Source organism: Capra hircus, assembly GCF_001704415.2.
Source record: "Capra hircus breed San Clemente chromosome X unlocalized genomic scaffold, ASM170441v1, whole genome shotgun sequence".
Taxonomy (NCBI): domain Eukaryota; kingdom Metazoa; phylum Chordata; class Mammalia; order Artiodactyla; family Bovidae; genus Capra; species Capra hircus.
In genome coordinates, this window is record NW_017189517.1 from 19,981,798 (window position 1) to 20,040,503 (window position 58,706).

At 45.8% G+C, this 58,706-nt stretch overlaps 1 protein-coding gene across 11 annotated transcripts; it reads right to left on the reverse strand.

Annotated features, from left to right (window-relative positions):
• Window positions 1-1,812: 1,812 nt before the first annotated feature.
• Window positions 1,813-29,971, reverse strand: ZNF75D (zinc finger protein 75D). 11 transcript variants are annotated; one of them, XM_018044139.1, is made up of 9 exons: window positions 25,823-26,120; window positions 23,477-24,000; window positions 22,113-22,290; window positions 21,296-21,387; window positions 20,842-20,968; window positions 14,858-15,009; window positions 4,630-4,706; window positions 2,554-2,685; window positions 1,954-2,196 (listed from the first exon to the last, which is right to left on the reverse strand). In XM_018044139.1, exons 2-9 carry the CDS (start codon window positions 23,921-23,923, stop codon window positions 2,070-2,072), a joined length of 1,332 nt encoding a protein of 443 aa, XP_017899628.1. In that variant the 5' UTR covers window positions 23,924-24,000; window positions 25,823-26,120; the 3' UTR covers window positions 1,954-2,069. The 11 variants fall into 11 exon arrangements, with proteins under 11 accessions (XP_013831738.1, XP_017899629.1, XP_017899628.1 ...); XM_018044141.1 differs by lacking the exon at window positions 2,554-2,685 and having other exon boundaries at window positions 25,823-26,118; XM_018044142.1 differs by lacking the exons at window positions 1,954-2,196; window positions 2,554-2,685 and adding an exon at window positions 3,250-3,268 and having other exon boundaries at window positions 25,823-26,117.
• Window positions 29,972-58,706: the final 28,735 nt, after the last annotated feature.

The following is a 58,706-nucleotide window of genomic DNA, read 5'->3' on the forward strand; positions in this document are numbered from 1 at the left end:
TAGTGGTGTGAAGTGAAAATCGCTCAGTCATGTCCAACTCTTTGCAGCCTCGTGGACTGTAACCTGCCAGCCTCCACTGTCCATGGGATTCTCTAGGCAAGACTACTGGGGTGGGTAGCCATTTCCTCCTCCAGGGGATCTTCCCAACCCAGGGACTGAACCCAGGTCTCCTGCATTGTGGGCAGATTCTTTACCATCTGAGCCACCAGGGAAGCCCTGGTGGTAATAACTTGCAAAATTGCAGCACAAGGTACACCCAGAATATTGACATGAATACAGTCGGGATACAGAACAGTTAGTTCATCACTGTAAGGGCCCTCCTGCTTTTCTTTCATAGACTCACCCTCATCTTGTCCTTCCCATCCACCCCTCTCCTACCCACTCCCAAACCCCTCACCCCTGGCAACCACCAACCTGTTCTCCTTTTCTAGAAGTTTGTCATTTTAAGAATGTTTTATAAATTGAATCTTAGTTTGTAACCTTTTGAGATGGCTTTTTCCCCATTCACCATGATTCTCCAGAGATTTATATAAATCCTTCTGTGTAACAATATCTGTTCCTTTTTATTGCTGAGTAGCATGCTATGGTATGTATGTATCACAGTTTGTTGAACCACTCACCCACTGAAGGACCTGGGGGTGATTTCCAGCTTTTGGCTATTACAAACAAGCTGGTATGTGTGTGTGTGCTAAGTCACTTCATTCGTGTCCAACTCTGTGACCCCATGAACTGTAGCCCACCAAGCTCCTATGTCCATGGGGATTCTCCAGGCAAGAATACTGGAGTGGGTTGCTATGCCCTTCTCCAGGGGATCTTCCCCACCCAGGGCTCAAACCCCCGTCTTTTATGTCTCCTGCATTGGCAGATGGGTTCTTTACCACTAGCACCACCTGGGAAGCCCCAAACAAGCTGGTATGAACATTTAATTGTTGAATTATTTTTATGGTTGTTGCTTTAAAATCACAGATAATTCTGACGCCTAATTCATTTTGGAGTTAGTGTTACTTGGTTGCCTTTTGTCATTCAAGTTGTGAATCTCCTGCTTCTCTGTATGAAGGGTGATTTTCCATTGTGTCCTGGACTTTTGGTGTCATGTTAGGAGACACTGGGTTCTCTGGAAGCTTGGTAGTGTAGCAGGTAGTCTCCCTGTTTGGGTTTGGAGAGCAGGCCCTGGCCTCCTACTCTGGGCTGTGGTTGTGTGGACAGCGTGATTTTCAGAGCCTTTGTGGGGCCTTTGCCTTGCTTGGTTTATTGCAGGCTACTGGGGCTTCCTTGAGTTCCTGGGGATGCTGCCTGGGGAAATGGAAGGAGTTTTCCCAGGCCAGGCCACCTTGGGATTCTAGGTGAGGGAAAGAATTCCCTCTGCTGCCTCCAGAGACAGGAATGCTTGCTATGTGGGGAGCTTCTGGAGGCAAGAGGCAGGGACCAGTGGGGCTGGGGAGTATTTCCTGGGCCTGGGCTCTTTGTGGCCTGATTCCCTTTGCTGGTGCCTCCCAGCAGCAGAGTGTCTCTTGGGGGAGTGGGGAGGGCAGTTTCAGGCCCAGCAGAGAAGCAGTGTGCTTCCTTGGCAGTGAATGGCAGTGAATGTCTTTCCTAGGGGACAGGAGTCTTGGGTCCTTGAGTGACCTACAACTACCCAACTATTCCTTTGATGTTTTTTTCAGATTAAAGCTGAAAGAAATCTGATATGAAGTGTGAACTCACCATCTCCACTGTGTCTGAGAGCCCCTGCAAAGACTGTTAGAATGAATAGAATTTCCTCTACAGTGTAACCCAGGAAAATTATATCAACATAAAAACATATCAAACTAGAAGGACTGACAGGCATCTTTCATTTTAACCAGTGAAACAAGGGAGGATTTTGTTATTTTACTTTTTTTTGCATTTTCCAAGATTATGGACAGGCATAAGCAGGTAGGTTATATGACTTTTTGGCAATGGCCAACTCCACCCTGGTGCAGCTCGTGTCAGCATCCACAGCCATTTGGACAAATCCAGATCATTTCTGTGCCTTCCCAGTTGCCTACCAAGTAAAAAACTCTTTATGTTTTTGGAAGCCAGGGTGGGTTTTAGGTATTTATCTGCCAGCCTTCTGATGATTGGTATGGGTGTGTTAGGACTGACTTTAGAGGTTCCTTTATCCATGACTGGTTGATTCCACAGACAGCTTTCAGAAGAGAGCACAGCTGAGAGGTCCTGAAAAAGATGGGAAACCCACTTAATCCAGTGGACCGAGGGACTTCTTGCCCCACACCCCTGCCACCTTCCTGCCACACACACTTGCTTTCAGCAAGTGGTCATAAGATATTGCTTTGGGGCATAGTATAATTTGAAATGTCAACCTTATCATTTCCTTCATTCTGTCATATACATGGGTCTGTGTTGAGAATCTCTGTTCTGTTCCACTGACATATTTTTGATTCTTGTTTTAGTCGCTAAATCTATAGTATAGATTTTCACATCTTGAAACAGCTCACAATCATGGCTGTTTCCACATCTTGTTTAGTTGCTCAGTTATGTCAACTCTTTGTGACCCCAGGGACTGTAACCCACCAAGCTCCTCTGTCCATGGGATTCTCCAGGCAAGAATACTGGGGTGGGTTGCCATTTCCTCCTCCAGGGGATCTTCCTGACTCACGGATCAAACACGCAAGAGGATTCTTTACCACTGAGCCACCTGCAAAGCTTTCACATAGATTCTCTTTTATTTGATTGAATAAACTGTTCATTTCATGGCAAAATACTGTTGAGGTTCATGACTGTGCTCGCACTGAATTCAAAGATGTGTTTTGGGAAGAACTGATAGGATGGCAGTAATTAATTTTCCTGTCATGCAAGAAATGGTATTTTTAGTCTTAAAACAGAAAATAAAAAGCTTCAAGCACACTTCTCTCTAGTTTTAAAAATGATATTCATGTGTGTTTTGTAGTCAGTGTGAAATGGACACATCATTTCTGCTATTTCATATTTTATTGTTAGATACATATCTTCTTTTATGTATTTAACTTATATCCAATAGTTTTTATAAAATATCTGGGTGAATAACTTGTTATTCCAAAGAGACAGCCACTTAAGACAAAGGCAATTTTTCCTTATGTAAATAAATTATAGTATATCAATAGTATGATATAAAATGCAGCTACTGAAAATGGTGAAGGGGTCCTCTATGTACTGACCTGGAAAGAATATCCAAGAAATGATAGTTGAAGAAAGAAACTTGAAAAACAATATGTGTCTTAGTATCACATTTGTATTTCTTCAGAGTCATCTATATTGATAAAAGTAAATGCAAAGAATAAAAGCTGAAATGTTTACAGCAAGCAAATGGCAGTTCTTCTGGGGTAGGAGTGTAAGATGGGGGAATACAGAGAAGGGGTAGAGAGATGGATTATTAGTTGATCTCTGTAGATATAATTCTTGTATTTTCTACAAGAATCTAAAAATGTGAGTCAATTCTATAAAACTATTTAAATTAAAAAAAGATTCCTGGAAGCATAAATTTGAGACACAGAGAGTGCAAATATCAAGGCAGGTTGACCCAAATTCAGCCTGTTTTCTCCAAGAAAAGAGCATTGGGGCTCAGAAGAAAGATATCAAAACCCCCAGACAAACAAACAGTGAACCAACCTGTAACTAGAGTTCAAGGCAAGGGCACAGACTTTGCCAGGGAAGACTCTCTACCAGTCTGTGGCTTTAAGAGGTTCTCATTCAGGAGAGAAAGAGAAGGTGATGATATGCATTCTCCAGTCTCAGGCTTCCATTTTATGAGGAATACATTCCTGATAAGAACAGCGGCAGCGGCAGCAGACCTCTGCTCAGGGTGTCTGTCTGCTAGGCACTTCTCCAAAGGGCTTAACATACTCTGGCTCATGTAATGTCATAATAGCTTTGGTGGGTCCATTGTCACACCCACTTACCCAGAAGAGGGCACTGAGGTGCAGGAAAATCATGTAATTGGCCCAAGGTCATACAGCTGGTATGTGGCAGAACCAGGAAGTGAACCCAATTTGTTTGGCATAAGGGCCCCAGCCTTCTACCCCTTCAGTTTGCCTCCTCTTGATCCTTATGGAAGACGAGGAAACAATTCCCATCCCTCTATTTGTTCTGAACATTGAAAACAGTATCTTAGTGCCTTTACATGGTCCTACATGGTTGAGAGGAAACCCGGATGGCCGAGCCTTCCCTGCCACTCAAGGAAGGGGGCACATGGCCTGGGTCCCTCTTCCAGGCATCCATATCTCGGTTTCCTCAGTTGTCATGTGAGACTGAGCAGGGCAGCCAGTGTGGGGCCAAGTCACATTTCCTCATAATAGTCATTTTAGTTCCTTAAACAGTAGTACTGTAAAAAACACAAAGTCCAGTCTTCACTGTTAATAAAACATCCTGTAGAAATCTATGTCCTACTTTGAGACAATATCCACATGGGTCACACACTTTTAACATTAACTATCTAGTTGTTCTATATCAGAGACTCACAAGGTAATACGGCGTGAGAAGTCTGACCACTCACAACTATATTTTCTACAACTTAACACCCCATTTATGTGAATTGGTGTTTAACAAAAAGCAATAATTTGAGACTCATTGCCAAGCCTGGCAATGAGATCAAGGAAGTATAGAGAATCCTACCTTGAATTGAATTGCCTTGAAGCTTTCACTGGATGATTGGATCTTGAGACCATAATTGCTGACATTACCCAGCAGACCTGTTGAAATGCAATGAACATAGGATACTTTTTGTATTTCCTCCCATGGGAGAAGTTTTAACAGAGAGATTTTGCTCAAGTCAAGGAAGAGCCAGGACTTCCCTGGCCGTCCAGTGGTTAAGCATCTGCCTCTCAATGTAGGGGACAGGGATGTGATCCCTGGTCATGGAACTAAGATGCCACATACTGCAGGGTAACTAAACCCACATGCCACAACTACTGAGCAAATGCACTCTGGAACCCACAGGCCACAACTAAACAGAAGCCCACCCACCACAGCCTGTGCTATTTTTTCTATATAGGTGTAGAATCTCTTGGACTTCTCACAGGTCTTTGATTTATGAGTGAAGACTCTTGAGAGTCCCTTGGACTGCAAGGAGATCCAACCAGTCCATTCTAAAGGAGAGCAGTCCTGGGTGTTCTTTGGAAGGAATGATGCTAAAGCTGAAACTCCACTACTTTGGCCACCTCATGCGAAGAGTTGACTCATTGGAAAAGACTCTGATGCTTGGAGGGATTGGGGGCAAGAGGAGAAGGGGACGACCAAGGATGAGATGGCTGGATGGCATCACGGACTCGATGGACATGAGTTTGAATAGGCTCTGGGAGTTGGTGATGGACAGGGAGGCCTGGCGTGCTGCAGTCCATGGGGTTGCAAAGAGTCAGACATGACTGAGCAACTGAACTGAACTGAATTGGCTTTTGTACCCTTACAATATAGGTTCTAAATTAACTTTAGGATCTGTTCATATGCACCAATTGGCAAAGCTTCATAGCCTTAATCAGCACCAGGCTTAGGAAACACAGTTATACCTGGGGGTCTTCACTAAATTTTAAAAAGGAACCTATTACTCTTAGTTTGGAGAGAGTTACCAAACACAAAAATAGAGGACAAAAACTATACCTCACTGTAACCATCAGAACTGTTGCCTTGCATAAATTCCTCCATAGCCCATTACCCTAAAATATGCTCTGATTTAATGAAAAATAAAGTCTTTGACACAATTTGCTCTATAAAATGGAAGACCTTGCACCTTCAATCCCACATAAAATAGTTAATACAGTCCAATACAAATTAAAACAGGATGTTATGGGTTGAATTTCTGCCCCCCTCCCACCAAAATATGTGGAAATGCTGACCCTTTGTGTCTGTAATTTCCTGCCAGTTGTGCACAGTCATGTGCAAATTATAAGTTAAATGTACAAGGACATAAGTGTACCTTGCCCTGGGATCATCCTCACACACAGTTATCAGAATGAGCCATTATGCTGACCCAGAGCTCCTAGAATGCCAGGGCCACCTGAGGAAAGGAATTTTATAGCTTTTGTGAAGCCTCCTAATGGTCTGCCCCCAAATCCAACTGAGTACGTTGACTAGCAACCGTGCCATGAAAGGGAAGACAGAAGCAAAAGTTTCAGAGACTAATTGGTACTAGGTGTGACCCAACAATGATGACTGGAATTAATCAGTTTGATCACATTAATTCCTTTTTAAGTAAAAGTCTAAATCCATATTTAACACAAAGGAAAATACTGATGTTCCTTTGGTAAGTATAATCAAGTCTAATATTTCTTAAAATATTAGTTATAACTTAAAATTTTAGAACAAGCTTATTTAGTATTGGAGAGATGTTGTTGCAAATGAAAGCACTAACCAAATCAGTACCATTCAGTCATTACAGGATATACCTTTTGGAGTTGCTTTCCAGGCATAGTAAATATTTCATATGATCAAGTAATTAATATGCAATTAGAAGTTTCTTACCTATTACCTTTTTCTTCTCTGCCTTCTTTACAATTGGTCTTATAGTGGATTTTACAAGGCCTGGAATATGGCCTACCCAGATCTACCTGATGTTTATCTACTTAAAAGCTGCATTTTTAAACAGACCTTAATCATCAAAGTAATTCCTTCTTTGATTATGTAAACTATTTGTGTTCATGGATTGAAAGATTTATTGATAGAATGACGATACTACACAAAGCAATCTATAAACTCAATATGATCTCTATCAACATTTCAACAGCTCTTTTGGCAGAAACAGAAAAGCCAACCCTAAAATTCCTATGGAATTGCAAGACATGCCGATAATCAGAACAACATGGAAAAGGAGGAACAATATTGGAGGACCCCCACTTTCTGATTTTTTCAAAATTTGTCATAAAGCTATTGTAATCAAATCAGTATGGTACTGGCATAAAGACAGACATATAGACAAATGAAATAAAATTGAGAGTTCAGAAACAAGCCCATACATCTACTATCAAATGATTCTTGACAAGGGTGTCAGAATCATTCAATGAGGAAAAATAGGCTCTTCAAAAAATAGTGTTGGGATAATTGTATATCCACATGAAAAAGTTTGAAGTTGGACCCCTACCTTACAATACAACCAAAAATTAACTCAAAATGGATCAAAGACCTAAATGTTAGAGCTAAAACATAAAAATTCTGAGGAAAACATAGGTCATATCTTCATGACCTTGTGTTTGACAATGGTTTTTAGATATAGCACCAAAATCATAAGAAATTAAAGAAAAAAATAGGACTTCATGAAAGTAAAAACTTCTGTGCAAGAAAGTGATGCATTTCTCCAGAATAGGAGAAAATATTTGCAAATCACATATAGGGTAAGGTTCAAGCATCCAGAATATATAAATAACTATTATTTATTATATATAGAATATATAAAATAACTATTACTTATAATAATAGCTAACAGAATATATAAATAATAAACAGAATATATAAATAACAAACTGCAAAAAAAAAACAACCCAATTAAAAATTGGCAAAGGGCTCAAACAGACATTTCTTCAAAGAATATATACATATGACCAACAAGCACATGAAAAGATGCTCAATTATTAGTCATTGGGGAAATCTAATCAAAACCACAATGATAGGTACAACCTCACATCCACTAGAATGGCTATAATGAAAAGTAAATGGACATTAACAAGACTTGGTGAAGATGTGGAGAAACTGGAACCCTTGTACTTGGATGGTGAGAATGTAAAATGGTGCATATGCTGTGGAAAACCATTTGGAGTTTGCTCAGAAAGTTAAACATACAACTACCATGTGGCCAAGAAATTCTATTCTTAGGTATATACCTAAAAGAATTGCTTTTTTCAGTTATTTTGAGGAGCCTGCCAGCCTCCTCTGTCCATGGAATTCTCCAGGCAAAAATATTGGAGTGGGTAGCTATTCCTTTCTCAAGGGGATTTTCCCGACCCAGGGATCAAACCCAGGTCTCCTTCATTGCAAGCTGATTCTTTACCATCTGTGCCACTAGGGAATCCCTATTTTGAAAAGCGGCATCCAAATATGTGTACATGAATCTTCATATGGTACTATTCACAATAGCCAAAAGATCAAAATACCCCTAATGTCCTTCAGTGAAAGAATGGATACAAAATATGCCTATCTATTCAATGGAATCTAATCCAGCTATAAAAAGAAATGAAAACTGACACACGCTACAACACTGATGGACCTCAAAAAGTGTACCTCAAAAAATGCTACAGTTTAGTAGCACTTAGTTCATTCACTATGCTGTGCATCCATGACATCCATCAACTTTGAAAACACTCTCATCAACCCAAACTCCAGCCTCCTCAGCCTCTGGAAAATTTATCTGCTTTCTGTCTCTATGGGTTTACCTCCCCTGGGTATTTCAAGTAAGTGGAATCATACGTGACCTTTGGTGCCTGATTTATTTAGCATATTGTTTTTTGAAGTTCATTAATATTATACATCGGAGAAGGCAATGGCAACCCCACTCCAGTGTTCTTGCCTGGAGAATCCCATGGACGGAGGAGCCTGGTGGGCTGCTGTCTATGGGGTCGCACAGAGTCAGACATGACTGAAGCGACTTAGCAGCAGCAGCAGCAGCAGCAGATTATACATGTGTCAATGTTTCATTCTTTTTTTGGCTAGATAATTACCCATTGAATGGATATGCTACATTTTGTTTAAGAAATCAATTCCAGAAGAATTATAGATCTAAACATATAAAGTAAAATAATACAACTTGTAAATGAAAACATGGGAAAATATCTTCATGACCTTGGGGCAGGTGACGATTTCTTCACCAAGATTCCAACAGCACTAATAATGAGGCTTCTTTGGCTCCTCAAACACTTTTCACTCTGGGGTGGGGTACCATGGTGAGGTCAGAGCAGGGGAGGGTGGTGGGAGGCTTGAGGAGAAGGGAAGGTGGGAATGGAATATTGTCCTTTGGGTCTCCCCAGATCAGTTTTAGGAAGAAAAAGATATGAAACTAAGGATTTGGAAATAGATTCTTTTATATATTTATTTTGGGCCACTAGGCGAACTCTTAGTTCCCTATTCAGGTATCGAATCCTCACCCCCTGCATTAGGAGTGCAGAGTCTTGACCACTGGACCACCAAGGAGGCCCCAGAAATAGATTCCTTTAAAACTATCTGTGCCCCAGTCTCCCTTGGGCAGTCTTTGGGTACCCCCCAGGCATAAGTGAACCTTGGTTTGAAGCCTGTTGGACTAAAGGACTCATCAGAGGTACTCCTCAGACAGCATCTCCAAGAAGCCTATCTGGGCCTCGAGCACCCAGGCTTCTGCTGACTGGCAGGGGCTAGGGAACTGCAGCACCCCAACTTCTGAAGTGTGTTCTCCTTTATCAGAGGATTTTGGACCTGCCTGTGCAAGGATATTGTTGCTGTTTAGTCACTGAGCTGTGTCCGAGTCTTTGCAACCCCATGGGTTGTATCCCACCAGGCTCCTTTGTCCATGGGATTTCCCAGGCAATAATACTGGAGTGGGTTGCCATGACCTCCTCCAGGGAATCTTCCTGACCCAGGGATTGAACCTGTGTCTCTTATGTCTCCTCCATTGGCAGGCAGATTCTTTACCACTGAGCCACCTGGGAAGCAACAACAAAACAGACCATCGCTAAAAACGAATTCCTAGTCCCTAGTCCCATGGGAGATAGCCAAGAGATCACCTTTTGAAAGTGATGACACTTCCTGAGATGCCACTGCCAGGGTGAAGGTACTGTGATGTGTGGAGAAAGGGACCTTAGTCTCAAGGCTTGGATCTTGGGAGACTCTATTGCAATCCCCCTTCTGCCTCAAAACCCTGGAAAGGAAACCATCTAAGCTTCAGTTGCCTATTCTGTAAAACCAGGGGAATGGTCTCCCTGGCTTTTCCAAGGGCCCTTCAGCCCTAATGCACTACAAGACTTGAGGAGTCAGGGACACAGCTTTAAGTAACTGCAGCAGTAATTGTGCCTAAAGGCTCAGGGGTCACAAAGACTTTCAATAATCCACAAAAGTTACCACCTAGCTTCTCAGAGAAATGCCCACATACTCAGAATTTTGAAAGTCCTTTGAACTCATCCATGGACCACAGATAAGGAAGCCTTGCTTCCCAGACTTGTCAAAGACCACTGAAGGGAAGATATATTGTTTTCATGCTGATCTATCCCACAGGGATGCCAGCTCCCAGAGGGGCCCTGGCCAGCACAATAGGCAGAAAGGCTTTGGCAAGGGAGGGGCGAGTCTTTGTACAAGGACCATTAGGAGCCTGGGCCTGGGTAGGCCTGTGTCCACTGAGCCTGAAGACCTGAGAATTTTCTCCCTTGTGAATTTTCAGAAAGGTTTCACCCGCTGTGTCAGGATCTGTGGGGGTAAGGGCTGGACAAAGCAGAATATGAGCCACATAGACTGCCCCCTGCTGTTACATTTCTCTCAGCTCACATTCCTGCTTACCTGTTTTAAGAAGGGCCTTTTTTTAACTTTTGTTTTGGGGTATAGCCGATTAACAATGTTGTGATAGTTTCAGGTGCATAGCCCAGGGACTCAGCCACATGTATACACGTGTATCTATTCTCCCCCAAACTCCCCTGCCATCCAGGCTGCCACACAACATTGGGTAGAGTTCCCTGTGCCCTACAGTTGGTTATCCATTTTAAATACAGCAGTGCGTACATGTCCATCCAAACCTCCCTGCTGCTGCTAAGTCACTTCAGTCGTGTCCGACTCTTAGCGACCCCATGGACTGCAGCCTACCAGGCTCCTCCACGCATGGGATTTTCCAGGCAAGAGTACTGGAGTGGGGTGCCATTGCCTTCTCCCCAAAACTCCCTAACTATTCCTTAAAAGCAAACAATAGACAGAGTTAAGATGGCTATTTTTCAGTCTTGGCAAGGGATTAGATGTTTCCCTTTAGGTTTACTTTTTACACACACACACAAAATGCGCAGATAGCTTGTGCCTGTACCACCTCAACTTTATGTGAGAACCTGCACTGGCTCCAGCATGGGGAATGCCCAAAAAATATGGTGCTGACACTTCAGTGAATGGGGCATAAGGTTAAGAAGAAAACCCACAATAACACCCGTTAGGGAAGCTAAGGGCCTCCCCAAGGGAGGCCTGGGGATGGCAGATATATGGGTACTACCTCAAGAGAGAACACTCTCAGCCATGAGATCTGTCACCAAACTCAAGTTCCTCTGAGGTGTCTGCAGCCCAGGGGTTGGAGTCAGTTCTTTCCTGTCACCCCCCGTCACACATCAGCGCCGAAGGATGGATGAGGGAAACCTCTCTTGGCATTTCCTGGCTCTTTCTCTCTGCTGTTGCTGCTAAGTCGCTTCAGTCATGTCTGACTCTGTGCACCCCCTTAAACAGCAGCCCACCAGGCTCCCCCGTCCCTGGGATTCTCCAGGCAAGAACACTGGAGTGGGTTGCCATTTCCTTCTCCATCTTTCTACTTCACCTGAAATGCCAACCCTGGGGCAGAACTGCTTCCCAGAGCTGGCCTGGCCTCCTCCCTCCCTCCTTCCCCAGGTGGTCTGGAAGATCAAGAGGTGACAGGTGCTCACCACCACTCCTCCTCACGTGCTCATGACTGTTGATCCTCAGGAGGATGGCCCTTCCTCCCCTTCACTTTTTCCACAGCTGCATCCCTCGCCTGGCCCATGATGGTAGGAAGGAGGAGGTGGCACAGAGGGAGGGAAGAAGGCAAAGACAGTGACAGGAATGGACGGCTTTCACAGCCACTGTCTGATCACCCGGCCTGGGACAGGCTTTTGTAGGGAATCCCCTCCTTATTAGGAATAGCTTCCCTCCATCCCACCCCAACAGGGTCATCATGGTGACCAACAACCTAACATCTCATGCTTTTCAAAAACTACAGAAAAGAGGTAGCAAAGAGAGCTTTTGAATCTGACAAGACCATAATTTCATTCTTCTCTTCCTGCCCATTCTCAGTCACTGTGCCTATTCCCCTGGGGACAGAGGGACAGTTGACACTCACAATTCATGGTGGCTGAAGCGGGCATGGCCATGGCCAAGGGAGCAAGGTAGTGATGGAGGAAGAGGCTGCTGGGATGGGAGAAGGGCTGGAAACGACGCCCCACAGGCTCTTTGGTAGCAGCCACGTCAGTTTTCTGGGCAGAAGTTGAAGGGACATGTCTTGAATGAACTGGCCTACACATGAGGACAGGTCCTGGTACCTTGGTCACAGTGGGCAGTGGCACTCTGCTCCCTGAGCCCTTGACTCCCAACCTCAGGCATCACAGAGATTGGAAGGCAAAAGACCACGGCCTGCTGCTCTCCTGGCTCCATTCTCAGCCAATCTTTTCCCTGATATCTCTCACTTGCTCTGAGTTGGAGCACAGTGGTGGAAATAGAGGAGCCCACAGCCCTCACCCCCGGCTCTGGTCATCTTTCATCTCTTCAGTGCCATCTCTGCCTGTGGGATCTTAAGTGGGCTCTCCATTTTGTCCCCTGAATGAATATCCAGCCTGCATCTCCAGTCCCCTGGATTTTGTATGTTGTCTCTGTTGTCCTGAGAAAAGCATTGGAGTTCTCACCTCTTTAGCCACATTCTGGGGAGGTGGCTAGCGAGTATGAAGCAGAATGACATCTCTCCTTCATTCCATCCTGCCATTTCTTCCCTTAGTGCCCACTTCTGAGATGGTGAGGGCTGATATGAGTGGTCAAGATGCATGGGGAAGGGGGCCCTGCGAGGCCGTGGCAGAGGGTTGAAAGGGAAAAATAGGTACTAATAAGTCAGTCAGGAGACCCAACTTCTACATTCTGTTCCACTACAAGAATGTCCTTTCTTCCTGGAGCAGTGGAGCATCTGAACTTGGAACCAGGAATTCCCAATCCTCTTCCTGTTTCTATTTACATCTAAAAGGTCTTCCTGCCATTTATGCCTTAAAAAAAAAAAAACTATCTCTGTAGCAGATGAGAAGTTGCTGTACAACACAGAGCCCAGCCAGGTGCTGAAGCTACAAGTGTTCTGAGTGGGGACAGCAGCTTTGGGAAGATGGAGTGCCCTTTTGCCAACCTGTTCTCAGGAACTTTGGTGAATAGGCAATAACTACTGGCTCCATCTACACAGTACTTCCTTCAATTTTTGAGTCCATCTCTTCTTTCTAAATGCTACACATGGACTCTCCTGACTATTCAGTGGTTAGGACTCCATGCTTCCACTGCAGGGGGCACAGGTTTGATCCCTGGTCTGGGAACTAAAATCCCAATGTGAACAAACCAGTTTCTGTCTGACTTGGCTTTCAGTGAGCCATCACTTTTAAGTCATAGGCCTTACCCTGCTCTGACTGGACATCCCCTCCTAGCATCCAATGTTCACTGAGGCTACAAGACCATGAGGCCATAGGGCTCTCCTTACCATTCTGAATAATTCAGTTTGCAAAATCTCCAGATCTTCCTGCAAAGCATCCATACATATGAAGCAATGCCTGAAGAGCCATACAAGTTGGCCTCCTGTTAGGTCCTGGAGCAGGGTGGCATAAACTTGAAAGTTTTCTAGTCCATATAACAAAAGTTAAAAAAAAAAAAAAAAAAGGCCACTCACATGCCCTATCCCTTCTATGGAGATAGGTACTCGGAAGAGAGCCCAGGCTGCCTCCTTCATCATTTCAGTCTAAATACCTCAGTGTTGAAGGCTCAGCAGGAAGAAAGGTATCAAGTGTTTCCAAGGCCCCCAGGCCTTTGCTTAATGCTAGAATTAATCGACAGAAAACACTGCAGTAGTGGGTGCTCAGGGGAGAGGCAACTAGAATGGGGGTACTTCTCCCAGGGCAAACACTGAAACTTCTCTTCCTGTTTCAGGATACAGTTCCCTGAACCCTGGACTTAGGCTGTTCATGTAGATAGGATGACAGCCACAGATACTGCCTCAAACTTAGTAATTCATTCTGAGCTCCCTTCAGAGAAACTGTGTACTCTTATGATCCATCTCTACTGAGAAAGAATGGGAGTAGGATTCCTCACCATCATGTATTACTGAGTACCTGATACCTTAAGAATTTAGATCATGGAGGATGGGGAGGCTGAGTAACCAGACAGATACAAACAGGTAACTTCAGATATGAAAGAACAATTCCACTCTTTTATTTATAAAGAACTTGCCAGGTATTGGTAGTAGGCACTGAAGATACAAAGCTGCATAAAACAGAGAGTTTAGATTCCTTTTTGCAAAACATCCCATGTGCCCCTCCTAAAAACATTGTTACTGGCTACTTCAACATTATGCACTCTTTCATCACATCCAGGATCTATCTCTAAATGGTGACTTTCCTCAGACTGGAGACACTGGACATGATTCCCTTCTCTTGTGGAGTTTCTGGTGTCTAACAAGGCTTGAACGCCTGCTAAAATTTCTCTTGCATATGCTACAGGTATAAGGCTGCTCACCTGTGTGGGTTCTCTGGTGTTTAATAAGGTGGGAGTTCTGAATGAATCTTTTCCCACATTCATAACATTTAAAGGGCTTCTCTCCAGTGTGAATTCTTAGGTGTGTGTGTAGATTTGTGTTATGACTAAAGCTTTTTCCACACCATGAGCACCTATATGGTTTAATTCCTTGGTGTGCCATTAAGTGCTTACTAAGATCTGAACTCCATCTAAACTGCTTATCACATTGTTGACATTTATAGGGTTTCTCTTCAGTATGAACCCTCTGGTGCTTAATAAGGTCAGAGCTAACTCTGAAGCTTTTTACACATTCCTGACATTTAAAAGGTTTCTCTCCCTCATAGCCTTTCCCGTGAACACCTACAGGTTTTGGAAGCTCTTGTTTACAAGTTTTAAGTTTCTTTCTTTTCCTCCCTGGAAAAGCACGAACTCGTTTCCGTACCCTGCATGTACAACCGTAATTTTCATTGCCCATTGTTGTCTCAGCATCTTTCATTGTGGCCTTTCTTACTACTTCGCATCCTGATGGTTGTATCTCTAATGTAGGAAGAGATACAGGTGGGTCATTTCCAGTGTCATTTTTGAGCTTTAACCCTGTTGGAATAAACAGAAGAATCAGCCACCTGTTTCCCAGAACAAGAAAACTGCAGGCATGGAAAGAAAAATCAACGCTGACAGCTTTTTAAAAATACAGGAACAAGGGATTTTTGGTCCAATCTGGACAAAATGGCACAGACCCATTTCTCCCTGGTCTTCCTTTCTGGGCACAACAACAAATCCATTCAAGAATGCAAGATACAATGAACAGAGAATTCTAAAAAGTGGTAAGAGGAAGGCAAAATTGTTTGGGACTCCAGGACTATAAGAGTAACACAGTAGGTATCCTACATCCCCACATGCAAAAAATGTAGGCAACCCAGATCTAGTGTTTTCCAAATCTCAACTGAGCAACAGAAGGCTACCTGAATAGGCTTACTCCATCCACAATCTGAAATGGGAAACCTTCTGACAACATTAGAACTCCAATCGGAGACATCAGATTTGTCATGCAGAACTAGCAAGATGGACCTCGCTAACCAGCCACTAGCAGCCTGCCCCAGGAAGCTTCTTCATCCCTATGGGTCAGAGATTCCCACCGAGAGACACTCTAGCCTAAGTAAAGATCTTCCTCATTCCTCACTCTTTGGCAGCATGAGCAGGAGCACATGGGAATCCCAGCAGTACCACATAAATCAAGGAGACCAAAATAATACCATAAAGGCTCTGAAAATTATGTCACTAGACACATATTCCACAAAGTAGGAAAGAACTTACATGCTAAACTAAAACAGAGTGACTGCCCATTAAAATATTTAAATAGGACCCAGACTCTCCTAACATAATAGACAAAATGATCAGGATACAAAAAAATAAATCACACAGCACACCTAGAACCAAAAAAAAAAAAAAATCACAATGTGAGTGAGGAAAGGCAATCTGACAAAAATGGAATCAGATTGGTAATCAAAACCAGAAAGACAATAGAAAAAATTTAAATATATGTAAACAAAGGGAAATATACTTCTAAATAATCCATGATTCAAAGAGAAAGTCTCAAGGGAAATTTAAAAATACATAATTAAATGAAAATGAAATTATAATATATCAAAATATGTGGAATGCAGCTATAGGAATGCTCAGAGGAAAATGTATAGCCCTAAAAGCATACAACAGAAAAGAGGAAAGCTCTCAAATAAATAATCTAAGTTTCTACCTCAAGAAACTAGAAAAATAGGAAAATAAAAGTTGAAGAAAGGAATAATAAAGATCACAGCAGAAATTAAACAAAAAACTTGCTCCTCAAAAAATTAATAAAATTGATAAACCTGTATTAACTTAGGCAAAAATGAAAGAAGATGCAAACCATCCATATTAGGAAGGAAATTGGGTCTATCACTACACATTCTGCAGCAATTAAAGAGATAATAAGGGAATACTATAACCAACTTATGTTCACAAATTTTAAGTTAGGGGAAAATGGGTAAATTTCTCAAAATCTATAAACTATCAGAATTCAACCAGTGTGAAATAGGTAATCTGAACAGCACTCTGAAAATTAAAAATTGAATTCATAATTAAAAAGCTGCCAAAACAGACATCTCCAGATTCATATAGTGTTACTAGAGAATTCTACAAAATATCTATACAATCAATACCACTTTTATATCATCTCTTCCAGAAAAGAAAAAATACTACCCAAACCATTTCATAAGGCCAGTAATTACCCTGATAACAAAATCACACAAAGACAGTACTAAAAAGGAAAACTACAGACTAACATCTCCCATGAACTTCAACACAAAAATCCTCAACAAAATATTGGCAATCAGAATGTAACAATATGTAAGCATTATATACCATGATCAAGTAGGATTTCAATATTTGAAATCAATCAACATAACCCACCATATACCAACAAGCTTTGAAAGATCATAACCCATTAACTGACACAGAAAAGTATTTGACAACCCTACATCCATTAACCATTAAAAAAAAAAAACCTCAAGAAGGACTTCCTTGGTGGACCAGTGGCTAAGACTCCACATTCCCAATACAAGGGGCCCAGGTTCAATTCCTGGTCAGGGAACTAGATACTAAAATGATGCAACTAAGAATTTGTATGCCACAACTAAGAGTTTACACACTTCAACTAAAAAGATCCTGAGTGCTGCAACGAAGAGCCAGCAGAGCCAAAAATAAAACCCTAGGAAAGTTAGGAATTATATCAACTTGATAAAATATCAATAAAAACCCTGCACTGACATCACATGTAATAGTGAAAGACATAACGTTTCCATGATAAAATTGGGAAGAAGGCAAGGATGTTTGCTCTCACCATTCTTATTCAACATTGTACCAGAAGTTGGACCTACTGCAACAAGGTAAAAAATAAATAAAAAGGACTGTAGATCATGTGACTATGTATAAAAATCCCAGGAAAAACCTTCTTAGAACTAATAAGCAAGTTCAGTAGGGTCACAGGATAAAAGAATAAAACATAAAATTAGAGGCATACCTATATAAAAAGTGAACATTTAACAAAAATTTAAAATAATACCATTTACAGCTGTGCCAATGAAAATTAAATGCTTCTGCATATATTTGGCAAATATGTAGAGGATATGCAGACTGAAAATTATAAAAAGTAGATGAACTACTATACTCCAACAAAAACATAAATAAAATGAACTTTTTTCTCTATCAGAAAGATGGTGATGGGACTTCCCTGGTGGTCCAGTGGTTAAGAATCCACCTTCCAATGCAGGGGACTCAGGTTTGATCCCTGGTTGGAGAACTAAAATCCCACATGCCCCAGGGCAATGAAGCTGCTGCTGCTGCTAAGTCGCTTCAGTCGTGTCCGACTCTGTGCGACCCCATAGATGGCAGCCCACCAGGCTCCCCCGTCCCTGGGATTCTCCAGGCAAGAACACTGGAGTGGGTTGCCATTTCCTTCTCCAGTGCATGAAAGTGAAAAGTGAAAGTGAAGTCGCTCAGTCGTATCCGACTCTTAGCAACCCCATGGACTGCAGCCTACCAGGCTCCTCCATCCAAAGTATTTTCCAGGCAAGAGTACTGGAGTGGGGTGCCATTGCCTTCTCCAGGTAATGAAGCTAGCACAGTGTAACTAGAGAGCGCCCTCAAGCGGTAACTAGAGAAACCTGCACACCACAATAAAGACCCAGTGAAGCCAAAATAAATAAATAAATAAATAATTTTTAAATGAAAGAAATCAAAGAAAACTTGAACATACTGTGTTCATTATTTGGAAAAATCAACACAATAAAGATATCATTCCTCCTCAAATTAACATATGGTTTAATGTAATTTCTAGCAAAATTCCAAAAAAGTTTCTTCTAGATAAGCTTATTCTAAAATTTACACGGAAAGGGACAGGCCCTAGCATAGCTTAAAATTTATCTTGACAAAAGAATAAAGTGGCAAGAGAGACTCTATCTGATTCAGGCTTTCTATATTGTACAGCTACAGTAATCAAGACAGTGCAATATTGGCAGAGGGATAGACACATAACTTGATGGAACAAAGCAGATACACAAGTATGCCCAACTGATTTTGACAAAAGTGCAAAAACAATTCAAGGGAGGAAGGGCAGCCTTTGCAATAAACAAAGCTGAAGCAACTGGACCTACATAGGCAAAAAAACAAATGAGCTTCAATCTAAATTTCGTATCTTATATAGAATTTACTCAATATGAATCACAGACTAAAATGCAAACTTAAAAAACTTTTAGGAAAAACACAGAAAATTTTAGGGATCTATGGCTAGCCCTGATAGCAAAAATACAATCAGTAAAAGGAAAAGTGAAAAATTGGGCATCAAAATAAAAAACTTACTCTGTGGAAACCCATGGGAAGAGGATAAAAAGAAAAATATACAGATTTGGGGAAACTACTTGCAAACCATATACCCAAGAAAGCACTACAATCTATAAGAGAACTCTCAAAATTCAACAGTTAAAAAACAACCTAATGAAAACCATGGCAAAGGCCGTTTCACTGAAGATAATATAAAGATGGCAATTAAGCACATGAAAAACTACATCATCATTAGCTATTAGCGAAATGCAAGTCCAAGCCACAATGAGATAACATTACATACTTAACAGAATGCCAAAAAAAATTTTTTAATGGTAATACTATTAAACAATGGCAAGAATGTGGAGAAACTGGATCACATCCATTGCTGGCTAGGAAGGTAAAATGATGCAGCCACTCTGAAAAACAGTTTAGCATTAAACATCTAATTACCATATGAAACAGCAATTTCATTCTTTCACTCTCTATCCCAGAGAAACGAAAACTTACCGTCTCTACACAAAATTCTGTACAGGAATGTTCATGGCAGCTTTATTCGCAATAGCCCAAGACTGAAGACAGCAAAAATATCTTTCAATGGATGAATGGTTAAACAAATTGTGGTTTATCAATATTACAGAATGCTTCTCAGCAGTAAAAATGAATGAACTACTGATACACACAATAACTTAGATGAATTTCCAGGGAATTATTGTGAAGGAGACAAGTTAATCTCCCAAAGCTACGTATTTTATGACTCTTATCATATATTTTTGAAATGGCAAAATTTTTAAAAACTGTAAGCAGATCAGTGGTTGGCCTAGGTTGGTGACGAGGTAGGGTGTGGGAGGGAAGTGTGTGTTGTTATATTGATAAAAGGGCAACAGGAAGCATCCTTGTGGTAATGTATCTTGATTGGGGTGGTGTATACACAAACCTCCACATGTGATAAAACCTTACAGAACTAAATATATACACACCCACAAATGAATACAAGGAAAAATAGAAATATGAATAAGGTCAGTGGACTGTACCCATTTTATTATCCTGGTTGTGACATTATATACGTTTGCAAAAGTTATCATTGAGGGAAAATGGGTAAAGTGTATATGGGTTCTTTGTATTACATTTAAAATATGCATGTGAATCTACACATAAGTCAATAAAGAGGTTAATTTTTTTAAATATGTAGGAACAAAATCTTAAAATTGTTAAGCCCTTATAAAGGCTCCTATTAAGGAATTTTCTCCTCTTCCTATATGTACATTTACCTCAAAGAGACTCTCCAAGAATGTCCTTGAACTCTTAGGGACGTTGGGTCTATGGTTCTTGCCCTTGTGCTAAACAGATCACTTTAAGTGTAGGGTGCAATGATAATGCTCTGAGAATAAAACTTGGAGGTCATGGACTGCCATCTAAATTCTAGACTATTTCAGAAAAAGTGAATAACTATACTTTTATTTACTCCAAACATTTAAATGGGCGGAATCTTAAACTCAATATCTTCTTTATATTCTACCATGGCTGTGGGTGGATGTGCAATGAGGAAGCTAGGAACTAACCCTAAGGACACATGGAAACGTCATGGGACTGGGAGTCCTGTGGTATTCCAGCAGACGTGGTTAGAGAGGAGGTGGCAGAGACCAGGATGGTAAGAGCAGAAGAGGTTGAGACATGGTTGTATTCAGGACTTATTTTGAAGACAGAGTTAAGAGTACTTGCTCACTGATTGGCTGGGGGGTAGGGTATAACAAAAGGACTGGAAAAAAGGATAACTGAGAGGTTTGGGGCCTGGACAACTGGGTAAACTGTGCTTTCTACTGACATGGAAAAGATGTGGAAAGAGTGGGCTTGCAGGGTAGGGCAAGAGTATGATAAATCAAGCAGTCTACTTAGGAGAAAGACGTGTGTAAAAAGCTCTCCAGGTGATCTGGATCTGCCTTCCCTTTCCCTCACACCATCAAGCTGAAAACCAACCCACTGCTGGGACACTCTCACCGGTGTGTATTTTCCATGAACTGAGGATGTAACAGATTGCTCAACTGCTGTACAAAAGAAAGGAAGACTCTTTACCTAGAGAGGTGACATTCTCATAGAGTTCCTGCATTACATCAAGGTAGAGGGTCCTCTGATTAGGGTCCATTATTAGCCATTCTTCCTCGGAAAAATACAAGGCCACATCTTCAAATGTCAACGGCCTCTAAAGAAGAGAGTAAGTTGTAGTTCAGTACTTGCTACAACAGAAGCCGTCCTATCACTCATCTCTGAATTACATGGGAGAGTTACCAAAAAAGTTAAGAGAAGATTCAAGGGAAAAGAAGTGAGATGACAGAAAAGGTGCCCAAGAGATCAGTACACAGCTTGGGAGGTGCCCAATCCCACAGCGTCAATCCTAGTTGCCTAGGGAACACCTGGGGCTAATGTGCCTCAGAGCATCTGCTGTGTAAGGTAAGGATCATGGGGGGCAGAGAAAAGTGGACAAGGCCCCATTCAGGCTACCTGAAAAAGCTTGTAAAGTACAGTTCACCTGGGACTTCGGCAAGGTGAGCTCAGACGCCATCTTCCAGCTTAGGGTGCTTTTCTGCTCACAAAAGGTTAGATTGTCTTCATCAGGCACAGCTGTGGGAAGAAGCCAGAAAAAAAAATATATTTTCTGTTTATGAACACCCCAAACCAATTTCTACAGCTTAGGACTCCTTCAGTAAAGACAGCTCACCTTCACGTGTGTGTGTGCGCGTCTGCGCGCACGCGCATGCTCACATATGTGCACCAGAAGTGGCCTTCTCCTTATAAATTAGAACCAAAAAGCCACCACTCCATAGAACTGGTTCCCAGGTTTCATTAAATAAAAGGAAATCCATTGTTTTTCCTCTCATTGAAGAAAATGTTCACTGAGCTGGGCAAGCATTAGAGGTGTTTGAAAATTAAAACCTTGGATCCTCCAGTGTATGGTGGGAAACATGGGAGATTTCTTTTATTACTTTTTTCCTGGTGTACAATTCTCTTCCCATTCTGCCACTGACAGCCCATTTCTGATCCCAATTTCTCCTCTAACGGTGAGATGACCCCGCCTTGTCCCTGCTCTACCCTCCTCTCCTCTCTCAAATTTATATAGAAAAAGATCCACATTGTGAACACCAGGGTTCTGTGGTCTGGATGCTTCTGCACCCCAGAATGACCTTCACCTTCACCCACCACTGACCTACTGTACTCCCACTAGAAAGACATCCTAACTGAAAGCATGACTGGGCACCTGGAAAATTCCCATGACATGCTACCTGAACCAATTACTATCACAGCTCCCAGGTATTATCATAATTCATAATTATGATGAAACTCCTCACCTCCTTCATACACAGGCTGGGTTTCTTTGTGAGTATTCCAGCCCGGCTCTTGCAGTATCGAACATTCTTCCTGGAACACACCCATTGGTTGGGGCTCTGCTGGCTTCCACTTAAAGCCTGGGGCCACTGCTGTTCCTCCCAAGAGCACTGTGTCCTTTCCCAGTTCATGGGCTGTGACCTAGAAATAACGCCCATCCTCATTAGCAAAGAGCTTTTGGTTTTGGGGTGGTGACAGAAGAACAAACAAGAGTAGAGTCCACATTTGGGGAGTGTGTAAGGAAGTAATTTTTAAAAATGAAGAGATATTGTGCCATGATTTTCTCACAAGAAACTGTACACATGATCTGGGGAAATCAGATTAAAATGAGAGAAGCTATGACTGTTGCTGGCCTCCACACCTCCTTGGACAGCCACGGCTCAGGCCAAGAGCAGAGTAGGGGCAGGCTGCCTGTTCTCTCACTGCCTCCACTCTCTTGCTTTCTAGACTTGGATCCTTGATTTAGTGGACTTTTATTTTCTAGTTTTCTCTAAAGAATAAGAATATGAATAAAAAAGGGTTTTCGGTCAGTTAGATTTTCCAATCCTCCCACGTCCAGGGAACAATTTCATGGAGAAAGGGGATACAGCAGAGGAAAAAATGGGGGAAGAACTGGATTCAACTTTCCTCCATACACTTCAGGTGTATAAGACACTTGTGCTCCTCAAGGTGGGCTCTCAAGGAGAGGAAGTATGCTGCCATCTCCCCAGGGCAGACCTGGTTACCCACTCACCAGCAAGGCCAAGGGAAAGCATGAAGGAAGGCCACAGAGGCTCTTTTCTCCTGGCCCTGAGATGTGTGTTCCCATCCCAGAGAGCACCACCCCTCAGCATTCAGATTTTCTCCATTTTTCTGTTAGCTTTTTTCTCTTTTCTGATCCTTGTTTCCCTTTTCTCTTTCCATTTCTTCTCTTTCTTTGCAGTCTCCCCAGAAAGGTTTGACTTAATACTTTGGCTGCTACCCTCTCCTGCCTTTGACCTTTAAAACCCTGCATTCAGAGGTTTTTTCCTCCCTTTCTAGCATTTTCTTGCCTTTTATTTCTTGGCTGCTAAGTCCTATCTCCTTGGCCATCTAGGCCAGGCCCACCACCTTCAATTCACCCTGGTCCTAAAGAGGGCAAAATGCATTTCTTTTTTCTAAGGCTAGGAAAAGACTCTCAGGAACTCCGAAACCTGGAAGCTGTCACTGCTCAAGTCTGTGATTTCAGATCGCACTTAGTTATTTTAAAGGAACAACAGAAGAGTGACTTAATCCATCTCATTCTCCAATTATTGACCCCACTTTCACCCTCTTTCACAGTGTACATGTAAGGAATCTTTCTGCTCACCTCATTGCTTATTCCACCAGATTCTCTCTTAAAGCGGTCTACCAGGGCAACAGCCTCTTTGATGTTCTGTGGATGATACTTCTGCACCCAGTTCTGGATATGACTGGGCAGAACATCCAGGAACTGCTCCAGCACCAGCAATTCCAAGATTTGCTCTTTTGAGTGGATCTGTGGCCTCAGCCACTGATAGCATAATTCCTGCAGTTGGCTGATAACCTCATACGGTCCAGGTGCGTCATGATAACAGAAGCTCCGGAAGCGCTGGCGAGCACTCTCAGGACTAAGACCGCCCATCTGTGGGCTGGATTTCTTACTCTTATCGGAACTCTCTTTCACAGACCTCTTAGTACCCTGCAAAACCTCCACATGTGGGTACAAGCATGCATTCGCCTCCACATGGCTCATCATTATTTGCTCTGGGAACACTTTTTCTCCTACTTGTGACATCCTCCTGGGCCACCTGATAACTGAGGCCTTGTCAGGTTTGGTACAAAACCAATGAGTGGATCTTCTCCCCAAGGGAACTGAGAGAGGGGAGGAAAAAAAAAAGTACACATCAAGAATAAAGCCACATGACGCACATTTACTATTTATAGTTATCAGAGAAGAAGGAACACAAAGTTATCAGAAAAGGAGGAACAGAAAGTAACTGTTCTGCCTCCTCTTTAAAATTAACTGCCATTCCTGAAGGCTCAAAACTCAGGACATGTTCTCAACGTTTCCTCTGTTACCCAACTTTGAAACAAATATACAGCTCTGTAAAGACAAATGTTAGTTCATCACTTTTTCTTTAAGGTTGAGGGATGAAAAAACTTGCATGCATTTGCTAAAAGGAGCTTTGATGTTATCCAGTACTTAATCTGTGCACTTCCTGTCCCACCTTTATAAACGGGAGTATTTGACTTTCTCTACATTTTAATAGATCATTCCAGTTTCTTATCCTCAGTGAGATGAGGGATAACTGCTCTGTCCCTTCTTCTTCTTATGAAGACTGATTCCTTCGCTTCATGGAACATCTATGTTCTCTTTTCCATCATATTAATACTGGAAAGGAAACTGAGACACCCAGATCAGCAAAGAATTAGAGGAAAAAGTAACCTTATTCCTTTCAGCAAGTTTCCCCCACTAAGCTATCAGATGGCATCAACACTGCTTCTTTGGTACCTCCTGGGAACACTTACAAAAGTCACTGCCCCTTTCTACCTATGTATGAAAATTTCTGCTCACTTTACTAGAAAAAACTGACAGCTGGCTTTGTTTACAAGATATCCAAAGGGGCACACTGTAAAACAAAAAAAAGGGGGGGGGGAACAGCGACGATTAAGGCGCTTCGGAAACAAGAAAGGTCCTAGAAAAGGTAACCCTTGTCTTGACTTTACATTTTCTCACGGTCACAGACATTTTTAAGCAAGGCTGAGGATGGCCTTGAGAGTTTGATTTTCTCAGAGGTGACCCAAGAGAAACAACAACAAAGCTCTTTCAAGGAAGCCACAGGTATTCAAAGAAATGGTTGGTTCCTGCTGCCTATCTAGGCTCGAGAGGTACAGGGACACTTCCTGCATTTCTCTGTCAGCAGACACTAATGTCTTGGAGGCTGAAATGATCTCTTCCTCGGAGCTTCCCTGATAGCTCAGTTAGTAAAGAATCCACCTGCAATGCGGGAGACCCCAGTTCGATTCCTAAGCCGGGGAAGATCTGCTGGAAAAGGGATAGGCTACCCACTCCTATATTCTTGGACTTCCCTTGTGGCTCAGGTGGTAAAAAAATCCGCCCACAATGTGGGAGACCTAGGTCCGACCCCTGGGTTGGGAAGACGCTACCCACTCCAGTACTCTGGCCTGGAGAATTCCACGGACTGTATTCATAAAGAGTTGGGACACAACTGAGCGACTTTCAAATTCACCAGTAATATGCTCATAAGCCAGCAGAAACGGGCAAGTTTCGCTGGGTGCACTGGTAGGCTTTACTGCCCTATGCCCCACCTACACCTTCTGCGTCGAAAGTACCAAAAGCTCTCAACACACCAGCAGCCTCCGAGTCTACTTCAGCAGCAACCCTGGGTGTTATTTCCACACAGTGTACAAAAGTTTGCTTCCGGACGTTAGACGTGACTGCCTGAGTACCGGCCTCCTCGAGAACAGGTACCGCGGGTTCTCAGAGCCACCCGCCTCCCGGCAAAGACGCCACAGCGAAAACGGAAAGGCTGCGCCCCGGCTAACTTCCGCCCTTCCCCCACCCCCGCTCACCGCAACGCAGCTGGCTCGCGAGGTATCTCTAAGGGTATCGGGGGTTATTTCTCGGGGGTCTCCTGACCAAACCCGGAAGGAAAACCAGCTTCTCGATTACCTCCACCCAGCTCTGGCTTCCGTGGACGCCACTTCCCCTCTCTCTGGGCTCGGCTATGGAGTCACCACACCTCACGCCGTCGCGGGGAGGAAGGCAGGTCCGGGTTCCCGCGCCCCCGGGGGCTGTGCCGGGAAGGCGCGAGGCCCCGGGAGCGCACGGACCTTGGAAGTTCAGTCCCCGGCGCGACCCCTCTAGCGCTTCGAGACCGTACCCCGCCACGCCATTTTGGGGTCTCGTGCTGCGGGCCGGGCGCCGACCGGAAGAGAGAGAGTGGCTTCCGGTGGCTGCGTGATAGCCACGCCCATAACCGCCCTCCCGCCACCTGCAGAGTCGCGCGCGCGCGCGCGAGTCCGGAAGTGTCCCGCACGTCTGGAGTCGCGCGCGCGCGCGCGCGAGTCCGGAAGTGTCCCGCACGTCCGCCCCATCCTGGGTTCAGCCCCGGATGCAGAAAAAAAAAGGACAGTTCAGGTCACCGAGTCTCGGGCTCACGGGAGTCCTAGCGGCGCCGCGAAGGAGGCTGTCTCCTGCGAGCGTCCGCGATCTCGGCACCCCCGACTTGCTGCGTGTCTTGCGTCCAGATTACTACTGAATCGCATTCCAACAGCCGGTGGCCTTTTCTACCGGGAAGTTCGCCTGGTTAGGACCCCGATCTCCGAAAGTCATGACTAGGATTGTCCCGGGACTCGAGTTAAGAGGCTTTTGGTCCTCCTGGCCAGACCCCTCGCTGCATCAGAAGCAGCAGCCCCTGATATTTTAAAAATCCTTTTCTGGTTTGCAGGCACGTGCTTCCCAACTATTATTGTTTGTTCTTGTTAGGTAGGTTTTAACCTCATGGTGTCCCTTACATTTATATTTCTCTTTGACATATAAAGAAATTCAGATACAGGACGCGGCGTCCACAGAGTCATGTGGATTACAGGTGGCAGATTTTAGACCAAGTTAGGTCTCCTGTTATACCCCATGCTTTTGCTACTATATTATGCTTCCCTGAAGGACAGGAATCTTGTTTGATCTTACACGTCCTGTAGTGCTTAGCATAGTTCTTTGGAGAAGGCATCCTTCTAAGAACCCGGATATCTCAGGTTGTCAGTGTCTCCAAATTTTCATTTTTTACCTAGTATTGAGCCATTTGGACAAAAGTTATCTATAAGAATCAAAGAGGAGAAACTATGTGCAGCTCAGTTGTACAGTGGAGATGAAACTGACATCAGTGTGAAAAATCAGTGTGAGAAACTACTCTGGCAAGGATACCAGAGATCTGCATGCCAAGGAGGAAAATAAACAAGGAGCACCTTTCCGCCTTTTAACGTGCAAACTAAGATTACACTCAGAAGATAAGGTTAATCCTTATTTGCAGAGCAAAGCTGCCCAAAAGTGTGAGAGGACGCAGTGCATTATCTGTGACTGTAAAACTAGTAAAGATGTTTGCTTCACCAGGGAGTCGTTTTCAGGCATTCTCAACCGAATGTTTTATGACAATGGAAGAGAAGTCAGAGCCTTGTTGCTTCTGGATAATTCCCAGGCTTACCTTTCAGCTCAGTCACTAACCAGTGAGGATGGTCAGATAAAGGCATTTTCTTTTTCCTCTTTTTTAAATAGTGAGATTTTTTAAACCATGTGAAATTTAATATTAATCTGCTAAAAGTTATTCCTTATAATTGTCTTCAATAGAAATTAGATTATACAGTTAGCCATTTAAAATGAATATGGAAATAAGTACGATGATCTCTCCAGTTTTCCTTATAACCTACTATGGCTTATATGCTTATATGCTTCAAAGAAAAGAAAAAAAAGTTAAATGACTATAGACTCCAGGAAGACAGGTTGTAATTCACTTAAATTTCCTTACATATTATTAATATGATTAGTGGTTTAAGCATTCATTGACACGTTTTCCGTTATAAAACTCTGCATAAAGGTTTATAACTTACTTATAATTTAAATCCATAACACCCAGATCCCTTCCATAGTTATGTTTTGGCTAATATGTTTGAAACACTAAGTAAAAAGAAACTGTGTAAAATCTGTGTAAAAAGGATTTCCTTTCCTCTAAACACTTCAACTTTGAGTCACCCAAGGAATCAAGATGCCGATACTGAGCAACAAACAACTTTATAGGTGGAAGCAAGAATACTGGAGTGGGTTACCACGTCCTCTTCCAGGGAATCTTCTTGACCCAGGGATGGAACCCGTGTCTCTTACATCTTCTGCATTGGCAGATGGGTTCTTTACCACTGGTGAAAGCTTACCAGAAGGGGGGCTGATCTGGGGACTAGGTGAAGACCCCTGTTGGAATGCCGTTTTAGTGCCTAAGAGCAATTATACGGGCCTCCTCTTTGCTCGGGCTTCAAGGGAAACATTCCAAGTAGGAGCAACATCAGCTTGGTGACATGGTAAGATCTGTGCACTTCCTGTCCCACCTTTATAAACGGGGGTATTTGACTTTCTCTACATTTTAATAGATCATTCCAGTTTCTTATCCTCAGTGAGATGAGGGATAACTGCTCTGTCCCTTCTTCTTCTTATGAAGACTGATTCCTTCGCTTCATGGAACATCTATGTTCTCTTTTCCATCATATTAATACTGGAAAGGAAACTGAGACACCCAGATCAGCAAAGAATTAGAGGAAAAAGTAACCTTATTCCTTTCAGCAAGTTTCCCCCACTAAGCTATCAGATGGCATCAACACTGCTTCTTTGGTACCTCCTGGGAACACTTACAAAAGTCACTGCCCCTTTCTACCTATGTATGAAAATTTCTGCTCACTTTACTAGAAAAACTGACAGCTGGCTTTGTTTACAAGATATCCAAAGGGGCACACTGTAAAACAAAAAAAAGGGGGGGGGGGAACAGCGACGATTAAGGCGCTTCGGAAACAAGAAAGGTCCTAGAAAAGGTAACCCTTGTCTTGACTTTACATTTTCTCACGGTCACAGACATTTTTAAGCAAGGCTGAGGATGGCCTTGAGAGTTTGATTTTCTCAGAGGTGACCCAAGAGAAACAACAACAAAGCTCTTTCAAGGAAGCCACAGGTATTCAAAGAAATGGTTGGTTCCTGCTGCCTATCTAGGCTCGAGAGGTACAGGGACACTTCCTGCATTTCTCTGTCAGCAGACACTAATGTCTTGGAGGCTGAAATGATCTCTTCCTCGGAGCTTCCCTGATAGCTCAGTTAGTAAAGAATCCACCTGCAATGCGGGAGACCCCAGTTCGATTCCTAAGCCGGGGAAGATCTGCTGGAAAAGGGATAGGCTACCCACTCCTATATTCTTGGACTTCCCTTGTGGCTCAGGTGGTAAAAAAATCCGCCCACAATGTGGGAGACCTAGGTCCGACCCCTGGGTTGGGAAGACGCTACCCACTCCAGTACTCTGGCCTGGAGAATTCCACGGACTGTATTCATAAAGAGTTGGGACACAACTGAGCGACTTTCAAATTCACCAGTAATATGCTCATAAGCCAGCAGAAACGGGCAAGTTTCGCTGGGTGCACTGGTAGGCTTTACTGCCCTATGCCCCACCTACACCTTCTGCGTCGAAAGTACCAAAAGCTCTCAACACACCAGCAGCCTCCGAGTCTACTTCAGCAGCAACCCTGGGTGTTATTTCCACACAGTGTACAAAAGTTTGCTTCCGGACGTTAGACGTGACTGCCTGAGTACCGGCCTCCTCGAGAACAGGTACCGCGGGTTCTCAGAGCCACCCGCCTCCCGGCAAAGACGCCACAGCGAAAACGGAAAGGCTGCGCCCCGGCTAACTTCCGCCCTTCCCCCACCCCCGCTCACCGCAACGCAGCTGGCTCGCGAGGTATCTCTAAGGGTATCGGGGGTTATTTCTCGGGGGTCTCCTGACCAAACCCGGAAGGAAAACCAGCTTCTCGATTACCTCCACCCAGCTCTGGCTTCCGTGGACGCCACTTCCCTCTCTCTGGGCTCGGCTATGGAGTCACCACACCTCACGCCGTCGCGGGGAGGAAGGCAGGTCCGGGTTCCCGCGCCCCCGGGGGCTGTGCCGGGAAGGCGCGAGGCCCCGGGAGCGCACGGACCTTGGAAGTTCAGTCCCCGGCGCGACCCCTCTAGCGCTTCGAGACCGTACCCCGCCACGCCATTTTGGGGTCTCGTGCTGCGGGCCGGGCGGCCGACCGGAAGAGAGAGAGTGGCTTCCGGTGGCTGCGTGATAGCCACGCCCATAACCGCCCTCCCGCCACCTGCAGAGTCGCGCGCGCGCGCGCGCGAGTCCGGAAGTGTCCCGCACGTCTGGAGTCGCGCGCGCGCGCGAGTCCGGAAGTGTCCCGCACGTCCGCCCCATCCTGGGTTCAGCCCCGGATGCAGAAAAAAAAGGACAGTTCAGGTCACCGAGTCTCGGGCTCACGGGAGTCCTAGCGGCGCCGCGAAGGAGGCTGTCTCCTGCGAGCGTCCGCGATCTCGGCACCCCCGACTTGCTGCGTGTCTTGCGTCCAGATTACTACTGAATCGCATTCCAACAGCCGGTGGCCTTTTCTACCGGGAAGTTCGCCTGGTTAGGACCCCGATCTCCGAAAGTCATGACTAGGATTGTCCCGGGACTCGAGTTAAGAGGCTTTTGGTCCTCCTGGCCAGACCCCTCGCTGCATCAGAAGCAGCAGCCCCTGATATTTAAAAATCCTTTTCTGGTTTGCAGGCACGTGCTTCCCAACTATTATTGTTTGTTCTTGTTAGGTAGGTTTTAACCTCATGGTGTCCCTTACATTTATATTTCTCTTTGACATATAAAGAAATTCAGATACAGGACGCGGCGTCCACAGAGTCATGTGGATTACAGGTGGCAGATTTTAGACCAAGTTAGGTCTCCTGTTATACCCCATGCTTTTGCTACTATATTATGCTTCCCTGAAGGACAGGAATCTTGTTTGATCTTACACGTCCTGTAGTGCTTAGCATAGTTCTTTGGAGAAGGCATCCTTCTAAGAACCCGGATATCTCAGGTTGTCAGTGTCTCCAAATTTTCATTTTTTACCTAGTATTGAGCCATTTGGACAAAAGTTATCTATAAGAATCAAAGAGGAGAAACTATGTGCAGCTCAGTTGTACAGTGGAGATGAAACTGACATCAGTGTGAAAAATCAGTGTGAGAAACTACTCTGGCAAGGATACCAGAGATCTGCATGCCAAGGAGGAAAATAAACAAGGAGCACCTTTCCGCCTTTTAACGTGCAAACTAAGATTACACTCAGAAGATAAGGTTAATCCTTATTTGCAGAGCAAAGCTGCCCAAAAGTGTGAGAGGACGCAGTGCATTATCTGTGACTGTAAAAACTAGTAAAGATGTTTGCTTCACCAGGGAGTCGTTTTCAGGCATTCTCAACCGAATGTTTTATGACAATGGAAGAGAAGTCAGAGCCTTGTTGCTTCTGGATAATTCCCAGGCTTACCTTTCAGCTCAGTCACTAACCAGTGAGGATGGTCAGATAAAGGCATTTTCTTTTTCCTCTTTTTTAAATAGTGAGATTTTTTAAACCATGTGAAATTTAATATCAATCTGCTAAAAGTTATTCCTTATAATTGTCTTCAATAGAAATTAGATTATACAGTTAGCCATTTAAAATGAATATGGAAATAAGTACGATGATCTCTCCAGTTTTCCTTATAACCTACTATGGCTTATATGCTTATATGCTTCAAAGAAAAGAAAAAAAAGTTAAATGACTATAGACTCCAGGAAGACAGGTTGTAATTCACTTAAATTTCCTTACATATTATTAATATGATTAGTGGTTTAAGCATTCATTGACACGTTTTCCGTTATAAAACTCTGCATAAAGGTTTATAACTTACTTATAATTTAAATCCATAACACCCAGATCCCTTCCATAGTTATGTTTTGGCTAATATGTTTGAAACACTAAGTAAAAAGAAACTGTGTAAAATCTGTGTAAAAAGGATTTCCTTTCCTCTAAACACTTCAACTTTGAGTCACCCAAGGAATCTAAGATGCGATACTGAGCAACAAACAACTTTATAGGTGGAAGCAAGAATACTGGAGTGGGTTACCACGTCCTCTTCCAGGGAATCTTCTTGACCCAGGGATGGAACCCGTGTCTCTTACATCTTCTGCATTGGCAGATGGGTTCTTTACCACTGGTGAAAGCTTACCAGAAGGGGGGCTGATCTGGGGACTAGGTGAAGACCCCTGTTGGAATGCCGTTTTAGTGCCTAAGAGCAATTATACGGGCCTCCTCTTTGCTCGGGCTTCAAGGGAAACATTCCAAGTAGGAGCAACATCAGCTTGGTGACATGGTAAGATCTGTGCACTTCCTGTCCCACCTTTATAAACGGGGGTATTTGACTTTCTCTACATTTTAATAGATCATTCCAGTTTCTTATCCTCAGTGAGATGAGGGATAACTGCTCTGTCCCTTCTTCTTCTTATGAAGACTGATTCCTTCGCTTCATGGAACATCTATGTTCTCTTTTCCATCATATTAATACTGGAAAGGAAACTGAGACACCCAGATCAGCAAAGAATTAGAGGAAAAAGTAACCTTATTCCTTTCAGCAAGTTTCCCCCACTAAGCTATCAGATGGCATCAACACTGCTTCTTTGGTACCTCCTGGGAACACTTACAAAAGTCACTGCCCCTTTCTACCTATGTATGAAAATTTCTGCTCACTTTACTAGAAAAAACTGACAGCTGGCTTTGTTTACAAGATATCCAAAGGGGCACACTGTAAAACAAAAAAAAGGGGGGGGGGAACAGCGACGATTAAGGCGCTTCGGAAACAAGAAAGGTCCTAGAAAAGGTAACCCTTGTCTTGACTTTACATTTTCTCACGGTCACAGACATTTTTAAGCAAGGCTGAGGATGGCCTTGAGAGTTTGATTTTCTCAGAGGTGACCCAAGAGAAACAACAACAAAGCTCTTTCAAGGAAGCCACAGGTATTCAAAGAAATGGTTGGTTCCTGCTGCCTATCTAGGCTCGAGAGGTACAGGGACACTTCCTGCATTTCTCTGTCAGCAGACACTAATGTCTTGGAGGCTGAAATGATCTCTTCCTCGGAGCTTCCCTGATAGCTCAGTTAGTAAAGAATCCACCTGCAATGCGGGAGACCCCAGTTCGATTCCTAAGCCGGGGAAGATCTGCTGGAAAAGGGATAGGCTACCCACTCCTATATTCTTGGACTTCCCTTGTGGCTCAGGTGGTAAAAAAATCCGCCCACAATGTGGGAGACCTAGGTCCGACCCCTGGGTTGGGAAGACGCTACCCACTCCAGTACTCTGGCCTGGAGAATTCCACGGACTGTATTCATAAAGAGTTGGGACACAACTGAGCGACTTTCAAATTCACCAGTAATATGCTCATAAGCCAGCAGAAACGGGCAAGTTTCGCTGGGTGCACTGGTAGGCTTTACTGCCCTATGCCCCACCTACACCTTCTGCGTCGAAAGTACCAAAAGCTCTCAACACACCAGCAGCCTCCGAGTCTACTTCAGCAGCAACCCTGGGTGTTATTTCCACACAGTGTACAAAAGTTTGCTTCCGGACGTTAGACGTGACTGCCTGAGTACCGGCCTCCTCGAGAACAGGTACCGCGGGTTCTCAGAGCCACCCGCCTCCCGGCAAAGACGCCACAGCGAAAACGGAAAGGCTGCGCCCCGGCTAACTTCCGCCCTTCCCCCACCCCCGCTCACCGCAACGCAGCTGGCTCGCGAGGTATCTCTAAGGGTATCGGGGGTTATTTCTCGGGGGTCTCCTGACCAAACCCGGAAGGAAAACCAGCTTCTCGATTACCTCCACCCAGCTCTGGCTTCCGTGGACGCCACTTCCCTCTCTCTGGGCTCGGCTATGGAGTCACCACACCTCACGCCGTCGCGGGGAGGAAGGCAGGTCCGGGTTCCCGCGCCCCCGGGGGCTGTGCCGGGAAGGCGCGAGGCCCCGGGAGCGCACGGACCTTGGAAGTTCAGTCCCCGGCGCGACCCCTCTAGCGCTTCGAGACCGTACCCCGCCACGCCATTTTGGGGTCTCGTGCTGCGGGCCGGGCGCCGACCGGAAGAGAGAGAGTGGCTTCCGGTGGCTGCGTGATAGCCACGCCCATAACCGCCCTCCCGCCACCTGCAGAGTCGCGCGCGCGCGCGCGAGTCCGGAAGTGTCCCGCACGTCTGGAGTCGCCGCGCGGCGCCGCGGCGAGTCCGGAAGTGTCCCGCACGTCCGCCCCATCCTGGGTTCAGCCCCGGATGCAGAAAAAAAAGGACAGTTCAGGTCACCGAGTCTCGGGCTCACGGGAGTCCTAGCGGCGCCGCGAAGGAGGCTGTCTCCTGCGAGCCGTCCGCGATCTCGGCACCCCCGACTTGCTGCGTGTCTTGCGTCCAGATTACTACTGAATCGCATTCCAACAGCCGGTGGCCTTTTCTAACCGGGAAGTTCGCCTGGTTAGGACCCCGATCTCCGAAAGTCATGACTAGGATTGTCCCGGGACTCGAGTTAAGAGGCTTTTGGTCCTCCTGGCCAGACCCCTCGCTGGCATCAGAAGCAGCAGCCCCTGATATTTTAAAAATCCTTTTCTGGTTTGCAGGCACGTGCTTCCCAACTATTATTGTTTGTTCTTGTTAGGTAGGTTTTAACCTCATGGTGTCCCTTACATTTATATTTCTCTTTGACATATAAAGAAATTCAGATACAGGACGCGGCGTCCACAGAGTCATGTGGATTACAGGTGGCAGATTTTAGACCAAGTTAGGTCTCCTGTTATACCCCATGCTTTTGCTACTATATTATGCTTCCCTGAAGGACAGGAATCTTGTTTGATCTTACACGTCCTGTAGTGCTTAGCATAGTTCTTTGGAGAAGGCATCCTTCTAAGAACCCGGATATCTCAGGTTGTCAGTGTCTCCAAATTTTCATTTTTTACCTAGTATTGAGCCATTTGGACAAAAGTTATCTATAAGAATCAAAGAGGGAGAAACTATGTGCAGCTCAGTTGTACAGTGGAGATGAAACTGACATCAGTGTGAAAAATCAGTGTGAGAAACTACTCTGGCAAGGATACCAGAGATCTGCATGCCAAGGAGGAAAATAAACAAGGAGCACCTTTTCCGCCTTTTAACGTGCAAACTAAGATTACACTCAGAAGATAAGGTTAATCCTTATTTGCAGAGCAAAGCTGCCCAAAAGTGTGAGAGGACGCAGTGCATTATCTGTGACTGTAAAACTAGTAAAGATGTTTGCTTCACCAGGGAGTCGTTTTCAGGCATTCTCAACCGAATGTTTTATGACAATGGAAGAGAAGTCAGAGCCTTGTTGCTTCTGGATAATTCCCAGGCTTACCTTTCAGCTCAGTCACTAACCAGTGAGGATGGTCAGATAAAGGCATTTTCTTTTTCCTCTTTTTTAAATAGTGAGATTTTTTAAACCATGTGAAATTTAATATCAATCTGCTAAAAGTTATTCCTTATAATTGTCTTCAATAGAAATTAGATTATACAGTTAGCCATTTAAAATGAATATGGAAATAAGTACGATGATCTCTCCAGTTTTCCTTATAACCTACTATGGCTTATATGCTTATATGCTTCAAAGAAAAGAAAAAAAAGTTAAATGACTATAGACTCCAGGAAGACAGGTTGTAATTCACTTAAATTTCCTTACATATTATTAATATGATTAGTGGTTTAAGCATTCATTGACACGTTTTCCGTTATAAAACTCTGCATAAAGGTTTATAACTTACTTATAATTTAAATCCATAACACCCAGATCCCTTCCATAGTTATGTTTTGGCTAATATGTTTGAAACACTAAGTAAAAAGAAACTGTGTAAAATCTGTGTAAAAAGGATTTCCTTTCCTCTAAACACTTCAACTTTGAGTCACCCAAGGAATCAAGATGCGATACTGAGCAACAAACAACTTTATAGGTGGAAGCAAGAATACTGGAGTGGGTTACCACGTCCTCTTCCAGGGAATCTTCTTGACCCAGGGATGGAACCCGTGTCTCTTACATCTTCTGCATTGGCAGATGGGTTCTTTACCACTGGTGAAAGCTTACCAGAAGGGGGGCTGATCTGGGGACTAGGTGAAGACCCCTGTTGGAATGCCGTTTTAGTGCCTAAGAGCAATTATACGGGCCTCCTCTTTGCTCGGGCTTCAAGGGAAACATTCCAAGTAGGAGCAACATCAGCTTGGTGACATGGTAAGATCTGTGCACTTCCTGTCCCACCTTTATAAACGGGGGTATTTGACTTTCTCTACATTTTAATAGATCATTCCAGTTTCTTATCCTCAGTGAGATGAGGGATAACTGCTCTGTCCCTTCATCTTCTTATGAAGACTGATTCCTTCGCTTCATGGAACATCTATGTTCTCTTTTCCATCATATTAATACTGGAAAGGAAACTGAGACACCCAGATCAGCAAAGAATTAGAGGAAAAAGTAACCTTATTCCTTTCAGCAAGTTTCCCCCACTAAGCTATCAGATGGCATCAACACTGCTTCTTTGGTACCTCCTGGGAACACTTACAAAAGTCACTGCCCCTTTCTACCTATGTATGAAATTTCTGCTCACTTTACTAGAAAAACTGACAGCTGGCTTTGTTTACAAGATATCCAAAGGGGCACACTGTTAAAACAAAAAAAAGGGGGGGGGGAACAGCGACGATTAAGGCGCTTCGGAAACGAGAAAGGTCCTAGAAAAGGTAACCCTTGTCTTGACTTTACATTTTCTCACGGTCACAGACATTTTTAAGCAAGGCTGAGGATGGCCTTGAGAGTTTGATTTTCTCAGAGGTGACCCAAGAGAAACAACAACAAAGCTCTTTCAAGGAAGCCACAGGTATTCAAAGAAATGGTTGGTTCCTGCTGCCTATCTAGGCTCGAGAGGTACAGGGACACTTCCTGCATTTCTCTGTCAGCAGACACTAATGTCTTGGAGGCTGAAATGATCTCTTCCTCGGAGCTTCCCTGATAGCTCAGTTAGTAAAGAATCCACCTGCAATGCGGGAGACCCCAGTTCGATTCCTAAGCCGGGGAAGATCTGCTGGAAAAAGGGATAGGCTACCCACTCCTATATTCTTGGACTTCCCTTGTGGCTCAGGTGGTAAAAAAATCCGCCCACAATGTGGGAGACCTAGGTCCGACCCCTGGGTTGGGAAGACGCTACCCACTCCAGTACTCTGGCCTGGAGAATTCCACGGACTGTATTCATAAAGAGTTGGGACACAACTGAGCGACTTTCAAATTCACCAGTAATATGCTCATAAGCCAGCAGAAACGGGCAAGTTTCGCTGGGTGCACTGGTAGGCTTTACTGCCCTATGCCCCACCTACACCTTCTGCGTCGAAAGTACCAAAAGCTCTCAACACACCAGCAGCCTCCGAGTCTACTTCAGCAGCAACCCTGGGTGTTATTTCCACACAGTGTACAAAAGTTTGCTTCCGGACGTTTAGACGTGACTGCCTGAGTACCGGCCTCCTCGAGAACAGGTACCGCGGGTTCTCAGAGCCACCCGCCTCCCGGCAAAGACGCCACAGCGAAAACGGAAAGGCTGCGCCCCGGCTAACTTCCGCCCTTCCCCCACCCCCGCTCACCGCAACGCAGCTGGCTCGCGAGGTATCTCTAAGGGTATCGGGGGTTATTTCTCGGGGGTCTCCTGACCAAACCCGGAAGGAAAACCAGCTTCTCGATTACCTCCACCCAGCTCTGGCTTCCGTGGACGCCACTTCCCTCTCTCTGGGCTCGGCTATGGAGTCACCACACCTCACGCCGTCGCGGGGAGGAAGGCAGGTCCGGGTTCCCGCGCCCCCGGGGCTGTGCCGGGAAGGCGCGAGGCCCCGGGAGCGCACGGACCTTGGAAGTTCCAGTCCCCGGCGCGACCCCTCTAGCGCTTCGAGACCGTACCCCGCCACGCCATTTTGGGGTCTCGTGCTGCGGGCCGGGCGCCGACCGGAAGAGAGAGTGTGGCTTCCGGTGGCTGCGTGATAGCCACGCCCATAACCGCCCTCCCGCCACCTGCAGAGTCGCGCGCGCGCGCGCGAGTCCGGAAGTGTCCCGCACGTCTGGAGTCGCGCGCGCGCGCGCGCGCGAGTCCGGAAGTGTCCCGCACGTCCGCCCCATCCTGGGTTCAGCCCCGGATGCAGAAAAAAAAGGACAGTTCAGGTCACCGAGTCTCGGGCTCACGGGAGTCCTAGCGGCGCCGCGAAGGAGGCTGTCTCCTGCGAGCGTCCGCGATCTCGGCACCCCCGACTTGCTGCGTGTCTTGCGTCCAGATTACTACTGAATCGCATTCCAACAGCCGGTGGCCTTTTCTACCGGGAAGTTCGCCTGGTTAGGACCCCGATCTCCGAAAGTCATGACTAGGATTGTCCCGGGACTCGAGTTAAGAGGCTTTTGGTCCTCCTGGCCAGACCCCTCGCTGCATCAGAAGCAGCAGCCCCTGATATTTTAAAAATCCTTTTCTGGTTTGCAGGCACGTGCTTCCCAACTATTATTGTTTGTTCTTGTTAGGTAGGTTTTAACCTCATGGTGTCCCTTACATTTATATTTCTCTTTGACATATAAAGAAATTCAGATACAGGACGCGGCGTCCACAGAGTCATGTGGATTACAGGTGGCAGATTTTAGACCAAGTTAGGTCTCCTGTTATACCCCATGCTTTTGCTACTATATTATGCTTCCCTGAAGGACAGGAATCTTGTTTGATCTTACACGTCCTGTAGTGCTTAGCATAGTTCTTTGGAGAAGGCATCCTTCTAAGAACCCGGATATCTCAGGTTGTCAGTGTCTCCAAATTTTCATTTTTTACCTAGTATTGAGCCATTTGGACAAAAGTTATCTATAAGAATCAAAGAGGAGAAACTATGTGCAGCTCAGTTGTACAGTGGAGATGAAACTGACATCAGTGTGAAAAATCAGTGTGAGAAACTACTCTGGCAAGGATACCAGAGATCTGCATGCCAAGGAGGAAAATAAACAAGGAGCACCTTTCCGCCTTTTAACGTGCAAACTAAGATTACACTCAGAAGATAAGGTTAATCCTTATTTGCAGAGCAAAGCTGCCCAAAAGTGTGAGAGGACGCAGTGCATTATCTGTGACTGTAAAACTAGTAAAGATGTTTGCTTCACCAGGGAGTCGTTTTCAGGCATTCTCAACCGAATGTTTTATGACAATGGAAGAGAAGTCAGAGCCTTGTTGCTTCTGGATAATTCCCAGGCTTACCTTTCAGCTCAGTCACTAACCAGTGAGGATGGTCAGATAAAGGCATTTTCTTTTTCCTCTTTTTTAAATAGTGAGATTTTTTAAACCATGTGAAATTTAATATCAATCTGCTAAAAGTTATTCCTTATAATTGTCTTCAATAGAAATTAGATTATACAGTTAGCCATTTAAAATGAATATGGAAATAAGTACGATGATCTCTCCAGTTTTCCTTATAACCTACTATGGCTTATATGCTTATATGCTTCAAAGAAAAGAAAAAAAAGTTAAATGACTATAGACTCCAGGAAGACAGGTTGTAATTCACTTAAATTTCCTTACATATTATTAATATGATTAGTGGTTTAAGCATTCATTGACACGTTTTCCGTTATAAAACTCTGCATAAAGGTTTATAACTTACTTATAATTTAAATCCATAACACCCAGATCCCTTCCATAGTTATGTTTTGGCTAATATGTTTGAAACACTAAGTAAAAAGAAACTGTGTAAAATCTGTGTAAAAAGGATTTCCTTTCCTCTAAACACTTCAACTTTGAGTCACCCAAGGAATCAAGATGCGATACTGAGCAACAAACAACTTTATAGGTGGAAGCAAGAATACTGGAGTGGGTTACCACGTCCTCTTCCAGGGAATCTTCTTGACCCAGGGATGGAACCCGTGTCTCTTACATCTTCTGCATTGGCAGATGGGTTCTTTACCACTGGTGAAAGCTTACCAGAAGGGGGGCTGATCTGGGGACTAGGTGAAGACCCCTGTTGGAATGCCGTTTTAGTGCCTAAGAGCAATTATACGGGCCTCCTCTTTGCTCGGGCTTCAAGGGAAACATTCCAAGTAGGAGCAACATCAGCTTGGTGACATGGTAAGATCTGTGCACTTCCTGTCCCACTTTATAAACGGGGGTATTTGACTTTCTCTACATTTTAATAGATCATTCCAGTTTCTTATCCTCAGTGAGATGAGGGATAACTGCTCTGTCCCTTCATCTTCTTATGAAGACTGATTCCTTCGCTTCATGGAACATCTATGTTCTCTTTTCCATCATATTAATACTGGAAAGGAAACTGAGACACCCAGATCAGCAAAGAATTAGAGGAAAAAGTAACCTTATTCCTTTCAGCAAGTTTCCCCCACTAAGCTATCAGATGGCATCAACACTGCTTCTTTGGTACCTCCTGGGAACACTTACAAAAGTCACTGCCCCTTTCTACCTATGTATGAAAATTTCTGCTCACTTTACTAGAAAAACTGACAGCTGGCTTTGTTTACAAGATATCCAAAGGGGCACACTGTAAAACAAAAAAAAGGGGGGGGGGGAACAGCGACGATTAAGGCGCTTCGGAAACAAGAAAGGTCCTAGAAAAGGTAACCCTTGTCTTGACTTTACATTTTCTCACGGTCACAGACATTTTTAAGCAAGGCTGAGGATGGCCTTGAGAGTTTGATTTTCTCAGAGGTGACCCAAGAGAAACAACAACAAAGCTCTTTCAAGGAAGCCACAGGTATTCAAAGAAATGGTTGGTTCCTGCTGCCTATCTAGGCTCGAGAGGTACAGGGACACTTCCTGCATTTCTCTGTCAGCAGACACTAATGTCTTGGAGGCTGAAATGATCTCTTCCTCGGAGCTTCCCTGATAGCTCAGTTAGTAAAGAATCCACCTGCAATGCGGGAGACCCCAGTTCGATTCCTAAGCCGGGGAAGATCTGCTGGAAAAGGGATAGGCTACCCACTCCTATATTCTTGGACTTCCCTTGTGGCTCAGGTGGTAAAAAAATCCGCCCACAATGTGGGAGACCTAGGTCCGACCCTGGGTTGGGAAGACGCTACCCACTCCAGTACTCTGGCCTGGAGAATTCCACGGACTGTATTCATAAAGAGTTGGGACACAACTGAGCGACTTTCAAATTCACCAGTAATATGCTCATAAGCCAGCAGAAACGGGCAAGTTTCGCTGGGTGCACTGGTAGGCTTTACTGCCCTATGCCCCACCTACACCTTCTGCGTCGAAAGTACCAAAAGCTCTCAACACACCAGCAGCCTCCGAGTCTACTTCAGCAGCAACCCTGGGTGTTATTTCCACACAGTGTACAAAAGTTTGCTTCCGGACGTTAGACGTGACTGCCTGAGTACCGGCCTCCTCGAGAACAGGTACCGCGGGTTCTCAGAGCCACCCGCCTCCCGGCAAAGACGCCACAGCGAAAACGGAAAGGCTGCGCCCCGGCTAACTTCCGCCCTTCCCCCACCCCCGCTCACCGCAACGCAGCTGGCTCGCGAGGTATCTCTAAGGGTATCGGGGGTTATTTCTCGGGGGTCTCCTGACCAAACCCGGAAGGAAAACCAGCTTCTCGATTACCTCCACCCAGCTCTGGCTTCCGTGGACGCCACTTCCCTCTCTCTGGGCTCGGCTATGGAGTCACCACACCTCACGCCGTCGCGGGGAGGAAGGCAGGTCCGGGTTCCCGCGCCCCCGGGGGCTGTGCCGGGAAGGCGCGAGGCCCCGGGAGCGCACGGACCTTGGAAGTTCAGTCCCCGGCGCGACCCCTCTAGCGCTTCGAGACCGTACCCCGCCACGCCATTTTGGGGTCTCGTGCTGCGGGCCGGGCGCCGACCGGAAGAGAGAGAGTGGCTTCCGGTGGCTGCGTGATAGCCACGCCCATAACCGCCCTCCCGCCACCTGCAGAGTCGCGCGCGCGCCGCGCGAGTCCGGAAGTGTCCCGCACGTCTGGAGTCGCGCGCGCGCGCGCGCGCGAGTCCGGAAGTGTCCCGCACGTCCGCCCCATCCTGGGTTCAGCCCCGGATGCAGAAAAAAAAGGACAGTTCAGGTCACCGAGTCTCGGGCTCACGGGAGTCCTAGCGGCGCCGCGAAGGAGGCTGTCTCCTGCGAGCGTCCGCGATCTCGGCACCCCCGACTTGCTGCGTGTCTTGCGTCCAGATTACTACTGAATCGCATTCCAACAGCCGGTGGCCTTTTCTACCGGGAAGTTCGCCTGGTTAGGACCCCGATCTCCGAAAGTCATGACTAGGATTGTCCCGGGACTCGAGTTAAGAGGCTTTTGGTCCTCCTGGCCAGACCCCTCGCTGCATCAGAAGCAGCAGCCCCTGATATTTTAAAAATCCTTTTCTGGTTTGCAGGCACGTGCTTCCCAACTATTATTGTTTGTTCTTGTTAGGTAGGTTTTAACCTCATGGTGTCCCTTACATTTATATTTCTCTTTGACATATAAAGAAATTCAGATACAGGACGCGGCGTCCACAGAGTCATGTGGATTACAGGTGGCAGATTTTAGACCAAGTTAGGTCTCCTGTTATACCCCATGCTTTTGCTACTATATATGGGCCTCCTCTTTGCTCAGGCTTCAAGGGAAACATTCCAAGTAGGAGCAACATCAGCTTGGTGACATCATAAGATCTGTATGGGGGCTATTACAGTGGCTGCAGTGGGGAAAGGGTACATCCTTATGAGACTTACCATTCACATCAATTACCATCTTACTCAGAGAGAACTGCATGCTCACTAGTTCCAGTTTTGTTCCCTGCGACTTCTGCAATGATGTTCTGCAGAACCGTGCTGGTCACCCTAACTTTGCCTCACTCTACCAGTAACTGCCCAACACCCCCACAATATCTGAACATGTATTGTGGCCCTCATGTAGTAGGCAAAAGGATCACTTCACATAGGAAGGTGTCAGATTACCTACCACCTTTCTTACCTTAACAAGGGGAGAACTTCAATTCCGGCCTGGAGACCCCTCCCCTTGCCACCCTCGACCTCTCATCAATGCCCAGATTACTGAGTCCAGAGCCCACTCGGTAACCTGGAGTGATGCACACAGAGCCATATCTTCATCAATCATGCTTGTAGTCATCACAAATAATAACATCTACAAGTGGGAGCTTTTTCAATATACATATCTTCCTGAAAAACATAAGTATTTTACAAATTCTTCTGCCAACTGGGTTTGTCTCCTCCAAAACACTTGGGAAAGGGCTCACATGTATCTTTTCAAGCTAGCATTTTTCTTTTTCTTTTTTGATATGTACCCAGGAGTGGAATTGCTGGATCATATGGTAGCTCTATTTGTTTGTTTGTTTCTGAGGAACATCCATATTGTTTTCCATAGTGGCTGCACCAATTACATTTCCACCAGTGGTGTAGGAAGATTCATATTTCTTCACATTTTTGTCAACACTTGTTATAGCTCATCTTTTTCATAGTGGCCATTCTAACAAGTGTGACCTGATATCATATTATCATTTTGATTTGCATTTCCTTGATGGTTAACAGCATAGTGCACCTTTTTTTTCTATTTTTAATTAAAAGATAATTGCTTTACAGAATTTTGTTGTTTTCTGTCAAACCTCAAAATGAATCAGCCTTAGGTATATATATGTCCCCTACTTCTTGAACCTTCCTCCTATCTCCCTACCCATCCCATCCCTCTAGGTTGTGGGTCTCAAACAGAGGCCCTGTTTGATTTCCCTGAAACATACAGCAAATTCCCATTGCCTATCTATTTTACATATGGTAATTTAAGTTTCCATGTTACTCTCCATACATTTCACCCTCTCCTCCCCTCTCCCTGTGTCCATTAGTTTGTTCTCTATGTCTGTTTCTCCACTGCTGTCCTGCAAATAAATTCTTTGTTACCATCGTTCTAGATTTCATGTATATGCATTCAGTTCAATCGCTCAGTCGTGTCCGACTGTTTGCGATCCCATGGACTGCAGCATGCCAGGCTTCCCTGTCCATCATCAACTCCCGGAGTTTACTCAAATTCATGTCCATTGAGTCGGTGATGCCATCCAACCATCTCATCCTTTGTCGTCCCCTTCTCCTCCCGCCTTCAATCTTTCCCAGCATCAGGGTGTTTTCCAATGAGTCAGTTCTTTGCATCGGGTGGCCAAAGTATTGGAGTTTCAGCATCAGCATCAGTCAATGAATATTCAAGACCGACTTCCTTTAGGATGGACTGGTTGGATCTCCTTCCAGTCCAAGAGACTCTCAAGAGTCTTCTCCAACACCACAGTTCAAAAGCATCTTTTGATTCACCACATTCTTCAGCACTCAACTTTCTTTATAGTCCAACTCTCACATCCATACATGACTACTGGAAAAACCATAGCTTTGACTAGATAGACTTTTGTTGGCAAAATAATGTCTCTGCTTTTTAACATGCTGTTAAAAAGGTTGGTCATCGGAGAAGGCAATGGCACCCCATTCCAGTACTCTTGCCTGGAAAATCCCATGGATGAAGGAGTCTGGTAGGCTGCAGTCCATGGAGTCGCTAAGAGTTGGACACGACTGAGTGACTTCACTTTCACTTTTCACTTTCATGCATTGGAGAAGGAAATGGCAACCCACTCCAGTGTTCTTGCCTGGAGAATCCCAGGGACGGGGGAGCTTGGTGGGCTGCCGTCCATGGGGTCACACACAGTTGGACACGACTAAAGCGACTTAGCAGCAGCAGCAGTAGGTTGGTCATAGCTTTTCTTCCAAGGAGCAAGCATCTTTTAATTTCATGGCTGCATCACCATCTGCAGTGATTTTGGGGCCCAAGAAAATAAAGTCTGTCAGTGTGTCCATTGTTTCCCCATCTATTTGCCATGAAGTGATGGGACCAGATGCCATGAGCTTAGTTTCCTGAATGTTGAGTTTTAAGCCAGCTTTTTCTTCCTCCTCTTTCACTTTTACCAAGAGGCTCTTTAGTTCTTCCTCACTCTCTGCCATAAAGGTGGTGTCATCTACATTTCTGAGGTTATTGATATTTCTCCCAGCAATCTTGATTCCAGCTTGTGCTTCATCCAGCCTGGTATTTCTCATGATGTACTCTGCATATAAGTTAAATAAGCAGGGTGACAATATACAGCCTTGACATACTCCTTTCCTGATTTGGAACCAGTCTATTGTTCCATGTACAGTTCTAACTGTTGCTTCTTGACCTTGACCTTCTTGATATATGCATTAGTGTATGACATTTATCTTGCTCTTTCTACTTACTTCACTCTGATAGGCTCTAGTTTCATCCACCTCATTAGAACTGATTCAAATGCATTCCTTTTATGGCTGAGTAATAGTCCTTTGTGTATATGTACCACAACTTCTTTATCCATTCATCTGTTGATGGACATCTAGGTTGCTTACATGTTCTAGCTATTGTAAATAGTGCTGCAATGAACAGTGGAGTACATGTGTCTTTTTCAATTTTGGATTCCTCAGGGTATATGCCTGTGAGTGGGATTGCTTGGTCATATGGTGGTTTTATTCCTAGTTTCTTAAGTAATCTCCATACCATCTTCCATAGTGGCTGTATCAATTTACATTCCCACCAACAGCACAAGAGGGTTCCTTTTTTTCCACATTTATTGTTTGTAGACTTTTTGATGATGGCCATTCTGACTGGTGTGAGGTGATATCTCATTGTAGTTTTGACTTGCATTTCTCTAATAATAAGCGATGTTGAGCATCTTCTCATGTACTTGTTAGCCGTCTGTATGTCTTTGGAGAAATGTCTGTTTAGGTCTTTTCCCCACTTTTGGACTGGGTTGTTTCTTTTTCTGGTATTGAGTTGTAGGAGCTGCTTATATATTTTGCAAATTAATCCTCTGTCAATTGTTTCATTTGCTATTATTTTCTCCCATTCTGAGGGTTGTCTTTTCACATTGTTTATAGTTTCCTTTGCTGTGCAAAAGCTTTTAAGTTTAATTAGGTCCCACTTGTTTACTTTTGTTTTTATTTCTATTACTCTAGGAGGTGGATCATAGAGGATCTTGCTTTGATTTATGTCATCAAGTTTTCTGCCTATGTTTTCCTCTAAGAATTTTATAGTTTCTGGTCTTACATGTAGGTCTTTAATCCTTTTTGAGTTTATCTTTGTGTATGGTGTTAGGAAGTGTTCTAATTTCATTCTGTTACATGTAGCTGTCCAGTTTTCCCAGCACCACTTATTGAAGAGGCTATCTTTGCCCCATTGTATATTTTTACCTGCTTTGTCAAAAATAAGGTATGGATAGATGCATGAGTTTATTTCTGGATATTTTTCCATTGGTCTATGTTTCTGTTTTTGTGCCAGTACCATGCTGTCTTGATGACTGTAGCTTTGTAGTAGTATCTGAAGTCAGGAAGGTTGATTCCTCCAGCTCCATTCTTCTTTCTCAGGACTGCTTTGGGTATTCAGGGTCTTTTGTGTTTTCAGATGAATTGTGAAATTTTTGTTCTAGTTCTGTGAAAAATGCCATTGGTAATTTGATAGGGATCACATTGAATCTGTATATTGCATCTGGTAGTATAGTCATTTTCACAATATTGAGTCTTCCTACCCAGGAACATGGACTATCTCTCTTTCTACCTGTTTTTTTTTTTAATCTTTGATTTCTTTCATCAATGTCTTATAATTTTCTGTATACAGTATACAATTCTTTTGTCTCCTTAGGTAGGTTTATTCCTATATATTTTATTCTTTTTGTTGCAATGGTGAATAGGATTGATTCCTTAATTTCTTTTCCTGATTTTCCACTGTTAGTGTATAGGGATGCAATTTATTTCTGTGTATTGATTTTATATCCTGCAACATTGCTAAATTCACTGGTTAGCTCTAGTAATTTTCTGATAGTATCTTTAGGGTTTTTTTTTGTATAGTATCATGTCATCTGCAAACAGTGAGAGCTTTACTTCTTTTCCAGTCTGGATTCCTTTTGTTTCTTTTTCTTCTCTGATTGCTGTAGCTAGGACTTCCAAAACTATGTTGAATAATAGTGGTGAGAGCATCTTTTAATGTACCTGTTGGCCATCTGGGCTTCCCTGGTGGCTCAGAAGTAAAGAATCTGCCTGCAATGTGAGAGACCTGGGTTTGATCCTTAGGTTGGGAAGATCCGCTGGAGAAGGGAATGGCAACCCATTCCAGTATTCTTGCCTGGAGAAGTCCATGGACAGAGAAGCCTGGCCAGCTACAGTCCATGGAGTCTGCAAGAGTTGGACACAACTGAGCGAGTAACACTGGTCATCTGTATGTCTTTGGGAAAATTTCTATTCAGATCCTCTGCCCAGTTTTAATGGCACTATTCACTTTTCTGCTCTTGAGTTGTATGAGGTTTTTATATATTCTATTTCTTCCTTCAGGTGATCTTCCCTACCCAGGGGTCAAACCTGGGTCTCCTGAGTTGCAGGCAGATTCTTTACCATCTGAGCCACCAGGGAAGTTCCCATATTTTTTTTGGATATTAGCCCCTTATCAGATATATGACATGCAAATATTTTCACCCATTTAGTAGTTGCCTTTTCATTTCATTGATGGTTTCCTTTGCTGGGCAGAGGCCTTTTAGTTTGATATAGCCCCACTTGCTTAGTTTTTGCTTTTGTTCCTTTGCTTTTTGTGTCAGAACTTCCTGACTTCTTCTGTGACCATGCCTAGGACCATACCAATCACTCTAATTCTGCCTTACCTTAGCAGGGTCAGGAGATTTCCTTAAACATTCTTATAGTCCTCAAATATGTATGTGTGGCCTTTGTGTTGTGGCCCAAAGGATAATTTCTCATAGGGATCTATTTATTTACCTACTCTCTTTCCTTAATGAATCGTTAAGCCTCAGAAATCACCAGTTATGCAGGGCAGCTTGAGAGACCTGGTATCTCACAGTGGGGCATTTAGTCATCTAGTATCAAGGAGGCAATGAAAAGATGAAGAGAGCATGCAGTTCCTCTAGTATATGCCAGGAAGACTCTCATCTATTGGCTTGACACAGACTTCTTACAGCCACCTGATATGCAATACAGCACCATCATGCACCACACCACACGGCCTAGTACACTCACTTGCGTCAGCTGGAGTCACCTGCAAAGGTTTCTCTTCCTATAAGGCTGTGTATTGTTCATGGACCTAGAAACTCAAAACATTATTCCTGCATGGGGGATGTCTGAATTATCTCACAAGCCAATAAAATGGATGGATACAACAGACCCAAAAATTGCTTATTTAGTGTTATTCATAAGGCTTTCCAGTTCACCTTTTGAAAGCAGTTTCCTGTATGTACTCATATAGGATTGATTTTGAATTAATTCCATGGTGGTAGGAAAGAGAAGGGGGCAGAGATCCATTCTGATTGAGTATGGGTTGATACTTATTGCTCATAGATAATGAGAACATGCAGTTTCTCTGTATTATTTTTCAACTTCCATGTGTTTTGATCATTGTCGTGAAGTTTGTGAAATGCAATCTGTTTGGCGAGAAGCTACAAGTTCAGGCCCTTCTGCACATGAAGTGATCCTTTAAGCTCATTATTCTCTGGAGAGCAAGAAAATAAACCTCATAGTGCACAATGTGCATCAGCGAGAAGGGATCAGAGGTTCTCTGGAGTTTAATCCTAAACTTTGAGATTTGTTTAAAGATATTGAGAGAAGAATGGAATGGCTATATTTATGATTTCCTTGAACCGCATTATCTAGGAGGAGGGTGAACTTGGCATTGCTTGGGGTGGGGCTGAAAACCTGGGAATGGGTAAACAGTGACAGGAAACTTGTAGAGAGTCAACAGCAAAATAAGCTGTATCTAAACCAAAGCAAGGCTGATAGGGAGATGGATTCAAGAAACAACAGGAAGTGGAGTCTTACTAACTGGATGCATGAGGGAGAAGGACACAGCCAATTCAGAGACGACTCCTGATTTTGGAGTGGATGGTGGTGACACCACACAAAATAGGGAACCAAAAAAGAAGAGAAGGGTATTTTGGGTTTTTAGAAAAGACAAATTCAACTTGGAACAGTTTGACTATGAACACTAGACTGTGCCAAAAGCAGCTAGCTCTCTGATGAGAATCTGCTTGGTTACCACTAAGGGTTGGTTCTTGATATTGCAGGGTAATGAACTCATTTTTGCAAGAGTCAAAAATTAAGATATACTCACCAGAGACTGATCTACAAGCTAGAATGCTAATCAGCTTTCATGATGAGAACTACAGTGGGAACTATAATGGTCAGGGTAAAATACCAACACGAATTAGAAAGCAGAAGGTATTCTTGAAGGAAAGTGATGCCAGAACAGATGTATTTTAACTGGGGACCTGAGAAGCCCCAGGTGAAAAATAATAGTCTACAGTTCCATAAATTTTCCAGAGGAAAACAATGTGGCTGACTTTGCAGGTTTAAGTCCTCTGTGGCATAAAAGGCTGAGCAAATCCGTATGCTCCATGGAGCACACAGGTGATGGAAAAGCATCGACAGGGATTGGTGGAGGCAGAGGGCAGAACCGAGTGAGGGCAGGAATCTAGCGGAGGTCTCAGCCTTCAGTTGTCCTCCCACCGGGCACCCTCCCCGCACCCAGGAGGAGAGGCAGTAGTACCAACTGGCTTGCTCCTGTGGCTGCGGGAGGCCAAAGGTTCAGGTACACCAAAGAGGCAGCAGGGGGAGACCATGACGGGGTTTCAGCTGTAGTACGCCCTGAAAGTCACAGGGTGGCTTTGTCTTTCCCCAATCCAGGGAAGGTTGATGAATAGAATCCCTTCCATTTCCTGTGTTCTTTTTTCTTCCTTTGGATCTCGCCTACCCACTCTGTGCAACTGAGGGCAAGCAGATGAGAACTGGGTGAAGGAGCTACAGACGAGGCGGAAGGAGTGAGTTGTTTCCGGATGGTGCGCAGTGAAGGCGACCCCGCAGCCGGCTTCATACAGAAGCTGCCACCCACCGAACCGGTCCCAGGACGAGCCAGGCCCTTACCCATGCTCACGGCCGCATCGGACCCACGACAGTCACCAGGTGGGTGCTACCCACGCCAATCTGACCAGTCATGAGGCTGCGGCTCAGAAAGGCCGAGTGGCCTGCCCCAGTTAAGTGGTAGAGCTGCTGTGTCTAAATAGAGAGTTGATGCCCTTGACCCTGACGCGGTGCTGCGTTTTGACATCCTAAGACTAAGCAGCTCTTCTGACCAGCTCAGAATCAAGCTGATCACTAACGAAGATGGGTCCTCATGGATAGACCGCTTCTGCGTGTCAGCCACTGTGCTCAGTGTCCACTGATTGATGTGATGTGGATTGCCAACACAACACCCCCAGGGTTTTCTGATGTAATTCAAAGAATCCACCAGTAGACGGCGCAGCTCCACTGGGTTTTCGAGTTATACGAGGCTCTGCACCCTCACGTTGACGTATATTCCTCCCACTCCCTTCGTGTGTCCCAAGGCCTCTCTTCTCTTTCTTATCTTGCCCTTATCAAAACTGACTGTGCACGGATGACTGTCCCTGTCGCTGAAGGCCTTGGCAACACAACACCTTTAGGGCTTTCTGATGTAGTTCAAGGAATCAACCAGCAGGTGGCGCTGCTCCACTCAGAAATCGGGAGAATGTAGTCGGTTCCTAGGTTATTTATTTTGGCTGTGCTGGGTCTTCTTTTCTCTGGCTACAGCGAGCCAGGGCTACTCTTGGTTTCAGTACGTGGGCTTTTCATTGCCGTGGCTTCTCTTGTTTCGGAGCACAGGCTCTAGGGCCAGAAGGCTTCAATAGTTGTGGCTCCCTGGCTTCGTTGCTCTGTGGCAAGTGGGATCTTCCTGGACCAGAGATGGAAGCCTTGTGCAGTGAACTGGCAGGATGATTCTCAACCACTGAACCAACCGTCAAGGGAGCACTGGAAGGTGAAATCTTAACTGCTGGATCACCAAGGAAGTCTCACAAGTCATGGATTTAGATGCAAGGACATATGACAGGGGCTTGGTTGCAGAAACAAGGCATGAACTTGTCCTCTGGGACCAGAGGGGAATCTGCCACAGGGTGCAACTGATCAGAATAGTGCAGAAAAGCCTGAGCTGAAAGTCAGGAAACCTGGATGCTAATCTTGGCTCTTCCACCCATTAGTTTTTTGGTTTTGGGTACATCACTGTAAGTCTTTTTTTAGTTCATTTAAAATACACTTTACTTATGTCAACCTCTTGACTCTCAAGATACCAGGGGGTAGTGCTTTTCAAACTCTAATGTGCACTGGAATCACCAGTTATTATGAAAGTGTAAGTCCTAATTCAATAGGTCTGTGGTGGAGGCCTCAGAGTGACAAGTTCCCAGGTGATACTGATGCTGCTCGTCCCTGGACCACACTGTGAGTAGCAGGCAAGCGTACACTATAGAAGTGGCTCAAGGGCTGTCACTGCTGGTGTGGATGGAAGGCCAGAGGCAGGACTCTAGTCACCAGCCCCTCCCCAGCTTCAGCATGAGCAGCTTGTCTTTTGATATCCTGAGACTGAGTAGCTCTTCTGACCAGCTCTGAATCAAGCTGATCACTAACAAAGACAGGGTCTCATATACAGACCACTTCCACGAGTCAGTCACCGTGCTCAGTGTTCAGTGATTGATGTGTACTGGTTCACATGTTCCTCAGAGAACCATGGAATTACTCACCATCTCGCAGATGAAGTGAAAGACAGAGAATCTGAATGTGCTCAGTCACTCAGTCCTGTCTGACCCTTTATGACCCCCCATGGACCATAGCCCACCAGGCTCCTCTGTCCCTGAAATTCTCCAGGCAAGAATACTGGAGTGGGTAGCCATTCCCTTCTCCAGGGGATTATTCCAGACCCAGGGATCGAACCCGCCTCTCAAGCGGGTTTCAAGCAGATTCTTTACCACTCAGCCCACCAGGGAAGCCCAGAGAGTCTGAAGGACCTGGCCAGAATGACTCCACTCAAGAGTCCGGGTTCGAACCCAGCTAGTCTCCCCTCCCAAGTCTGCTCTAAGCACCATGTGCCTGGTGTACAAGGTAATGACAATTTCAAGTACTGCTGGTGTTCTGAAAAGTCCCTGGTGACTTAAGGGGGTACCCTGCATCCCAGATGTATTTGCAAATCTTGTGGTATGCATAGAAATCTGAAGCACATAGTCAGTTCATAGATTCTTATTTGCTCAAGATCTTGCACCTCCTATAACTCGAAAACCTGTATATCTCATCCTCATGGTGTGTTCATTACAGAAAGCAAATTCTGCCAAAACTTGGTGAAGGCTCCATGCTCCAGTCCAAGGCTGGCCAGTGCTGGTGGATTCCTTGAACTATATCAGAAAATCCCATAGGTATTGTGTGAACAGGAACTTCATTGACAGAAGCAGTCATCCATATACAGTCAGTTTTGTTTTTTAAATTGAAGTATAGCTGATATACAATATTGTGTTAGTTTTAAGAGCACAGTAAAGTGATTTAGTTTTATATATGTATATTCTTTTTAAATTTTTTCTGTTATTAGAAAATAGTGAATATCGTTCCCTATGCTTTACAGTAAATCCTTGTTTATTTTATATATAGTAGTGTGTATACTGGAGCAGGCGATGGCATCCCACTCCAGTACTCTTGCCTGGAAAATCCCGTGGATGGAGGAGCCTGGTAGGCTGCAGTCCATGGGGTCGCTAAGAGTCAGACAAGGCTGAGCGACTTCACTTTCACTTTTCACTTTCATGCATTGGAGAAGGAAATGGCAACCCACTCAGTGTTCTTGCCTGGAGAATCCCAGGAACAGGGGAGCTTGGTGGGCTGCCGTCCATGGGGTCGCACAGAGTTGGACACGACTGAAGCGACTTAGCAGCAGCAGCAGTGTGTATACGTTAATACCATACTCCTAATTTATCAAGGGTTTAATTTCCAAAATATACAAACAAATCAGGAAACTCAATATTTTAAAACATGAAAAAAAAATGGGCAGAAAAGCTGAACAGACATTTCTTAAAAAAAAAAAAAAAAGACATATAGATGGCCAACAGGCACAAGCTAAGGGAATGAGAAGAGAGGTCTTGGGGCACAGAAAGGGAGTGGGAGGAATGAGTGTCAAAATGAGGTTGTAGAGCCTCTGCTTTAGCCATATGACTGGGATTCCCAGGGTGACAGAGACTGGCTTTCTGTTAAACTTGACCTTGTGGAAAGGGCGCCCAGCAGGGCAAGGTCAAACTGCAGTATTTTGCAGGTGGCATGTACATGGAGAGTTGCCATCATCATGAAGTCATAGAAAATGAGAAAACAGAAACATAGAGAAAATAGCCTACTGGTCTCAAAACATCAAAAAGATATGAGATGTTGCTTCCTTGGGGCCTGCACTACTGTGCCTGTAGGCCAGGAAACAGGTGCAGTGAGGCACAGTGCCATGCCCACATCCCCATAGCTGGTGATTTGTGGAGCTGGAACCCCACCGGGCCTTTGATTCCTGGGCTGGGGCTCTGCCCTCTGTACTCCTGGGTGCAAAACCCTGTTGTATAGGGAGGTAGGAAAAGCAGGATGGAGAACACTCCAAAGGGTCTGGGTTAAGGATGTGCACAATATCTGAATAAAAAACGTTTTAAAAAGTGCTCAGATCTGCCGTGGTATTCACCTGGAAACAACTTTAGATAAGACTTTCCAGAAAAATTTCCTCGAGAACATCGATGGAATTACCTTCCAGTTGTGTCTGGTGCATTCATTGGAATTCCTGCCACATGTGCCCTGACATTTCTTTTTAATCTACACCATGTAAAAATGCAATCTTTGGCTGCCAGTCTCTGGGAACTGGGAAAGTCACCTATGGCTCTGCTGGTCTGGGTGGCCAGGCTGCTCTGAGTTAACCTTGTACCTGGAGCTGGCCATAGCAATGACACCCCAGATTACTTCCTGGGTACATGAGGGGTTGCATTCCTCCTGACTGAACCCTCCCATGAGCCCTGCACCTATTATGCTCTCACATGGTCTGTGTGGGCTCCTCTGACTGGCCCATGGGTTCGGTGCTCAGGGCCTACTTTGGGGTCGGGCATGGAGAGGAGCCCAGGAAATATGTCTTGCCAAATGAGCGGCTGAGGGTCTCTGAAGAATTGCCTTCCCTGAGGCCCTCTGGGTGCCACTGTGACCCCATTATCAGGGTGAATGTTAATGAGCTACAGGGGATGTGTGGCATAAATTGGGATGTGGGAGGCAGGGGAAGGAGGGATTCCTGAGAAGGCTTTTGATTTCTGGCTAAGGGGTGTTGTGGGTAGATGAGCAGTGGCGGTTGCTGCAGATGGATCCTGTGGTGGCCACAGAGAGGGAGGGCTGTCATGGCAGCCACTGAGGGAAGCCTCGAGAAAGGCTTGGTGACCAGGCAAGGGAGAAGCTGGCCTAAGGTAGCCTTGGGGACTGCTCTGCAGAAGAGGCAGAGGCTCCCAGGTTCCGCCTGGTTCCCAGGGCTGAGGTGGAACACAGCCTCAAGATAATCAAGAGCTTCTGCCACTGTCAGCACGGCAGTGGGGAGTGAGATAGTCTCTGAGTGCACAGGATTGGGGGGGATACCCAGTGCCTTGGTGGGGAGCTGTGGCCCATGGAGGCCTGCTGTTTGTGGAGGTTGGGAAAGTCAGTTATAGGCCCCAGGAGGCGCTCTGGCCAGAGGGGAAGCCCCACCATGCTGGCTTTCATGGGTAGGCACTGTCTGTCTTCCTCCTGCCTGGTTGGGTGTGGGGGGAGGGCAGCAGAAGGGCTGGAACGGGCCTCCCTGGAGGGGCTGGGCAAGTGGGTGCAGGGAGCTGAGAGCTGGACGGGGTGCAGGGTGCAGGCTCAGAAGCAGCCTCAGGTCCAGGACAATCATGGGTGCCAAGAAGGAGACCCAGAGGCAGCGAGAACACTGGACCGAAAGTCACGGGCTGTGCCTGGGCCCAGATGCTGAGTGAGCCCTTAGCTCAGGGTGGTGGAAGTGAAGGAGCAGAGGAGGAGGCAGCAGGAAAGACACAGCAGGAGAGGTCTGGCTGAGACCAGAGGCTGAGACTAAGGAGGGAGAGCAGACAGAATCATCTCTTGGGGGGCCGAGGGTGCCCAGATAAGGGCTGGGGGAGCTGTGTGCTCTTCCTCCCTGCCTGGGTAGGTGAGTGCAGGTGTGGAGGTGGGGTCTGAGCTGGATCCTGGTCTAAGGGTGGGCAGAGTCAGGAGACAGACAGGGAGGATGGGGAGCAGAGAATGAGTCCCTCCAGTGGGGTGACAGGACCCTCAGGGGATGCCAGGGCCAGGCCTTAAGATCTGCCAGTAGCTCAGAGCCTTGGTCCTGTCGTGGGACTCTGCTTAAGCACAGGTCTCGGCCACCCCATGACCTGACGTTTCTGTTTCTGTGAGCAGAAGAGGGCCCTACCTTCCTTCCTCTGAGGTGGGTGCTGTGCTTCTCTGCAGGCCTCCCTCCCCCAGCCTCTGACCACCACCCCCTCTCCCTCTACGGCAGTCTCAGAGTCCCCACCCCGGGCCCTGTGATGGGACAGCTTGCGTCTAAGGTGGAGGGAAGGGAAGCTGGTCTCTGGTCCCCAACGTTGATCTTCTCCAAAACTGGGCACCAACCTGACTGCCAGAGAAGCGATGGGTCCCTGCCACCTGCTGCTGCAGAGGGGCCTCCGGGTGACACAAAATGATCTGCAGATGGTCCCATTTCACCTCACCTACCCCAGCCCATCCTTGGTTCAACTGAATTAAGTGCTTTCTAACACCAGGCTTTAAAATAAAGAAAACGCTTAGCTGTCTGGTTATTCAAATAGTTTGTGAATGGGACAAACTGGGACAATTGCCACATCTTAGGCCAGGCCTATGCTGCTGAGTTCTCATCCCGGGAACAGCGCTCCAAGTCAAGTCCTGTCTCAGAGCAACTTCTGAACAGGCCACCATCCCTGCCATGACCCCACCCACTTACAGCCCTCAGGATGCTCCCCTCCCCCAGCTTCTGGCCACCAGAGTGGGGTGAGCTCACCACCAGCCCCTCTCCTCCAAGGGGGCACCACACCAGAAACAAGAGGCCTCCAGTTTTTATTTTATTCAATTCAAAGAATATTTTTTATTAACTTAGATAGACACAAGATTTGACAACACTGGAAACAAGAACATTTCTCTGACCAGATTGCGCTGACTGGTGCCGAGTTCATCACACACAGAAAAGGAAAAGTTGTCTTATTCAAGTCAGTGATTGTGTATAAGCTCCACTGCCTGAAAAACAGACTGCAAACAAAGTGCATAGAGAGCAGCAGGGGCCCAGTCGGGAGATGAGGAAGCGGTGGGAGAGCAGAAGCAGCAAAGTATTCAAGATCAAAACAGTAAGAAAAGCAGCGGCAGGAGCACGTGCTGAGGACGTGTCCCCGCCCCTCCCACGGCCAGTATCTTTGGGGGCGGACAGCCCCCAGCCAGAGCCCCACAAGGAGAGGGGATTCTCTGCAGGTGGCAAAGGGTCTCTGCTCGAGGCCCCTGAATCTCCAACATACTTTCTCCCACTTTGGGAAGCCGCCTCCCAGGGCCCAGGCAGCTCCAACAGAGCCACAAGCCCGGGAAGGACAGGGAGCCCTTCCTGCACTGCCACACCTGCTAAACAGTTCTGCAGCCTCTGCAGCGCGTAGTCACTCGTGTGTGCACAAGTAATCACACACTTGTGCACAGACATACACCCATTCACAAATGCACACTGACACGTGTATTCACACACACACACTCACATCCACACATTCACACACAAGCATCTGTGCATTCATGCATCTGCACTCATACCACACCTCATCCACACACACACCCACACACTCACACACTCAAGCCCTCATGCATGTGCATACATACTCGCACATACATCCCCACACACATCCCACACTCACACATGCACTCAACATGCGCACTCACACACACATTCACACACAGGCACACACATATTAAGTAAAAACCTCCCTAGTGCCCTTCCCAGGTCCTCTCCAGGCTGGCCCAGGAAGAGGCTGCGGCTGGGGATCCAGTCACCCAGAGGGTGAGACGTGAACTTGAAAAGTGCACACATTTTGTGCATTAGCCCCAAGGAGGCCCCCTGGTCCTCCGCTCCTCTCCACCCCTGCAGCCCCATGTCACAGTCTCTCAGAACTCCAGGGATGCACTCCAAAGGCTGGCAGTCTCCCGGAAATGGTCCTGGAGGAACACAGTTGAGGTGGAGGAGGGGCCACCAGGACCAGGGGTTTCCAGGCAACTTGGCACAAGGGAGGAAGCCATCAGCGCCCTTTCCGTCTGTGGGAATCTGCGGGGGGCATGTGGTAGCCAGGTGCAGCCTCAGGCCTCGGGGTGAGGCAGGCAGAGATCTTCAGCCGGGACCTGGGTGGCTGAGAAGGCACATGGTGTGAGGCTCAGCCCCTCTGTCCCAGGGGCAACCAGGCTGCTGTGGTTTCTTAGTCCCAGGAACTGAGGACCAGGACCGCGAGCAATCAGTGAGGGGGCAGATGTGGATCTGGGATGGGGGGTGAGGGCCAGGGCCTCTCCCGGCTCCCCTCAGTGCTGCTCCTGGTGCACCAGTCAGCAGCACAGCCAGGGCCGCTGCAGGCCCGTCCAGAGCAGATGCTCCTGTGTGATCCTGCAGGAGGGGCAGCCTGGAGACAGAGACATGGGGTCATGCGTGGGTCTCAGCTCCACCCCACCCACATGTATCCCTTCCCTCCTATTACACTTGCGCCCAGGGCAGCAGCCAACACCCCCACCCAAACTGAGAGGCCTGTGCACTCAACACCCAAGGAACCCTTGGTTAAGCCTTGGTGGGGCTTGGTTGGGGTGGGAGGCCTGACTGTGTGTGAGGACCTTGCTCCCCAGGGGGTCTGGACTCATCTCTCCTGTGACCATTTCAGCTTAGACTGTCCCCTGGTTCTTCCCTGGTGACTTGCCATACACCCCACCTTCCCTGCCATGGGCCTTTCTCTCTCTAGATCTCTTGGAGCTTGTGCTCCCTTCCCCCATCCCACTGTGCCAGGTCTCCCAGAGACTGGGGGAGGTGGGGAATGCAGGCCAGAGGCAGGTTCAGCTCCCCAACTTGTGATCTATGTGACAAGGGCAAATTCTCCCTTCCAGAGCCCGGCAGCGCGGGAGAACAGAGCTCCGCCAAGAGTGTCTCTAGCTCTGTACTTCCTTCCCCATGCCAGAACCGACCACTAGGTCACTCCACCCCTCGGCTCTCTGCCTGGAAGGCCCTTCCTCTCCTCCGGGGTGGGGGGGTCAGGCCCTTCTCTTGGCTGCTCTCCAGGCAACTCTAGGGTCAGGGGTGCCCCAGGCAGGGATTTGACTCTCTCGACAAGACAGCAGAAGGGGCGGTTCACCTTCCTATAAACACCAGTTCCTGCAAGAGAAAACATGTGGACTGAGAGTTGCCTCCTCACCCAGGACGAATCCTAGTCTCCCCAACTATCGTCTACCCTACAAGCCTCTTCTCCATCTGCTCTCCATCCCAGCCTGACAGCTGCCCTCCACTCCAAGGAGACCCTCACTTGCCCAAATCCTGTTGGACACAGGGGCTGCTGGAGGTCGTCCAGGACTGAGCAGCACATTCGGTGGCACCAGGAGGGTACTGGTAGGAGTGGAGGAGCATGGCTGAGACGGGGCAGGGCTGGAGGAACACGTCTTTCCCACTCTTCCCTGTCCCCTGATGCAAAGCTTTGGAGGGTGGAGAGGAGCAACAGAGACAGCAGGAGCAGGCAGAGAGCAGTCCCAGAGACCCGCCAGGAGGAAGTCTTGTGAAGGGCTGAGAAAGAGACAGACCTGAGCTTGGGCAAGAACACAACCATCCATCCAGGCTGTCTCTCGAGGGGTGGAGGACAAGGGGGCCAGCATCCGCTCTCTTCTAGGGCTTTCTCCGGGCCTCTCCAGGGCCATTTCCCTCCATTCCCCCCGTGTTCAGGTGACACTACCGGGGCTGTGGGCCGAGGTGATGGGCTGACCCTCGGAGATGCCCAGGAAGCCGCCTCTCATCCCCCAAGTTGGAAAT

Bases quoted from the DNA above. Each gene is read 5' to 3' on its own strand.
- ZNF75D (XM_018044138.1), bottom strand. From the start codon at position 23,923: ATGTCACAAGTAGGAGAAAAAGTGTTCCCAGAGCAAATAATGATGAGC. The intron at 22,291-23,476 runs GTGAGCAGAAAG...CGTTATTTCTAG, and splicing joins CTGGTGGAATAAGCAATGAG to GTCACAGCCCATGAACTGGG. The intron at 21,388-22,112 runs GTGAGGAGTTTC...TTCTTCCCACAG, and splicing joins CCAGCCTGTGTATGAAGGAG to CTGTGCCTGATGAAGACAAT.